The 62,733-nt window shown below is 42.0% G+C and overlaps 1 protein-coding gene across 3 annotated transcripts; it reads left to right on the top strand.

The window, feature by feature from the left end:
- Positions 1-19,083: 19,083 nt before the first annotated feature.
- Positions 19,084-46,018, top strand: LOC147628566 (diacylglycerol kinase 1-like). Of its 3 annotated transcripts, none has more exons than XM_086813762.1 (8): positions 19,084-19,305; positions 19,403-20,746; positions 44,175-44,553; positions 44,690-44,766; positions 44,889-45,008; positions 45,101-45,262; positions 45,342-45,479; positions 45,572-46,018. In XM_086813762.1, the coding sequence occupies exons 2-8, from the start codon at positions 19,544-19,546 to the stop codon at positions 45,719-45,721; spliced, it is 2,229 nt and encodes a 742-aa protein (XP_086669888.1). In that variant the 5' UTR covers positions 19,084-19,305; positions 19,403-19,543; the 3' UTR covers positions 45,722-46,018. The 3 variants fall into 3 exon arrangements, with proteins under 3 accessions (XP_086669888.1, XP_086669889.1, XP_086669890.1); XM_086813763.1 differs by having other exon boundaries at positions 19,087-19,305; positions 19,416-20,746; XM_086813764.1 differs by having other exon boundaries at positions 19,090-19,305; positions 19,408-20,746.
- The last annotated feature ends 16,715 nt before the right edge of the window (positions 46,019-62,733 follow it).

Here is a 62,733-nt window from a genome sequence, read left to right as displayed (position 1 = left end):
AGCATAACTTAGATGGATCTGTGAATAGGTATAAGACAAGACTAGTTTCCTTGGGTTTTGCACAAACATATGGCATTGACTATGAGAAAATATTCAGTCCAATTGTGAGATGGCACTTGTGAGAGCTATCATTGCTATAGTTGTATAGCAAAGGGTTGGTCTTTGCATTAGATGGATATAAAGAATGCGTTCTTACATGGTGATTTACAAAAAGAAGAAGTTTACATGATGTAGCCACCATGTTATGAGAGTGATGAACATCCAAATTTTGTATACAGACATATGGTTAGGATGCTTTTAAAGAAAAATGTTTGAGATGAACGATTTGGATGAGAGCTACAATATTTTCTTGGTATAGAGATGTTGAGATCACCTGATAGTATTTTGTTGTTTTACAAAGGCAGTATGGCTTGGACATGTCATTTAAGGTTGGGGTATGACATGCTATGTAAGCTTATTTCAGTGCCATTTTAACTGAACACTAAGCTATCTACAAATACATGTGAGATTTTGGAGAACTCCACTATGTACATGCGCATAATGGGTAGTTTGATCTACATGACCATTACTACGCCATAGAATTTAAGCTATGTTGTTAGACTTACGAGTCAATTTATGTAGGCCCCCAGGAAGCCACACTTGGATGTGGTAAGATGGATTCTCAAATACATAAAGTCCACTGTTAATTATGGACTTTTCTATGAGAGCTAGCAGGCAAAGATATATAGCTACATGGTATATTGTTGCTAATTGGGCTCTGGTAGTGTCTCAGAGATAGGAGATCTGCTAGTGGTTTTTGTTTTCTCTTGGAAATGTCAATGTGAGTTAGAGCATCGACAAGAAACCGACATTAGCCTTTTCTAGTACAAAGGCAAGAGTACAAGGGTGCTTCTATGGTAGCTTGGTTTCAAAAGCTACTTCGTGATATGGGTGAGCCCGTGGATAGGACCATTATCATTTATTATGACAACATGAGTAGCATACAACTACATACAACTGGCCGATAACCAAGTCTATCATGTTAGGACAAAGCACATTAAGGTACATTATCTTTTGGTGAGGAAGAAGGTTCTAGCAAGTGATGTGGATTTGGTATATGTTAACACAGAGGATCTAATATATGTCAGCACAGAGGATTAGGTGACTGACATCTGCACAAATGCATTGGGTATAGAGAAGCTCCATAAGCTTAGGAGCTTCTTTGGAGGAGTGTAGTGTGTAGAGTTGAACTTGAGGGGGAGTGTTGAGATATTGAGCTCAACTAGTGCTGGAAATATAGATAATCCGCTTGGGTGATAGCTCTCACACTTACGCCATTGGCATGGTTGGTGAGATTATGGGTGATATGTCGCCAATGGTTTATAGTTTGTGCGATAGCAACTTTGGTGTATTAGAGTTATGGCATGTTATAGCATCAGCTCATATAGTTATTGAGCTCAATGCACTACGGACATTAATGACCCATCTGGGTGATAGCTTCTGCACTTACGCCACTAGCATGGTTGGTGAGATTATGGGTGATATATTATCAATGGTTTATAGTTATCGAGCTCAATGCACTATAGACATTGATGACCCACCTAAGTGATAGCTTCTGCACTTACACCACTTGCATGGTTGGTGAGATTATGGGTGATATAATTTCAGTGGTTTATAGGTTGTGTGACAGCCACTTTGATATATTAGATTTATGGCAGACATGGATAAGCCGCTTGGGTGATAGCTTTCACACTTACGCCATTGGCATGGTTGGTGAGATTATGGGTGATATATTGCCAATGGTTTATAGTTTGTGTGATAGAAACTTTGGTGTATTAGAGTTATGGCATAGTTATAGCATCAGCTCATATAGTTATCGAGCTCAATGCACTACAGACATTGATGACCCACCTAGGTGATAGCTTCCACACTTATGCCACTAGCATGGTTGGTGAGATTATGGGTGGTATACTGTCAGTTGTTTGAAGGTTGTTTGTTGATAGCCACTTTTAAGATTTATGGCTTGTCTACTCTTATATGTGTGTGTTTACTTACAAAGAGCTCAAGGTCATACTCTCCCCCGCATTCTTCTTAGCTAAACCTTTGGGATTGGACGAGGAGGCTAGGTTCAGCCTATGGATATGGTTTAAGCAGAAAAAAGATTAAACACTAAATAGTAAGCGGCATGGTGGACCCGAGTTTCGAGAACAAAACAAACTTGCATTTAGAGAACAATGAATTTTGGGACGAGTAGTTTAGTCTGCCAATCATGAATAAGGATAAAAGAATTACCTTCATAATCAAGGAGTCGGGACATCAAGTTGAGCCTTGGGGAGCTACTTAATGTGACCCACTTGTGAGAATTATGAAGGGAAAACACCTAGAGGACTCATTCACCTTTCCCTACGTAAGGATTATTCTAGTTGGATTATGAGGAGCTGATGGAATAGCCAAGCATTAGGATATTGTGATACAAGGCCCCGAGTGAATTGCTATACCGTTAGTGTGATTTCGCTCTGCGATAGATAGAGGGGTTAGGGTCTCTTAGCTAGTACCTTCTTTCCTTGTCTTGTTGTGCAGATTGGGTCACCTTGGCCAAACACTTCAAGAGTCTTTACTTTTGGAGCATTGTTGATGAGAGACATAGGTGGTACTCGGGGCAGTGAATCATGGCACACCTTGTGCAACCAAGATAGGAGGTTAGTGGATAACGTTACTATTGGAATGATTCTCATTTGGTTGGATATTGTGAGAGGGATAGTTCTCTACGGACCGCTTTTTGGTAAGAGCTTAGAGTTCAAAGGATGATCTGTAGAACTCTTAGGAACTATATTCCTCATCATAGGATCGCACTAGCCTCTGATCGAGTTTGTTATGGCATGTCCATTTTCATGTATTGCCGCTCCATGAGAGTAGCCATGAGAGCAAGGCTTGTGGTTGTTAACAGCCTAATGATCTCTTTCATTGTATTTAAATAAAACATATTGCTTTGTCTTTTGTTTGTTAAAATCTTATCTTCTTGAGTAATAATGTGTAAAATTAAAATGTAGTATGGCCCGTAGAACTTGTCTTCTACCCTAGAACAACAAGCAATTCGAGTTGTATTTGAGCATTTAGCTAATGATAGAGTAATGGCTGGGATAGAGTGATGGTGAGGACTTTTTATCTCAATTATAGAGAATATTACTTTTGGAAGCCTTATTAGTTCCTATTAGTGGGATGAGAATAAGGAGAAGTTTATTGTTGGTGATGGACATAGACTATCTTTCATATTATGCCTCGAATCTAAGCTTAGCCATGATTATGAAAAGTTTGGATGTTGTAAAGAAATGTAGGATTCATGGCACCTTGGATGAATATTTCACTAGGCTTAATCATCTTAGTCTATATTTCCCATAAAAAATTTGTAATTGTAAGCTAGTATTCTTGTTTTCAACTTTTTGGATTCGTAACGTAATATTTTTCTTTGAAAATATAAGAAATATTTGTCTTCTTTTCTAAAAGGCCTTGATTCAAGAAGAGTCTTCTCTTTCAGAAGAAATCATGAGACACAAGTGTCAAGTGCAAAATGTTGTACATGAAATTGAGGCATTGGATAAGAGACTCAAATTGTGAGTTTAGAAATACCCCCATGTCTAAAGAGAGAAGGTAGAGTTAAACATGTAGAGAGAGGAAGATAGTAGCAAGATGAGAGATTACCATAGTTTAAGGAAGAAATTAGGGACTATTAAGATTCAAATTAGGTTTTCTTTTAGGGAAAAATCATTGGAGAGAGAAAGAGAAATTGTTTACTCACACTAATATGCATGGATAAGGTTACAACTAAGATTAGCCCAAGACCATAGATTCAACCTTAGAAACCCAAATTGTGTACGTAAGGGTTCAAAGATAATATATCTTTAAAGAGATAAAATCTTAATTGATCCCTAAATTAAGGATATTGGGAGTACCTTATGGACCTTAATCAAGTGCAAAGACATATCCTAGAGGGAAGTCTTAAGTGCATTAAAGGGATTAAATTAAATGACCCTTAGAATTAAAATTAAAGTGCTAGAATAAGAATTAGAAATAAGACCAGAGTTAAAAAAGACAAGGACTCGATGTGTTAAAATCAAAGAGGCAAAGTCCTTAAGTTTGTGAAGGAATTGACATCCCACTTATAAAAAGGGAAATGAATCCAATTAAGAGAAGAAATACAGGTTGGGATACTTTAAGAACCCTATAAGTAGGAAGAAGAAGACCTTAATAATGATCAAATTCCCTTAGATATTTTCAACATAAAGATAGGACTCAAATAAGAGAAGTAGAAAGACCTTCTTTGTATGCAAAGGTCTCTACTACTTGAAGTTGAATGGACTGAATTATGGAATCAAGACTTAGAAGTGACTCTAAGGAAGACAAGCTCTTGAGAAGACCTTGCTAGGATATGTGTGTCTGGAGAAATTTGACTTGCTCAAAGTTTCGACTAGAGCATTGTGATGTCTCGTCAAGCTTGCGATGGTTACACTACTTCGGATATAAATATGGTGTATATTATTTAAAATCCTTCTTTATAATACCGTATGCATATGATAGATATGTGTTTGTTTGTGGAAGCGTGTGAAGGTACCACAGAGGCTTATTCATATGATATATATGTGTTTATTTGTGGAAGCCTGTGAAGGTAATAGAGGTTTATGGATTGTCGTATCCACGGGTTAATGCATCACATGAAGGTGGTCATTAGAGACCTTGAGCCCTCTCGATCGAATGTGGGTATGCTCTTGGCATGACTGGTGTGATGGATAAGAAAGCACTCCGGAGTGAAACGGGCAAAGTAGTGCCTAGTGGCTAAGAATGAATGCTTGTTCTAGATGTACGTGGCCATTGACATCGATACATAGAGTGTTTGTGCTTTTGGGATAGGTGATGACCAATATAAGAAGCGACTCCTAGGATTATTTGGCCCTCGTGTTGAGGTGGGATAGGTGATTGATAGAAGAAACTCCTAGGAATATTTTGCACTTGTGTTGAGGTGTTTGTGCTTTTAGGATAGGTGATAACTGATAGAAGCGATCGCTAGGATTATTTGCCACTCGTGTTGTGGTGGATGTGAGACATACAAGGCTCCTCTGGTCATGACGATTGTCCAAGAGTGTTCAAGCTTACTAGTGCATGTCATCCTAGTCTAAGGGTCACGTTCATGTTGCGATGAGATTTGAGATGACGATATGACACTAATGTGTTATTTGTGATATGTGATATAGATATATGATACATGTATGTTACGAAAAGAACTATATAATTTATATTTATTTTTTGAAAAGATTGTTTTTAAAGGAGTTTATGTGGGAGGTTATCTTAAGTGGTGTGTGTGAGTAAAGTGACAATTTCAAGTATGGACGTATAAGTTCACACTAGCTCCATAGACCTCATGCGATTGAATGAGACTAGGATAAGCCTATGGATCTAGTTTAAGTAGAAAAAGTATTAAACATTAAAAAATGGTAGAGGGTGACATGGTGGACCTGGTTTGCAAGTACTTTCCAAAATGAAACAAACTTGTGTTCAAAGAACGAGAAATTTGAAATGAGTAGTTTAGTTTAAAAATCATGAATAAGGATAGAAGAATTGCCTTTACAACAATTAAGAAGTCAGAACATCTTGTAGAGCCGCTTGTTATGACTTGCTTGTGAGAATTATGAAGGACAAACACCTAGAAGAATCATTCACCTTTCCATACTTAAGGATTGTTCTAGTTAGACTGTGTGAGGAGCACGAAATAACCAAGCCTTAGAATATCGTAAGGACTCAAGTGAGTTGCTCTACCATTAGTGTGATTTTGCTACTATAAATAGAGAGATATGGATCTCACAACTAATAACGACTTCGTAGATTAACTTGGTTTTACCTACTTGACCTCCCATAAGATTCTTTACTACTTTACTCGCTTGAACGAGCACCTATCTTTTATAAGACACCACTGGAACATATAAAGTGTCCTTACCATGAACTTAATGTCAAACATAAATTGCATAAGACCAATAATGGAGGGATCATTTATAAGTTTAACTAACCTAATATAAACAATAATCACTTAATAAGTCAATTTTAATATAAGTAAGACTTCATGTACATACATACTTAAGACTAGTTGTAACAAGGTGTTCTTAAGATACACATGCACATGAGAAAGACCTAGGCACATGGACTTAGGATCATTTACATGTGAGATCAAAGCACATGGACCTTAAAACTATTAAAGACAAGTGCTCTAAGAGTATTGTACCTTTTGACCTTTGACATTTTGTGATACTCATTACACCTTGCTTTTCATACTCTTTAGTACTAATCTCTCTAGATTTCTTTAATTCAAATTAATTAAAATAATCATAAACTAATCTAGATAATACTCTTTAGTACTAATCTCTCTAGATTTCTTTAATCCAAATTAATTAAAATAATCATAAACTTTAACCAACCTAATATAAACAATAATCACTTAATAAGTCAATTTTAATATGAGTAAGACTTCATGTACATACATACTTAAGACTAGTTGTAACAAGGTGTTCTTAAGATACACATGCACATGAGAAAGACCTAGGCACATGGACTTAGGATCATTTACATGTGAGATCAAAGCACATGGACCTGAAAACTATTAAAGACAAGTGCTCTAAGAGTATTGTACCTTTTGACCTTTGACATTTTGTGATACTCATTACACCTTGCTTTTCATGAATACTCTTTAGTACTAATCTCTCTAGATTTCTTTAATCCAAATTAATTAAAATAATCATAAACTAATCTAGATACATATTTCTTTAATTGGTATCAAAGCTCTAAACTTAATTCTAAATGCTTTAATAAAAATTAATCATTTTCACATAATTATTAACTCAATTTTTTGAGATGCAATTTTTTAATCCAAAATTAGTGTTAATTATAAAAAATTAAATTTACACAATTTTTAAATTTACTAATTTCTTGTCTTAAAGATAAACAATGAAACTTATGTTAGTTATTTTTAAATTTGTATTAATCATTGTTTTCAAAACTCTAATCCATTTTATTGTTTTATTTCTTGAACTTGTTGATCTTCTTAAACTTTTCTTGAAATTTTTTTGATTTTTGAAATTAGGCTTTACAGATTTTAGTAACCAATTAAAAAAAATTCTTTGCACTACCTTGCTCATAGAGCCTACAGTTTCAAATACGGGTCCTTGAAGCTCTTATTCTTCAAGATCAAACCATAGATCGCAAGAAGCTCTTATTCTTCAAGATCAAACCATAGATCACAAGAAGAAGATTGTTGTGCAGTGCACAATTGGCATAGGCGGTCCAAACACCCTTCTCAGGGCTGACTACATTTCCTGTGAACGACCAATGTAGGCGACTTGGTAATCTTGAGTGCGCTTAGCTCAGCACGATTACCAGCCAACTTCTTGCATTGGTATTTAGCGATCGTTGAAGCACAACACAATGTCAGTACATACGTCAAGCAGTTCCAGCAAAAAGCTCGAAATAATCGTTTCCCAGGCTCAAACGCAGGCACAGCAAACGGTTTCGCTATAGTGTTTTGAGGTAATCAGACGCAGCTCTGGCATTTATCCCCATTAGCTGAGTGCTCAGTGTAGTATTTTTAAAAAAAATACACGCAATAAAAAGAAGCGCAGAGAATCCACAGCACACAGCTCTGCGGCTGCTATGCACATGCCGAGCACATTCCATGATGGTGAGCACCAGAGCAACAAAGTTAAGAGCTTTGTCTAGCAGCATGAACTAAGCAAGTTCCTCGTTTGATTCTTGTGCAGAGGCACGATCACAACAAACGTAACGCATAGCAACAAATTATTTTTCTTAAACTACTAGAACAAAAGGAGCTTCACTGCCTCTTAGGCTCAGCACACAGAGTCAAAAAAATGAATCAGAAGAGAAGGAGCCACCATCATTGAGCCTTCAAAGCTCTCAGGTATCGGCTGCTAGCCTATGAAGAAGAAGAAGAATGACCGCCAGCGTGAGAGTGATTGTGAGCTTTAAGTTTTAGGTTTTTCTTTCCTTCGGTCTTTTCACACTCAACATTTTTTTCCCTTTTTCCACTTGACACAATTTTTTCCACAAACCCATGTTCCCATTTAAAGAGACCATTGACCTACCTTTTGTGTTGGGTAGTGGCCATGGTTACACTGGTTGTTCACACATGAATACATTTTGTGGAGGGTTCTCACACCCGCTTCACACATTGGGTGACTTATTGTTGATTTGAGCACCTTGGGGGTTGCTCACGCGCATTGGAGCATTGTTGGGCTTTGTTCATATGTTTTTACACATTGTGAGACTCACACGCGAGCATATTTGTGTGAGGTGTTCACATGCTTCGGGCTTTTATGTAGCGTGTTCATGCGCATTAGCACATTGTGGGCTTTATTCGCACATTTGGATGCATGGTGTTCTTTTCACACACATTGGTGCTTAGTTTGGGCGCATTCACACGATGTGAGTTTATTGTGCATTGTAGCCCTTGTTCACATGCTTTGAGCATTGGGTAGTGTTCACACGTAGGCATGGTTTGTTACCATTACCCTTCTGCTACTCGCCATGGTCCTTGTTTTCTTTGGCCTCGACATCATCTTGTGACTCTTGATGATTGGGGACATATGTGTGATGCTAGATTCTTAGTTCGGATTCTTCGTACATTGTACCATGGGTTACTCGACATGATCAGATTATACATGACATTTGCCGACTTTGTGCATACATTTGGGATATCTAGACTTCGACCATCGGATCCTTCATCATCTATTTCACGTGACGAGGAGATAGTTCGTTCAGGTCATAGATGGAGGATGGAGTTGCGGAGTTTATTGTCTATACATGTTTGTCATCTATAGGATGAGAGAGATTATCACATTCGGCAATGTTGGTGATTGAGCTATTTCTTGGAGGCAAATGGATCAATTTTTCTCAGATGGGATGACTCCTATTGTCGCTTATTTGAGTGTCCTACATCCTTGAGTAGCGGTGATTATGTTCCTGAGGATGTATACAGATTGACATCCATCACACACACATACACATGATGATATTGATGTATTGTACACACATACACATGATGATAGTGATACAGGTGCACATGTTGCCCTTGACACATGCACATGATGATGCACGTTATAGTGATAGTGAGAGTGATGCGTGTGAGTTAGATCATGTGGGCATGATCTTGATGGGAGGGATGGCAGCGAGTATTCCGAGCATTATGATTGATGATACACCTATGTCTACCTACTGTCCAACGGATCATGTGGGCATGATCTTGATGGGAGGGATGGCAGCGAGTATTCCGAGCATTATGATTGATGATATGCCTATGTCTACCTACTGTCCAACAGATCATAGTGATGCATTAGGAGATAGTGATGCATTAGACTATCATGGGGGGGATCAGCTCTTGACTAGTGATGCATCCATTGCAGTGTGTAAGATTCAGGATGATGATACTTCACATGCTGATGAGCATACGATAGTGCATGAGGAGCATAGACTTGAGTTTCTAGTCCTATATGAGTCAGGATACTCTTTTAGATCCTCTATTCAGGGTGATATCTATGATTCTATCTGTACTCCTAGTTCTCATACCTCTCATAGCATACCTGACAGCATTTACTTGGATTTAGTGCATATACTTGGCCAGTCAGGCATTACACATGAGCATAGTGATCATTTTGTTGTTATTTACTTGGGTTTAGTGCATATACTTGGCCAGTCAAGCATTACACATGAGCATAGTGATCATTTACGAGAGAGAGGATTATGCATATGGATCTAGAGAGCTTTGCATTTGATCTAGACATATCCTTAGTTCCTATATTTATCACGGGATATATAGGTCACATAGGGGCATCATTGATGGAGATAGGCCATGTTTATGAGGATGACCTTGGAGGCATCGGAGATGTCATAGATGATGATTTAGGGGATGATACCATTTATCTTTCATGTGAGGATACCTCTTCATTTTTTAATGATGAGTATGATGATGCTAATGAGTATATTGATATCTTAGATCATCATACACACATAGAGGGTTTTGCACATGAGGAGGTAGTGCATGGCTTAGGTCATGTCCATAAACCTATTGATGTAGTGGATCATGTTTTTGACGTTTTGAGTGATGCTGACCTTGAGATGTGTTCTTTTGGCTTCTACGGATGTCGACACGATCTTGTTTTCTTTGGAGCTAGGACATTTACTTTTGGATGTAGTATATGTCATTTGGGATGCATGGTATCTGATTATATGGTGTACTATGTGGATTTACATGCATCACATCCAGATTCTCACTGAGGAGTTATTTGGTCATTTCACTTTGGACAAGGATCTTGGGTACTTCCTTCTCGATCCATGTGGCCACACATTTGTTCCATGGTTAGATGGTCTACACTTTGGCTATCCATTTGACCCAGGAAAAGTTATAACGACTTACGTCATCGACATAGGTGTCTATCTATTTGATCTAGGGGGATTGGTTGGCCACGACACTAACATTGGCTCTCTACATTTTCGATTCGATCTAGACGATTCGAGAGTCATTGCTTTGGAGCCTACATGGTTTGGATTTACATGAGTCCTTTATCTTTTCCATTTGATCTCGGGGCTCATGAGATTCGTGTATTGGTATTGGTGCTTTGCGATGGTGACACTTGGTTATGTATTTGGTTCATTGTATATAGCCTTTGTATTTGTTTTGTGCACAACCACCCTTCGATTTCGAGGATAAAATCATGTTAGGAGGGGATGGTTCGTAACAAAGTATTAGGGCACATGGGCCTTGGGACTATAAATGGTATGTGCTCTAGGAGTATTGTACCTTTTGAACTTTGACATCTTGTGATACTCATTACACCTTACTTTTCATATTCCTTAGTGCTAATCTCTCTAGCTTTCCCTAATCTAGGCTAATTAGGATAATCCTAGGCTAATCTAGATGCACCTTTCTTTCACTAGTAATAGTGGCTGTAGCATTTTTAAGTTTGATTGGCCTAGTATAAACAATAGTCACTTGTATATAAGTCAATTTTGGTAATAAAAAATTCACATTCATTCCCTTTGTAATAGAATTCTTGTAACATTTTCGTCTACTGTTGCTTGTATGTATGCTATTGAATCTTGCTTGCTTGAGGGATGCATGCTAGATAGGTTTGTTTGTATGTTTCCCTCTTCAATCAGCTTCTTCCCTATCTATCTCTTTCGTGAGAGGGAATCATCCTCGTGAAGGCTATCTCTTCTTGCCTTCTTTTAGGCATATAGAACTCTTTCTTCATTTCCTTAATGAAGGAGCATTCTAGTGTGACAATAGGGTGAGGATGCAACAGACGAGCAAGTGCACCCACATCACGGAGTTTCATTGTGGCTTAAAGGCAAGACCCACTGACACATGATTTGGCAAAGCTGATCTAAGCACTTGACTTAAAACTATTGTAGTAGCTCTATGAGTAAATACAAGTATTTACTCATCCACAAGCAGAAGTACTACAAAGTTCATAAGCACCACATTCTCACCATTGACATCCTTCTAGGTACATCTTTGGATGGGAGGCCAGGGTGGTGAAAGCTTGGTCAGTGATACATCCCATCATCTAAATAAAAGTAAATAAAGAGCTCACAAAAAGAAGAAAAAATGCCATTACCAAGAGAGCACCCTACCCTATTTAGGTATTCCCACCAATTACTAACTTCTTCATTTAAGCCTTCTGCATTCCTTCTGGAGGAACACAATGATCATTGAGAATCCACTCACTATAATCAAGAACAACAACAATAGCAATCTTCTCGATTTCTCCCCATGGTAAAGTCTCTAACTTAATCACAAGGATGTGACTGACATCAAGAAGGGAGAAATATTAACCCATTATGGAATTAACAGCTACCACCACTAATATTCTACGTCAAAGAGCAAGGATGGACATACCAAAATGATGTACAAACAAGCTATAAAGTGACAATATCTAAATATACAACTTGGATGGGTACCTGTAATGGTCCAACTAAAGACTTGGTGATATTCACTCTAAGAGAGTGTGGTAATAAGATAGGATGAATCCCTTGTGAATGTACTCACTCATGTATTATGACATTAAGTATTGTCTAAGCAGTAGGCTACTTATGAGCCATGGGCACCCAATCAACCACAGTTTAAGTGTGTGAACACTTATGACCTTGTATATAAGTCAGTTTCTCTCATAATGCAACACACTCTCTCATTGTGCAATTGAGTCTTGCTCTTACTTCTCTGCTCTATCCTTATGCTTCTCAGTGGACTACAACCGAGACGATGTGATAATGGATCGAGAGAAGAATGGTGACATAGAGCTCTCTAAAAGAAGATAGGATTGTATTATTATGACACACACATTGGTATGTTCCCCATGACATGTTGAGTTTCCTTCTTGGTTTCTCTTATAAATGTAAATGTGTTTCTAGGAGAGACCAAAATGGGCTATAATAGTTAAACCACTCCATTGATTAACATGGTTTCCCCCCCCCATCCTACTGTAAGGTGCTTAACCATTTACGAAAGCCTTAACCACTCCATCGATTAGCATGGTGTCTTCCTACTGTAAGGTGCTTCGCCATTTATGAAAGCCTATGCTTTATGAAGTGGCGTTACCCTGTGCTTAATGCCAAATAGAGAAGTCGCATTTTTTGTGCCTATACTTACTTAAGGCTAGAAATAGTGGTCATGGACTATTTTTAATTTATGACCGGCCAAGTGTGAACACTAACCATTTGTATATAAGTCATTTTTGACATTATGTAATAGACATTCATTTCCTTGAGCAGAATACTTGTGAGCTTCCCTACTCTCTTGCTTGCTTGTATTGTGTTAGATTCTTGCAGGCTAGATGGTTGCTTTCTTGAATGGGTTTGATTATCGTAGGCTTCTTCCCCATCAACCTTTTGTGAAAGAGAACTACCAAGAAGGCTATCTCGTTCTTGCCTTCATCTAGGCAAAGGGAGCTTTACCTTCATCCCCTTCTTAGTAACAAAGGAAGCATTCTTGTGTGACAACGGAGCGAGAATGCAAACAGACGAGCTGGCACACCCACATGGAAAGTTGCATTATTTGCGACTACGATGACAAAGTACCAAATGACACTTCATTCGGTAAGGCTATTGTAAGCTCTTGATTTGAACAACTAGTTAGGTAGCACTACATGACATAAAAGTGCCCTTTTATAGGTTTTATAAAAAACTCATCTCTCTTAGAAAAGAAGTGTATTCATAAATTCCTTTAGTAGAACATATCTACATAACTGATGCAACATGGAAAAATGTAAAACTGAGGAGATACCAACATATATGATGGTATGACTACCCCAAATAGAGGTTTGTAGAGTATTATGGGGTATGACAAGATTAAATTTGTGTTTTTGGTATGTAAATATTTTCAAATAAAACATGCGATAAATAGTACACATACAAGAAAAATATATACATTAGAATATTAAATCACTAAGAAAGACATAGTAGGATTCTTTAATACATGGTAGCTCTATAATATATGTTTACTTACTACTACATGTTCATATGATGGCTCAAAATCATAAGAGTATACTACTATCTCTACCATAGTTTAAAAGAGTATCCTTGACATACTACTATCTTTACCATAGTTTAAAAGAGTATCCTTGACATACTACTATCTCTACCATAGTTCAAAAGAGTATACTACTATCTCTACCATAGTTCAAAAGTATCCTTTACATACTACTACATGTTCATATGATGGCCCAAAATCATAAGAGTATACTACTATCTTTGCCATATTGCTAGTTCAAGAAGGCATCATAATCCATCAAAACTCACAAAACAAAAAAAAGTTCCAAACTTACCTACATAATAAACTAATAAAACTAGGTAAACAATTTCTTGCATATATTTGGAGCTCCCAATAGCATAATTTTGTAAATCCTTCTAATTAGCATTGAAACATTCCGTTTATTTCATGAAAATGCAGTTATCATCATTGAAATGTTTTAGTGTGTCTAAAATAGTGTCTCATGTTCTAATTTTCAAAGTATTGTTTTACTCATTCCATCTTAAAGAAATATGTTCCAATATAGAGATGTAGATATGATTTCTTTCCTCAAAACCCCAAAACTCACAAATCATTCATCATATCCTATAAAATCTATGTTCAAAATTTGATTATTACATTTAGTGCTTGTTTAGGAAGCCAAAAAAAACTCTAATGTAGAAATTTGTCTTCATATCTAAATACCCTAAAGAGGTCACTTCTATAAGCAAGGTAAACAAATTTAGACCATGGATGGATTGTGAAATCTAAGGCCTCTAAAAACTTTAAGAATCAATGGTCCATTGACCAATTTGACTCTATACAAACCTTTAAAATTAATGGCCAATTGGCCAATTTGATACAACCTTAAATATCCGTAGTATTTTACTTTCAAATTGTTATTGATTTTAGAGGTATATAATATGTTCCAAAAAATTCAAATTTATGATATGTCATAAGATAAAAAAACAAAATACAGATTACAATAAAGCATCAAAACATTTTTTGAGTGTGGATTAATTAATTTATGCAAGAACGTGTAAGGGAGTTATTTTTTCCTAAGGTTTTTGCTGTGAGATTTTTTTGGAATAAAACTAGAGCAGATAGCCCTTATTTGGCAACTTCATCATGTGCTACAAAGTGTCGTACTCTCATTGTACGTGTCCGCTATCTTCCACGTGCTCTATCTTCTTCTCTCTTGTACGTGTCCACTATCTTCCACGTGCTCTTTTCTAGTTCTCTCTCTCATGCTTGGTCTCTTTTGCTCCACATGCTCTCTCTCTCTCTCTCTCTCTCTCTCTCTCTCTCTCTCTCTCTCTCTCTCTCTCTTAGCATCAACTCTGCCTGCCTCCCCCTATGCTGCTAGTTATTGTGCATACAAGCTTAGACGATAATTTTTCTCTCTTTTTCTACATGACCATCCTACTAGCCCTTGTATGCTTACTATTTAAAACGAGCTGCAAATAGTAAGCATACAAGGCTCACACATAGTATGGGATGAAGAGCCTTGGTAGGGGAATGGGAATGTGCGAGGAGCACATTGAAGTTAAGAGGTGAGGGTGATGGTGGAGGGGGTTGTAATATAAATAATATGTATTAATTAATGCCACGCCGGCACAATGAAGTTAAGAGGGGCTAGTAGGAGGAGGGGTGTAATATAAATAATATATATTAATTAATACATATCAAAATTTAATACCGAAATAAATCCATAAAAAAGTGCCGGTTAATATGACAACTAGTGTTAAATCCTGCTTCAAGAATGGAGTTAAGGCTAGCAGCCACGAGGAGAACAAGCAGCTCCTAACTGACTACTACAGGGATATCTTCCTTGAAGCAGGACCCCCCTCTCAAAGCAAGCTGAAGGCCATGCAGACCATCAAAGATGCAAGGGAAGTCATTGTTCCTCCAAATCTAGCAAAAGTTCTGGAGCGGGACATCTCCCACGAGGAAATAAAAGAGGTAATACTATCTCTCAAACCTAATAAAAGCCCAGGGGAAGACGGCTTGGCTGCTGAATTCTACCAAACCTTCAGCGAGGTATTAGTAGACCCCATCCTCCAAGTGTGGCAAGAAGCGATCAAATACGGAGCATTGCCCACCCAATCTAATCAAGGCCTTATCAAGCTTATTCACAAAAAAGGCCCTAAGGAGGACGTAGGAAACTGGAGACCTCTTACCATGCTTAACAGTGTGTACAAGATCATCGCCAAAGCCCTTGCCCACCGTCTGACCAAGCACATGAATAGCTGGATAACTAAGGAACAGAAAGGATTCAGGGCAGGTACATCCTAGACGCCATCATAGCACTTTGGGAAGGCTTTGAATATGCAGAGAAAACCAATCAAGATTTTCTCTTCATAAAGATCGACTTTGAAAAAGCATATGACAGAATCCACTGGGACTTCATCCTCCAATCTCTAAGAGATATGGGTTTGGGACCCCATTTCACCCACATGGTCAAAACCCTCTTCGACAATGCCAAAGCCAAGATAATCTACAACGGAGAGCTCTCTGCCCCCTTCCCGCTTCAAAAGAGCATCAGACAAGGATGCCCGTTAGCCCCCCTCTTATATGCCATAGCCTCAGACAGCCTCAACTGGCTCATCAAGGACAAGATGAAAAAAGGAGAGATAGCTGGAATAAAGCTCCCTAATGGAGACCAGATGTGCACACAGATGTTTGCTGATGACACTAATTGCTTGATAGCTAATGAAGAAGGAAGTATAAAGGCTCTCTGGGAATGCTTACAAATCTATTGCATGGCCTCAGGTTCTTCAATCAACCATTATAAAACAGGCATCAAATCAATCATAGAACCACCGCCTGACTGGCTTAAGGAAGCAGGCTGCAATCTCATCCAGGACGGTGAGATCTTCAGGCTCCTAGGAATACCTATGGGCTTTAAGGTCACTCTAAGACAAAGATGGCAGTGGGTCATGGAAAAAATAGACAACAAGCTTCTGAGATGGAAAAGAAAACAGCTTACTTTGGCAGGGAGAATCATGGTTCTCAACCACTTCATTCTGCCCTATACCATCTATTTTCTCAGCTGCTGGAGGCCACCAGATTCTGACCTCAACAACTTTACCAAGCTGTGTAGGAACTTTCTCTGGGGTGGCGACCCTTGGAACAAGAGCATACCCAAAGTCAAGTGGGACATCTGCACCACCCCTAAAGCAAAGGGAGGACTAGGTATTCAGGATATCAGGATCACTGCCAATAGAATGGCAGCTAAGTGGATCATAAGAGCATGTGCTAACCCCTCTGAAGACTGGGCTCAACTTCTCATCAAGGATACCCCCAGGTTTGTCATCACGGGCCTCAATAAATGGAACAACCTGCCCCTCTCAACCATAGTTATTTCCAAGTTCCCCATCTCCCCCAACAAAGGCAATCAACTAGTGTCCTCAATATGGAAAGCTTGGAATAACATCAAAATGTTAAACCCAGCCCCAAACCTCCGCATTTCAAAAGGCGCTCTGGCCTAGGACTCCTGCTGGTGGTCCAGTCTCCCTTCCCCCCCCCCTTCAACCAGAGGAAGCCCAAATAGCGCTAAACCTTCACAAGAGAGGCATTGTAACCTGGGCAGATCTCAGAGATCAACATCTCGGAACCTGGCTCTCAAGAGCTGAACTGGTGGCTAAATTCGACTGCAGGACCCCTGAGCTGGACCTCGTGCAAAGCAGAACCTCGAAATGGGATCAGCAGGAGACCTGGAAGCTAAACAACCCCTCCGCCTTCAACATCTGTGCTTACCAATGGACAGGCAACAAACCTCTTCTCCCCATCCCTAAGATGACTAAAGCTCCACCCATCCACCTACCCCTCAACCGTAGATGGAACACTCAGTGGGACCGGAAAAAATGGTACAGTAACCTCAAGAACCTCTGGAACCCTCACACTGACCCCAAGAAGTCATGCCTAGCATGGCTCATTGCTTATAGAGCCCTAAGACAGCTAAATTCAATGTGTCATCTAATCAATGTGCAAGATGTGGACTCCCAGAAGATGATATACACATTTTCCTACAGTGCCAGCACATCTCTCAATCTTTCAAATTACTTCAAAACATAGTATCTAAATGGGGCAAAGCTTTAACTTGGAAACAGATTTTACTGGGAGAAGCCTTAGGATGTTCAGATACTCTATGGAACGTCATTAGAAGCGAATATCTATGGCATGCATGGATGCTGAGAATAGCAGTAACGTTCAACAATCCAGAAATCAAAGGACCTCCGCTTTCACTTAGTTTAAGCACAACATGCAGCAGATACTGGTCTAAAAGAATGCATTCTCTAATCAGCTCTGAGAAAAAGCTAGAAATCAAATACAACAAGAAAGCCTCAGACTTTACCAAGTTCAAATTGGACTCAATCAGAGAAAAAATCAGTCTAGTCATGACCAAAGACAGATCACTAATTGACTTAATCTGCAGTCTGTAAAGACGTTCTACATGCAGTTATCAAATATCATAGCATGCCTCTAATCAGTATTTTTCTCAACAGGAGCCCTTCAAATGCGAACCCCCACAGTAGTGCAGAAAGTAACCAGTCAGAATATCAACAAACAAGTTTCGACAGCCTCCATAGCCTCAATAGGGGTTACAATAGACATCTGATTCAGGATGCTATCAAAGTACAATATAAATGCCAACCAGATCCCTGCAAGAAGGCAGAGACATTGAGGGATAAGCCTCGGCAAGTGACCTGTAGGACAGGCATGCCAGTGCCAGACCATGCCCCAATAGGAAAACCCCGTCTTCCATCTGCTTTGAGCCTCCTCTCAGGCAGGATCGAATCACGAGAGGTACCTGCACCCCCAAGGAAAGAATTAGCTCATGCCCTACAAGCTACTCCTTCCCAAGCAGTCACTTACCGGGGACCCTTGCTCTGCAACACACGGTGGAGCCCGCCATCGAATTGCACTCCAGGAAGGACATCCGCAGCACCCCTGAAAGGAGAACCTCCTTCCTAGATGACCAGAGAAGACAGCATAGAGAGTCGAGGTAGCGACCGCTTTACAGAGTGCGAAGAGCCAGTGCCAGACAGGGGATACCTCGCAGAGGAACCGCCTCATGGGAGACCAGAGCTTGCCTGGAGACAACACCCACAACAAGGTGCGATGGAGAGCACCTTCACCCCCGCAGAGGCCTTCATGCATGAAACGGACAAGAAAAGGAAGCTTCACTCCAGTTGTCCAGGGCTCCCCAGTACAAGCCCCGTCCAGCCCCCGAACAGGAGGCGAAGGAGCTCAGAGCCAGGAGCCCCAAGCAGAGAACCAGGACCCCGCATGCAGCACCAGCCCTCCTTCGAAAACACGACGGCTAGGATTGCATGCAAGACAACCCGTTTTTTCAGGAATCTGACGCGTGTGGGCTCATGCCTTGTTCACGTGCTGTGATGTACTGGTCCAATTAGGAAGTTTTTCTACACATGTCAACACGTGGTGTAGTCTTGGATTCCCTCCTTTCTCATTAATATAAATCTCGCCTTTTTTTGAAAAAATAAAAATAAAAAATAAATTTAAACCCGTCACGTACTTGTTGTGAGGCGTACTTTTGTTGTCTTCTTTCAGCGTGCTGTTTTCTTCCACTTGTAAACTGTAAGAGATCGCGACTCGAATGCCTCTCTTCACAGGCTGCAAGAAGAAACGTTTTGCGGTTCCATTTCGATTTAAACAGCTTCAGAGTTCTGCGCATCTGCCCCTTTTTTAAATCAGGCAGAGTCAGCACCAGCAACTAGCAGCATTCGATAACTGCTTCACAGGTATTTTGTTCGCATCCTTTATGTTTCATCTGATGATGTTATGAAAAAAGAAGATAAGGGCTTCAGACTTATAAGGTTAGGGTTTTAACTTGAAAAGATCAGGGCTTCAGGTTCAAACTGTACAAGGCTTTCATTGCACAGGATGTGCTGAGAGAAACAGATCAGGGTTCAAACTGCACATCTGATGGTTGATTAGGGTTTGGAGAGCTCTGCACACATAAGCCAAGGGAAATTTTGGATGGACTACAGTAATCTGAGCCTTCTGTCACTGTCCTCCTTCAACCAGACACAGACCTTTATTATCCTTGTAATCCGCAGGTTCAGGGAGGCCCCCTTGCTTGTCTTGGCCTGGTTCACCACAGTCCTCGTCGGCATCTTCACATTTTCTTTCTTAATTTTGCAATGGCAGAGGAAATCTTCCATTCACTGGATGAAATTTGCTTATGCCAAGCGCAAGTCAAGGTCAGGAAAGACGTCAGCTGTGCCGCACACATGGACACAGGAGTCTGCCCAGAAGGTCCGCAGCTCATCTTCCTGCTGTGTTTGTTTGGAGTCTCTCACACCATCTCAGTCCCTCGGGTCCATTGTCTCCACCATCAGCCGCTGCATCATCTGCGGTGCCAGGGCTCACTTGAGCTGCTTTAAGAATGCACACCATGACTGCAAGAATGTTGCCATGGCTGGACAAGCCAAGGTCCTTCTTCATCAGTGGATAGAGAAATGGGATGATACAGAAGATGAGCCGGGTTTCTGTATGCATTGTGATGAAGCTTGCAGTGGCTCCTTTCTTGCTCCAGCTGCTGTCTGGCGTTGTACATGGTGCCAGCGGCAAGTGCATGTTGGTTGCCATGCTGGTTTACAACCGGAAGCAGATGATGTATGTGACCTTGGGCCATTCAAGAGGCTTATCATATCACCGCTCTCTGTCAAGGATCTAGGAGGCAAGAGCATGACTGGAGGATTTTTCAGCACACTTACTCATGGTGCAACAGAGATTGCATCAACAGTGCGTGGACAAATCAGAAAAAGGGGAGCCAAAAACAAACCTCATAGAGGTAGCTCCATCAGCAGTGCCTCTGACACCACCGAATCCACTGATGTTGCATGCGATCTTTCTCCAGAATCAGATGGTGATGCAGTGAATTCAGCTGAAGGCAAATCAGATGCTCATCTTGATGCCAAACTCAACAGTGCTCTAGACAGAACACGGTTCAAAGATGAATCTCTTCTTTCAGAGCATGGTAGCACGAGAGATGACCAAACACAGAGTACGAACTCAAAGGATGGCCTACATCAAGATGCTGAAAAAAGGTCCAGATATGCCCTGGTGGATTTGTCTCCCAATGCCAGACCTTTGCTGGTATTTGTGAACAAAAAGAGTGGGGCTCAACTTGGGGTGACTCTGAAAAGACAGCTGAATATGCTTCTGAATCCTGTACAGGCAAGGCTTTTTTGACCCTATGTGCTATATTTTGAACGTATTTCAAACTGTTCACTTACTTATATCAAAGGCAGTTTAATTGTTTATCATATTTTATTTGCAAGAAGAAATAAACGTCTAATCAAATAAAAGAAACACATCAAGTTTTGGACAAACCTAAATCCTAGGGCCCAAATCTGAAACATTCTTAGCTACATCAGCTGAATTCATCATATGTTGTAATGTATGGCAAGAATGTAGCTTCTCTCTCTTCTATCTCAACTAAGTTATCATTTGTTGCATGGATAGAGCTTCATACTTGTCTGGATAGGAGGCTTCAACCTGGCTTAAACTTGTGCATCTTCTTTCAATCCAGTTGAAAAGTGTGACCTTCAGCACACTTCCACGCTGATGACTAGGCTTGCGCTCTCGCTCTCGCTCTCGCTCTCGCTCTCGCTCTCGCTCTCGCTCACACACATTGTTATGTGCGTCACATCTGTGAGTGCTACATGGATATGGATCTCATCAGCACTGGCAGAACATGGTCCGATTTGGGCAGTTTGGACAGCCCATTAGGTGCCCAATACATGTGCCCATCGATGGGACAGCTTTTGGGGTACAATGTGAACAGGTTTTATGAAGTTTTCGAACCTGAAAGGTGCTGGCTGGCTTGAAAACGACCAGCAATCAGCCAACTATGAACCCTATATAAAGGGGGTTTCAACCCTTTTTCAAGCATCTCTCAGGTGTTGGCAAGAACCCCCACATAGAGGCAGCTCTAGGCAAGAACGCAAGCATCTGGAGAGCACGACCAAGCTGTGGATTCAGCAGTAGGTTGGCACGCATGAACGAGATGTAAGTCTAGATCCAAGAACCATTGTACATATAGTATTATATAGTAGAGTAGGGTTACAACAAAACAAATAGATATGCCGATGTAGGATATCCAAGTCGATGTTGAGGCACGAGATTTCCTGATGCCAAGCATACCACGGGGATGACCCACAAGTATCTCTCACTGGGCTAGTACCAAGTCCAATATCCATATCCAAATCCAAATCCAATGAATCCAAGTCCAAGCTCCAAGTTCCAAGTCCAATTCCAAGTTCAAGTCCAAGAATCACTTGCTCATCCCATGAGTAATCTCCACAACTCCTATAGCCTTGTCGATGAAGAAAACCATGTAAAAACTCTTTCTGGCAAGAAAATTGATATAAAACTTGTTGTAATGGTTTTTGAGCGATAAAAACCTCCAAAAAGTAAATTTTAGGGTTTTTGGAGCAGTTTTAGGGTTTTTGAAATTTTCAGTCCATACAGCTCTGCACATGTCCGTACAGCTCCATACACGCATCTGTATCGCCCATGCATATGCCCATACAAGTCTAGGACTGACCGTACATTGGAAAAGCAAGTTGGAGAAGGTGTTGATGGCGAAGAAGAAGCTCTCCATGATCATAATGATGCCCACCCACATGGCACACATACTCCACGATCTTCTTCATGATGCTACAAGAGAGGTTCAAGCCTTTTTATACTTGAAGAGGGCTCTACTTTTTACCAATAGCTTAACCAAGCTTTTGCTTATGCCTTTTTCCCTTTGCTTTCCACTTTATAATAAAATATTACGCACTTTTGTCAAAGTTCTTTAACTTTGCTTTTCTAACTTCAGGGCCTTGCTTTTCAGCCCTAGAGTTGCTTTTTGAAAAAGCGGCTTTTAGCTTTTTGGTCCGGCTTAGTCTCCTCTTGCCAGTGGTGCCCTTGGCTTGCAGTTAACCTAGTTTGAATTTTTGCTTTTTCTTGCTTTTTGACCAAGACTGGTGCTTTTTCTTCGGGAAACCTTACAGTCCCTGTCCCCATGCCTTCTTCCTTGTCTTTTGAGTATTGTTACATGCATTGCGGAAGCGTGATCTTGCTTAATGCTAAGCAAGAAACATTAACACTAATCTTGTTAACTTGCAAGCGGTGTTAAAGACTAAGGGTATCTTTAGGTAGAGTTTTTGCATGCTGAATTAGGGTTTGCAAGACAAAATTAGGGTTCCCTTGTTTTGCATTAGTCCAATCCTTGCATCAGCGTTTTCAGCCCCACTTCAATTTGCAAGGCAAGTTAGGGTTTGCGTTTTTGCATGGGCAACCAAATTAGGGTTTGTGTTCTTGCATTTGCAATCACCTTTGTGCATGTGTTTTAGGGTTCTATGCATAGGTGTTGCATGTAGCATTAGTTTGGATGCATAACTAGGTCAAGTCTAGGTAGGCAGCCATGGCATCCAAGAAAATGACTTGACCTTAGTCCACTTGACTTTTTGTGTCAAGGACATCCGTCAACATATCAAAATAATGCTTGTAATGGGAGTAAGGGAGCATTTTGACACTCGAGAGCATTGGGAGAGACAATTAGAGCATTATGAGAAACTTATTGAAGGACGAAAAGGAGAATTGGCAATAGCTGAAGAAGCGCGTCAAGCATGGCTTTGGGAAAGAAAAGCCCGTATCATCAAGATGGTGGCAGATAGTGTGATGAAGCAAGTACTGGCAGTGGCAAGTAGCAAAGTGGAGTCACCTACGACTTAGGGCGTCGATCCAAGTGAGGGAGATCTTTCAAGGCGGGAGGAGCTCGGGCCAGCATCATCGGATAGAGTCATGCAGTTGAGCACCGTCGCACTGCACACGGCTGCTCACTCACTTCTGGCCATTGGCACGGTTGGAGGTGGGTGGCTCTTGCCACAAGGACTCGCGAGGGGAGCTGGTGTCCTCCAGTTTGGAGGTTCTTCTCTTTGTATTTCTCCACATTTCGGTGGCAGTACCTCTCCTGCCCTCCTATAGATACCTTCATTGTAGTTGGAGCCCAGAGTATGCATATTCCAGGGCCCGGACTGATTGTCTTCACATGGAGGGCAGGATTCGTGCCCACCCGGCGAGGCTTCGCCCTTGGACTGATAGTGATTACTCTCCATTGAAACCACGCCCAAGACTCTTAGAGTGGATGGCAGTTCCAACAGTTGTTCACATTGGTGCGGGATTCTCAAAGAGGAGCTTCACAGAGCCATAGTTGGCGGATTCCTCCAGGAGCATCATCTATCCGAGGGCCGCACCCACTCCTACAGGAAGATTCTTCATGGCACGAGTGACCTTTTGGTCCCATGCTTTTGGCCCCTTCAGAACCCAGTGGGTATGTATTTCCATCAGCCGAGCAGTTCTTACCCGCAATGATGGATTTAGGCACTAGTCACTGGGAGAGCTCAGTGGGTGATTATCAGGATTGGAGAGGATAGAATGGGCTTCCTGAACCTCCATGCACCAAACACCGCAGCAGGTAGAGCCACTTTTTGGAGCATGGTTCGTCAATCCCTCCCGTGGGCCGATTTTGGGTGCATGGGGGGTGATTTTAACATGTTAGAGACGACGGATGATAGACCTGGAAGTGGCATGGTCATAGTTTCAGGCACGGAGTATTCGGCTTGGGAGGAGTTGACTTCGGCTTTGAGGGGATAGGACCCTTGGCATCTATCAGAGTTTGGGCGCAGCCTTGGGAGTCTGCGCTTCTCGCGATCTGCTAGGAGGAGTACATGTCATGTGCATGCACATGGACATGCTAATCCTTGATTTGCAGCAGATAAACAATTTGGGTTTAGGGCACTAGCCAAGCTCAGAAAGGCTCAGGAAAAGCTCAAGTTGGACACAACTAACGTCGGTCAGACATCACAAAGGTATACCTCTGGTCGGTAGGATTAATGAGATTAATTTGTCCATGGGAGCTAGCTGACAGGAGTCAGCCAAGGAGTCTGGCTCCCAAAAGCCTATAAAAGGCATAGTCTAGATCATTGTAGATTATCTCACTTCCCTATGGAGTTAGGTCATAGATAGGCTGATGATCCTTTTTGGCAAGCCAAAGGCCACAAAACATGTACCTTTTTGTACTATATGAATATACTGAATACACAGCTATCTCTCTCTCTCTCTCTCTCTCTATTCTCTGGCTATGTTGATTGTTCTTGCATCAAGAGTTCCTATGCAGTGCTTAGGGATGAAAGAAGACGACCCAAAGCTTCCGCATGTCACATTGGTATCAGAGCTTCAGGCTGATTGTGAGGGAGTGTTGCTGCCCATGGCCCACCCACCCTTATTGCATCGTGCATCACCCGTTTCTTGATCTTTTTGACCATGCAACATTGTATCAACATCAGGCTCAGCTATGCCAAGTGCTGTTGGTGCCGAGAAGAAGTGCACAGGTCCAAACCTTGGAGAAACTTAGTCACAAAAGCAAGCAACTTTTCGTGATAGAACTACTCCAAATAGGCTGTATCCTACAGATATAGCGCTGTCAAGTATCTTGATGAGGACTGAAGACACCCTGAAAAGGATCGGCAGCCTTGTAGAGCCCTCAAAGATGACAAAAAAGAGCATGTTGTCCACTGTTTACATTTCTATACAGTCCCAAACCAACCCCATATAGTCTTCATCCATCACACCTCCATGCCCAGAACACCAAAGGAGTACTCACTTAAAGAAGGCTGGACAACCTTATAAGTTATTCACATGGGCATGTACCTTAATTAAAACACGTGGACAAGCAAATTGGGCACTGGATAATCTCAGAAATATGCCTCATTTGTCCACTTAGCATCCATAGTTGAATAGTTTTTAAATTTCACAAGATACTGACGGACTACCTTGCCTTCAACAACTTTCTATTCTTTACGAAGAATTATGTGCTCAGGTTGTAATGTTTGCTAAAACGATCTATAATAGTCCATATAGCATCATTTCCATGTGCCGATTTCGGCAAATCCATAATGAAATCCATAGCAATGCTTTCCCATGGTTCCTGTGGAATGGGTAAGGGCTGAAGCAAACCAGGTGTCTTGTGTCTATCAAACTTGACTTTCTAACACACTATGCACTCTCGCACGATCCCTGCATAGAGCTGGCCAAAAGAAATATCTTTCCAAAGCCTGTGTAGTAGCCAGAATACCACGATGACCAGCATATGGCGGAGCATGACACTCTTCCACAACCTTTTGGCACTACCACGATGACTAGCGTATGGCGGAGCATGACACTCTTCCATAACCTTTTGGCGTAATTCACGCACTACACAAATACGATTCTGCATCATCAGAAACCCATCTCTAATCGAATAAGATGGGACAGCAGTACCATTATTTAAATCAGCCCAAATAAGCTGAAAATTTGTGTCCAAAGCATGCATATCTCGTATCCTTGATAAGTCCTGATGATAGGTGGAGTTACGGCATGCACTTGAGGCCTTTGTGACAAAGCATCTGCCACCAAATTCTTCTTGCTCGGGGCATGCAAAATTTGAAAATGGAACATGGACAAGAAGTTTGCCCACCCCTTAGATGCTTTTCCGAGAGTTTAGGCTACGTAAGAAAGTGCCGTAAATTCTGGTGATCTGTTTTTACCATAAATTCAGCCCCCAAAAGATAATACTTCCATGTTTGAAGGGCATGAATAATGGCTAACAACTCTTTCTCATAAACTTGCAAATACAATTCCGCATGTTGCAGGCGGCGGCTTTCGAAAGGCATTGCATGTTTCTCTTGGTTCAAAACAGCCCCCAAACAATTTCCACATGCATCACACTCGACCACAAAAGGTCTATGTAAATCTGGAATAATAAGAACTGGCCTTGATATGATGGCATCCTTTAACTTCGGGATCTGACCAACGGAATGCTGCTTTCTTCTTCGTTAGATCATGTAATGGCGAAGCTAAGAAAGCAAAGTGTCGAATAAATTGACAATAATAAGAGCATAAACCAATAAAGTTCTTAACTTGATGCACATTCTGTAGTTCTGGCCAATCCTTGATGGCTTGAATATTTGCGAGATCCATGCGTACTCCATCTTTGGAGACAATATGTCCTAGATAGTGAATTTTTGACAAGAAGAATTTACTCTTCTTCCCATTGATGAAAAGTTTATGTTTCCTTGGCTCTTCAAAAACAATGGCAAGATGCTCTTTATGTTCAGCCTCACTCTTTGAAAAAATGATAATATCATCAAAGAAAGTTCCTGTGAACTTGCGGTGAGGTCTAAAAATTCTGTCCATTATTCTATTGAAAGTGGCGGGAGCATTTGTAAGTCTAAATGGCACAACCAAATACTCATATAGTCCAAATGATGTTCAAAAAGCCGTTTTATGCACATCTTGAGTTACCACTCGAATATGTTGGTAACCACTCTTAAGATCAATGCGACTGAAACAGCAGTTCTCTCAAGTTTATCAAGAATATCATCGATTCAAGGAATCGAAAACCTGTCCTTGATAGTAATTTTGTTAAGGGTCCTATAATCAACACACATTCTGTATGTTCCATCCTTTTTCTGCACAAGTAAAACTAGAGAACAATAAGGCGAAGAACTTGGCCTTATCAACCCCTTCTCAAGCAAATCATTTACTTGAGTCATGATTTCCTCCTGTTGGGTAGCACTCACCCTATAAGGAGGTCGGTTAGGAGGAGAGCTTCCAGGGATTATGTCAATACAATGATTCTCTGGCCTCTCTGGGAGTAACTGTCTTGGTAGTGAATCAGCAAAACAATTAGCATACTCACTTAAGAAATCAATCTCATCTTGATCTATGGGAGTTATAGCATCATGCTCAACATTATCATATACAAAGACCAAGTAAGAACAAGTTGATTTCTTTATTGCCTTTGAAATAGATATATGGCTTACAACGGGTATGGTACTCCCAGTAGTACCCACATCAATACAAACTCCTCTACCCCTATGAGTAAACATAATTTTCTTTTCTTTGTGCAAGATCTTGGGATCCAAACGGTAATGCCAAGTATCACATCACATCCCGTAAGTGGTGCCACGAGGAAGTCTTCATGATCCAAATATCCCTGTATCTGTATGCGAAGCTTCCCTATGATGGGAGTGACCTTAACGTCCTTGCCCTCAAAGGCAGCATCTGCAAGAAAGTCCATGCCCAATTCCTCGGGCTTTAACCCAAGAGTAGTAGCCATCTATATGGATATGAAGTTATGTGTTGAGGCATTATCAAAAAGGAATAAAGCTATTTGGTCCTTTAACTTGCCCCAAGCTCTGCATAAGATTCTGCTCTTTTGTTCATGTGCAGTGTTACCCTAAACATTGGGTATAACATTCACACTCGGTTTGGCATCCTACACATTATTCTTTTTGAGATTCTGGGGGCATTGAGCTTTCATGTGATCTTTGCTCCTACATGTGAAGCACTTCCCCTCTCTCATGCAATAAAAAATATGTTGTTTGGATAGCTTAGGATCATCCTTTTTACCCCCCGGTTTCCTTTCTGAGCCTCCTTTTGCATCCTTGGACTCATTAGGCATAAACTTACATGGCTGTCCACTCTTTTTCTGCTCATTTCCAGCTCTGAATTTTCCCTTGTATGAGCTGAATTCTTGTCTTTTTGACGCTCCCTTACCATGCAACTCCTCAGAAATAGTGGTCGAGTATATGAGCTCTTGTAAGGTGTTGTGGGGATACATTGCAAGGCTCTTTTGAATGATTCGTTGCAGCCTTGACTCAAACTTTTTTTTTCTTCTCGTCCTCACTAATCGTCATGAAAGGTGTGACTTTGAGAAGAATCCGCCAAAACTTTGAAACATAAGAGGAAACGATTCACCTTCATCTTGTGTTAGCCAATCCCATTCCTTTCGTACATCCTTCTCGAAGTGAGGAGGAAGGAACTGATCATAAAATTGCTCTTTGAAAGTACTCCATGTACGGGCAACTGTCCTATCCAAAAGCTTTGCCATCCACCAATCACTTGGACTCTCTTTAAGATGCATACCCACATGCCTGAGCATAGATTTTTCGGTAAATTCCTCAGTGCAAAAGGCTATTTTAAATTGCCTTATGAAAGCAAGTGCCTTGGTAGTATCCAACTTTCCATTATGGCTCTCGAATTTGATGTCCTTGTCCCTTGACTTGAACTCTTTGGCCTTCTTGCTATGACGAGCATCCCGACACTCTAATACATCATCCTCCTCGTCATGTCTACGATGGCGATGGTGCCCAAATCTAGGGCTGATTTCCTATGTAACACCTTCCACTCTGGATGGAACTTTAGGAGCAGGAACATACCTAGAAGGTGGAGACACCACTGACAATGCATGAAGATCTTCTGGAGCTCTCACCGATCAAAAAGACCATCAAAGCTGAGCATATGGTTAAAATATATCTTGCACAAGTGTTCAAGCATAATGGAATGCCGAAGTCCATTGTGGGGGATAGAGATCGCAGGACTACAAGTCTCTTTTGGCACGCCTTATTTGATAATATGGGCACCAAATTGGACTTCTCACCCTCAAACGGATGGGCAAAGTGAAGCTGCAAATTTAGTCGTGTTGGATCTCTTGAAATGTTATGTGGCGGATTAAAAGTCTTCTTGGGAGAAGTACTTACCGCTTGTGGAATTTGCATACAACAACACGGTGCATGCATCTACGGGGGTAAGGCCTCGTTTGAGATTGTTTATGGTAAGGTGGTTTTGCCACCTATCCTTCGCACAAAGGATGAGATATTTGCAGCTGATGAGTATGTAAGAGACTTGGATATTGCTTTTGCTCAAGTGCGGACAGCCATTGCAAGGTCACAAGACAAGCATAAAAAGGCTACCAACAAGCATAGAAGGCAATTGGATGTTAAAGAGAATGATTGGGTATTGCTGAAATTTGAGAAAGCAAGACTTGCAAAGAGGCTTGGCAAAGAGGGTGCATATCCTAAGTTTGCAACCAGGTACTATGGGCCTTTTCGAGTGATCGAGAAGAACAATGAAGTGGCTTTCAGATTGACATTACCTAGTCATTGGCACATACACAATGCTTTTGATGCGAGTCTCCTTCGCAAGTATGTAGGGCCGGAGCCCAGTGAAACGGTCATTGAGGATCCACCAGAAGTGGATGAGCTTGAGGAGATCTTGCAGCCAGAGCAGATTGTGTATCACAAGGAACGCGAGCTTGCTGCAGGCAAAGTTGTCAGGTGTTACCTTGTGAAGTTTAAGAACTATCTTCCCATTGATGCTAAATGGGTAGATGAAGAGTTCTTCAGAGATTGCCCGCATGTGCTTCAGACATATTTAGATGCTTTTCAGTTACGTACAACTGTTTAGAAGCTAGGGGAGATGTCACCACTTGGCCACCCAATTGGTCCACCCGTGCTTTCTCATCATGTATGTACATTGGACTGGTGTCCATGGCAGTTGTATATGCCGGGGATTGATGCCACTCATGTGATACTGTGGACTTGGCTTTCCGTTGGGACTTGTCCCTTCGTGTACATGCCCGGAAATGCTTGGTGGATTGGTGTTCCATTGGGTCTGGTACCTTGTGTACTTGCTTGGAGCACGTCTATTTTGGTATAGTCTCATGAACGGAGATTGTCCATACCAATGCTACATTGCATAGCATCTTTATGTACTTGCTTGCAATTGAAATTGCATGCTGTTTTCATGCTTGCTTGACCAATGTGTAGTTCCAGGTAAGGAGACGCCCGCTCGCGAACCGTGCGTGTGAAACTGTCTGCTGACATGGTTACGTGGCATGTGACAGGTGATAAGTATTGGTCATAAACCTAGCCTTAGGAGTTAGCACTAATTTATAAGTGAGTGTGTACACACTTCATTAAGTTTTGGGCGACCAAAACTCACTTATAAATTATGACCAGCTCGATGTTCACACACATTGATGTCCTGAGGTGGACATAACCCAATGTCCACCGCCCAAACCTTATCCCCTTTGTACAAAGGGAGTAACCAGCCATGTCTCCACTCTAGCTTGCTCCACAAAGCACCTGCCTGCCACCTACACTGGACAACTCACCACCTCACTCTTCCTCCTCTCTCTAGAGATGGCGCCTCCTTCATGAGGGCTGTTGGGCTGCATTTTCTGCACATTCTCCTTCCCAACTCCATTTCCAAGCTTGCTAAGGTGTTTTTCAAGCTTCCAAGAGTGTTTCCGGATGCTAATCACTCTCCTACACACTCCCAATGACTGAAATTCAGCAAAACAGCTCTCAGGCCACTTGTCTAACTTTGGTCCACTTTCTTGCCACATGTCCCAATCTAAGAGATGGGTCCTTCCATAAACTTTATCTCTAAAAATATCCCAACTGGTAGACATTGTGTCATAGGCACTTTGCCAACTCTTGGTATCTCCTCAATTCCAGATATAATGACGCGAACAGAATTTCCATTGGAGTCGGGCCAAAAATAGCAACTCTCCTAAATATTAGGAGTGTGGTCCTTTGTATTCTAGGATAATCCCCCATTCCCAAAGCTTGTACTTTCCAAATATTTAGACATCCTGGAGTCCACTAGACTTCTTTCATACTGGAAAATGTCCAGACTGGTGACATCTGGTATCAAGGAGCCCCAAGTCTATAAATTGGAGCCCTCTCTCTTCATTAATAGAGGCTCTCTTGCTGCACACTAGCCTCTACCACCGTTACAAGCTGCCCTAATGATGGCTACTCTCTTTCTCTCTCTCTTGAAGGCTGCCCATGAGCTAAAATGGCAAGAGAAGGCTACAATGACAAGTGGAGAGCCACACAATAGCTGAAGTGACAAGTGTGAGGCCACTTGTCTCACTTTGATTCACTTTCTAACAAGTGTCAGGCCACTTGTCTCACTTTGCTCCACTTTCTTGCCACATGTTCGAATCTAAGAGATGGGTCCTTCCATAAACTTTATTTCTAAAAATATCCCAATTGGTAGACATTCTGTCATAGGCACTTTGCCAACTCTTGGTATCTCCTCAATTCCAGATATAATGACGCGAACAGAATTTCCATCGGAGTCGGGCCAAAAATAGCAACTCTCCTAAATTTTAGGAGTGTGGTCCTTTGTATTCTAGGATAATCCCCCATTCCCAAAGCTTGTACTTTCCAAATATTTAGACATCCTGGAGTCCACTAGACTTCTTTCATACTGGAAAATATCCAGGCTGGTGACAATTGGGTCCCAATTACCCTCTGCAGGGCCCCCCACCACGGATGGTGTATTTGCTTTATTAGAATGATGTGAATCTAAAAAGAAAATACAGAATTCTTGACCTTTCTTGGCTGGAAAATCCCTGCCCTTGACCTTCAGTTCTCTACCCCTTTGCTTGGCAATTCCCTTGGCTTATCTAGCCCTTGATTTGCTTGAGCTCTTGGTGAATAATGAGATGAATGAATGGGAACATGGGCTAGGCTATTTATACTACTCAATATGAGCAGTCGGCCAGTATACATCCAGGCGGCCAGCCTAAAAGTCCCACGACTTGTGAAAATCCAGCAATAAATGCTGAATTAAATCCCAAAAAATGCTGCATTTTCCCTACTACAGGCTGAGAAGGTGATGCGCCTGAATTCCAATGGCTGGGCAAGGCCTTTGCACACATCCCAAGGGTTGGGCAGCCTGTATGGGCTGCCCCATACTTGCCCTACAGACATGTAAAGGCTGTAAACTCTTGGAAGTTGCCTTATTCTTGCCCTAGGGCTGTCCTACAGCCCCTCCATGACTGGTGGGTTCAGCCTGGGCCTTCCTGGCCCTCATGGGGGTGGTTCCACACCATTCCCATGCCCACACTAAGATCCGGGGTAGCCCTATGGGCTGGCCCCTTGTTCTAAACACTAACTACTCAGTGATCTGGCATCCGGTACCATACCAGATACACAGAATCACTGACATTATTCTAGATGGAGACTCACAGCGCGGACTGGCACTGTTTCATGTGCAGGACAGTGCACACCTGACCTTAGACTCCTGTGCAGGACAATGCACACCTGACCTCGGACCAGTGAGATGGATCCCTGGCTGACTCGTCCCGGACTGGGCTCACATGGGACCAGTTCACCATCCCAGGTCCTGCACCTTCTGTACAGAAATGTCTACGTGGCATCCAAGTGCGGGATGCACGTGACATCCCCTTTTGCTTAACTTGACGGAAGCTGCATAGCCTCCAAATAATCTGTCAATAACGCCGGATAGTCTTCAAAAAACTCTTTGTCGAGCCATACCGCTTCATGAGTTCCTCGGTCGTGAAACTTCATGAGGAACTGTCCTAGTCTTCGGCCTGAGCCGTGCTTAAAACGGTGCAGAAGGATCTATTCTGGAACCATAACTTCTGCTTCATCCACAATGTCTGGTTCCGCTTCGTCTTTGACCTCTGAAGGGGTTGGACCTGCATATGGCTTTAACCAACTGACATGAAATACATCGTGCATAGTCCAACTCGGAGGTAGCTTTAACTGCATAGACACCTCATTAATCTTTTTCCGGATGGGAAAAGGTCCGAAGCTCCTGAAAGACAACTTTGGGCATCGCTTGCCCACCTGTTTCAGTCTTTGCTTCATAATCCGAAGATAAACCCAATCCCCTTCCGAAAACTTCATATCTCTTCGGTCTTTATTGGCTTGTCGAGTGTAGGCCTCTTGCGCTTTAGCCAATCTGTCTTTTACTGACGCTAAAATCTCCTGGTAAAGACTCCGTCACTCTGTTCGCCTCCGGTACTGAAGACGAAGTCCTGGTCAACAACGACTGGAAAGGTCTTCCAAACGCTGCCTCATATGGAGTCCTACCAATAGCTGAAGAAAAAGAATCATTTAAAACAGCTTGAACTAAAGGCAAATATGATTCCGAGTTACCTTGCTGATGGTGGACATAACACTTCAGCACATCAAAGGCCAACTGGTTGTATATCTCTGTCTGGCCGTCTGTCTGTGGGTGGAATGCACTGGAAAAATTCAACTTAGTATTAAAATTATCAAACAATGCCCTCCAAAAATGACTAGTAAACTTGGCATCTCGGTCTGACACTATGGTTCTAGGAATCCCGCCAATCGGGTACCAATGCCGAATGAACAACTGGGCAACATCCTCGGCAGTCACATTGGCCCTGCAAGGAATAAGCATAACAAATTTGCTAAACCTATCAACAATAGTTAAGCACTGCGTATTACGCTTACTCGGACTGGGAGGAAGATTTGTGGCAAACGTCTATCGAAATGTCCTGGAAAGGACCCTCAGGAATTGGCAAGGGTTGTAACAACCCTATCTTCTTTCCACGAGGAGCTTTCACCTTTTGACAAATGTCACAGCGTTGTACATATGTAAACACATCACGCCTCATCTTTCGCCAATAGTATTGCCGTTCCAATTTCTCCAGAGTCGAATTTATGCCCCTATGACCACCTGTAATGGCGTCATGGGCGTCATGGAGAAGAGCTACCGTGAACGACTTCATGACACATAATCAGCCTTTGTAGAAAAGCCAACCATCGCGTATCAGAAAATGGCATGGTCATGTGGCATCCAATGCCTGTTCCCACTGTGAACCGAATTCCTCGGAATCCGCCTACGTGTGCTTCATGTCCTCTAGTCCTATACCAACAAGATCAAGTCTAGTGGTCTGAATCGTACACACTTGTCCCTTCCTACGCAAAGCATCGGCCACTGGATTGGCCTTTCCTGGAAGGTACTCAATCATACCACCGAATTGCTGGAATATCCGACTCCAGCGGTGTTGTCGATCACTCCACTGTGCACTTGGCATTGTTTGAATCCAGCGTAATACTTGATGGTCAGTGCGAACCTCGAAGTCACGGCCATACAGAAAATGTTTCCAATGTTTCAAGGCCTGTATAACTGCTAGGAGTTCACGATCATAGACTGAGTAGTTCTTCTCGGCAGGCAGTAACTTACGAGACATGTAAGCTACTGGATGACCATTCTGTTGCAATACACCTCCAATTGCGATGTTACTCGCATCGGTGATCACCTGAAATGGGTCGTCCCACGAGGCAAGAGCTAAACAAGGCGCTTCTGATAAAGCCACCTTGAGGTTCTGGAATGCCTCCAACGCTCGTGGAGTCATTCGAATCTTTTGCCTTCTTGTTTTCACTCCCTTTAGCAGATCGGTGAGATCTGCTGAGGGGTTAGGAAACTTGTCGATGTGGGTGGAATGTGCTTGGCATATACCCACAAATGATCTGATGTCATAGGCTGTCTGAGGTACTTCCCAGTTGACAATCTCGGCCACTTTGGCCGTATCAAGTCGAATGCCTTCAGCACTAATTATATATCCCAAGTAATGCACCTGGAACAGATAAAATTATGACTTCTTTTCATTGACATAGAGCTCGTTGCTTTCCAGCAACTTAAGGACTTTCTCCACATCAATGTCATGCTACTCAACCGCAGCTGAAAATACTAGTATGTCGTCTAGAAATATGAACACACTTTCCAATCAAATCTCGGAAAACACGCATCATCATGCGGTTAAATGTAGCTGGGGCGTTCGTCAAGCCAAATGGCATGACCACAAATTCATAGTGGGCCCGTTCCGTACGAAAGGTTGTGTTGGGGATGTCCCCCTCCACAATCCGCACCTGGTGGTACCCACTTTTTAAATCCAGTTTCGAGAACACATTTGCTCCATTCAGCCTCTCGAGAATATAGTCAATTCGAGGCATCGGGAATCTGCTCTTGATAGTCAGCTTGTTGAGTGCACGATAATCGACACACAAACGGGAAGACCCATCTTTCTTCTTGACAAATAAGATTGGTGGTGCAAATGGCGACATGCTAGGGCGGATGAAGCCAGATTGCAACAATTCTTGGAGTTGGTGGTCCAACTCCGATTCCATTGCCTTGGAAAGGCGATGTGGAAACTTGCTCGGGGGTTCCGAGCCTGGGAGGAGGTCTATCTTGTGGTCCTCCGGTCTGGACGGGGGAAGCTGGGGAGGGAGGTTGTCCGAATAAAAATCTTTTGGAACTTTTCATGGAGAACCGAGTACTTCTCGGAAGCACTGGCCACCGTCTGGGCTGTCTGGATGTAAATCATCGCACACTGTGCACCTTTCCTGACTGCTCGCTTAGCCTGCAAGTGGCTTATGAGAGGAAAGTTCAGAATTCCTGGCTCACACTTAATGGTCACCGGGGCTTTTGACACATTCCGATTGATCTGGAACGTGTGCTTGTCCCACTTGACATCAGGAAGAAATTTGTGAAACCACTGAATACCCAAAATTATGTCTGCTCCTATAAGAGGGGCAACCATAAAGTCACGCACAAACTCTATGCCCTGAATCACTAACTTAGCACCTAGAGCTTCATACTTGACGCTCGTTGTCATGCCTGTGCTAAAACCCTCAACCTGTTTGTCCATTGAAGTCAGCTCGAAACGGGCACACCTAGCGGCCTGTTCCGTGACCACATCCTCCGTGCTGCCGCTGTCAAACAAGACAACGATTCTCTGGCCACCTATGTAGCCAAAGGACTTGAGCAATTCGTTGCGCTCATACTCCTGGTCATGGGCGCCCTTCTGCTTATCTTCGAGCTCTCGGCTAATAATTGCTCCAACTGAAGCACTGCGGTTTGAAGAACTAGGGGTAGCCGCTGGGGTCTATGTGGGAGCTGAGCTCACCACGGAAGCTGTGGAGGTGGTGGCGACGGGCTTTGGAGGCTTCTTAGGACAATCCCAAGAAGTATGTTCTTTTGTATGACAAAAGAAACATCTACCCTTCTTCTTGTACTGAGAAAGTTCCTCAGCACTTAACTTGCCACCTGTCTTGCCTGCCTCCACTTTCTGGTTAGGAGCAAGTTTAGACGCATTGTTTGAGTTCTTGGAGCCAGAGGCTCCTGGGCTCTGTCCTGGAGAAGACCCTGTCTGGTTCTGGCTTTTGCTCCCCGAGGCGGTAGCCGTGGGAGAAGTGCGCAAGCGAGAGTGCGTCTTCAAAGGTGGCTGGCCTAAACATACGCACCTCCCATTGGATTTGCGTGTCCAGGCCATACAAAAACTGCCCTTTCTTGTTCGTTATCAGATAAGCCTAATTGCAGACATAAAGTCGAAATTCTATTGGCAAACTGAAGGACTGGTTGCGCGTTCTGACGCGCTCCCTTGCACTCGTCTTCGAGTCGCTCAAGGTAGTGGGGCGGTAGAAACCGCTGCTTAAGGATGCGGACAAACTCGTCCCACACATAAGCTGCCATACCTGCTCTGGTGTGGGCATGAGCCCACTGAGTCCACAAGGAATGGCCTCACCTTCCAAGTACCAACTGGCTAAGATCACTCTGTCAGTATTTGTTTTCCTAACTACGGCAAAGTAAGCTTCAAATTGATGTAACCATGAATAGAGAGTTGTGGGATCGAGTTTACCATTATACTTACTGAAGCTCATTTTCTCGGGAAAATGATTCGAGGGCGCCGCCGGTGTCAATCTGGTGTCCAATGCTTTGAGGTAACGCTCGTGTTCCACGCGTCGCATGGCTTCGTCTTCTCCTCGTCGGATCTCCAATGCACGCATCTGCAACTCAAGCAAAGAGCTTGGCTGCGGCTGTGACCCTGTGAGAGGGTTCCTGAGTCGAGGATCTGGTATCTGGGATACGGAAGGAGAGGGAGGAGGAGATGGAAAACGCGATGCTGGAGAGCGGGTACGCTCCTCCAAAGCCAAGATCTGCGCCTTCTGCTCATCCAACTTGGCTGTCTGTTCTGCGATTGCTCGCATCATCTGCTGGAACATGTCTGTGACACTCAAGCCTGGTGCCCTAGCTAGGCTGCCTGGTGCACTCTGGTCCCATGGTTCTTGGTCTCTCTTGTCGTCGAAGCTCGCCATAGCAAGAAAATGCAATTCCTTTCCGGAACGCAATCTGACCATCCACTCTCTGTGTGGGAGACGTCCGGAGGCTTCCGGAGGCTAAAAACCAACCGTCCTTCGAGGAACAGGAGTCACTCCGAAGGGGTAGCCCACCGGCGTCTAAAAACCAACCACACGAGCGAGAGAAAATTCTGGTTTCTTTGCTGAATCTTTGTACTTGAAGTAGGCTCTGATACCACTGTAACTTCAATACTCAGAAATCAGCACTCTTTTCGCGACGGATATTAACGCACAAACTGAAAGGAGAAGTGCAGAAAATAGAGAGAGAGAGAGGGAGAGATGGAGAGGACATAGTATTGGGTCCCTATTACCCTCTGTAGGGCCCCCACCACGGATGGTGTATTTGCTTTATTAGAATGATGTGAATCTGAAAAGAAAATACAGAATTCTTGACCTTTCTTGGCTGGAAAATCCCTGCCCTTGACCTTCAGTTCTCCACCCCTTTGCTTGGCAATTCCCTTGGCTTATCTAGCCCTTGATTTGCTTGAGCTCTTGGTGAATAATGAGATGAATGAATGGGAACATGGGCTAGGCTATTTATACTACTCAATATGAGCAGTCAGCCAGTATACATCCAGGTGGCCAGCCTAAAAGTCCCACGACTTGTGAAAATCCTGCAATAAATGTTGAATTAAATCCCAAAAAATGCTGCATTTTTCCCTACAGGCTGAGAGGTGATGCGCCTGAACTCCAATGGCTGGGCAAGGCCTTTGCACACATCCCAAGGGCTGGGCAGCCTGTATGGGCTGCCTGATACTTGCCCTACAGCCATGTAAAGGCTGTAAACTCCTGGAATTTGCCTTATTCTTGCCCTAGGGCTGTCCTACAGCCCCTCCATGGCTGGTGGTTCAGCCTGGGCCTTCCTGGCCCTCATGGGGGTGGTTCCACACCATTCCCATGCCCACACTAAGATCCGAGGTAGCCCTATGGGCTGGCCCCTTGTTCTAAACACTAACTACTCAGTGATCTGGCATCAGGTACCATACCAGATACACAGAATCACTGACATCATTCTAGAGGGAGACTCACAGCGCGGACTGGCACTGTTTCATGTGCAGGACAGTGCACACCTGACCTTAGACTCCTGTGCAAGACAATGCACACCTGACCTCGGACCAGTGAGATGGATCCCTGGCTGACTCGTCCCGGACTGGGCTCACATGGGACCAGTTCACCATCCTAGGTCCTGCACCTTCTGTACAGAAATGTCTACGTGGCATCCAAGTGCGGGATGCACGTGACATTAGGAGTCGTAGGCAGCAGGTAGCCAGGCATCGGCATGAAGGCCAACAAGTTTGGGCACACATGGAAGTAAGCGCAGCATAGAAGGAATTTCATTCATGAATATTTGTCCAGGAGCTGGCCGACCAGCAACCTCAGCATGTATATAAGTTAAAGCCATCATTTACATTATTTCATTCAGCAATTCAGTCATTCATCAGCATAGAAGTCAATAGAAGTCATGTAGAAGGGTCAGAGGTTACTCCTTTGGGGTTGACCAAGGGCCTACATAATGTACAATCATTCAATAACCTTTTTGTACCATATAAATAAAGAAAACCTGACACCAACTATCTCTCTCTTCTTCTCTCTCATGTGTCTTAATCATGTTTAAGCAGCATCTTGTTCTTAATCAGGCTTAAAGGCTGTGGATCAGTGCAACAAGGCTTCTGTGCATGCAACATCGCCCTCGTTCTTCTACAAATACCACTGGAGGTACTAGATTCAAAGCGGGCAACAACTGAATGGCATTTGTAATTAAGGGTGGAGGGTTGGGGGTGGCTTCTGTTGGGTATTTCGGAGTTAGTTGGTGTGTCCATTGGTGTGAACCGCCCTTATTAAGGTCTAGGTCAAAAGATGAGGCTTGATGCCTATAAAACAATGTACTAGGGTGGTTCTTATATTCATTTGAGGTGTGCAACATCTCTCTTTCATGGTCTATCACATCTCTCTCTCTCTCTCTCTCTCTCTCTCTCTCTCTCTCTCTCTCTCCTAGAGGATCGAGATATGCCATGACAGCAGAGGATGAGAGTAGAGGCAAGGAGGAGGACACAGGGCCATTGGGAGAGTCACCATATGCAGCCCTTTCAGATGAGATCATACATGGGGCCAGATAACACCAGATATGGTCATCACTTACTTGAGCTGGGAGCGCGACACCATCTAATTATTTATAATGGGATGACACAGTGGCAGGATTCAAGAGCACTGACATGCTTTCCACGATCAGGGGGGGTAGCACAGTGGACTACATCATGGGATCCATGGAGACCACACAGGCAGTGACATCTTTCACCATCCCCCCCTGTCCTATTGGTGCGGATCACACGTACCTCTTACTGTCACTGGCGAGCTCCACACTAGCACCCACACAGCCCACACAGGCATCGCATACAACTTTCTACTTCACCCATGACTTGGCAGACATATATGAGCATCATGTATATGACGGGCTATTCCATATGGATCCCCTATCACCTCTAGACACACTCACCACCCAGCTGTCATCTCTACTACATACGGCCGCCACCCGCACCCATCATACACACATTGCACACACAGATAGATCTGGGAGCATGCCCTAGAATCGGTGGTATGATGATGAGTGCAGAGAGCTATATAGACACCTCCGTGCCTAGAGAGCACTGGGGACCATTACACAGAGACAGGCGAGCCGACAGATGAGGATCCTCACACGTTGTAAGAGGCATGCATATGAGGAGGCACAGTACTGGGATATATACTACCTACTCATGAGCAGAGATGCAGACACTGCATGGCGCAGGATGAGAGAGCCTCGCCCTCGTACCCCGATTGAGGATCCACACACATGGCACACATATGCAAAGAGCCTCTACCATATCCCTCAGCAGCCGCCCATACCACAGCCACAAGAATCCCGCCCTACCACCTCTACTTTCTTTACCGCCTTGATGGTAGAGAGAGCTATCCGCCGGTTACAGCATGGGAGATTGGCTGACCACACAGGTATAGAGTGTGAGCATCTTATTTGTGCAGCTCACACACTCGGACCCTTTGTTGCTCACCTCTTTAATAGGGCACTAGTAGAGGGCCTACCAGAGCTAAGTGGACTATGCACACCATCGTGCCTCTCCACAAAGCAGGAGACATGCTAGACCCCAGCAACTACAGGACTATCATGATTGGTCATACATTGGCCAAACTTTATGGCGCAGTGCTCGAGGCAGAGTTGAGCTCATATGCAGAGAAGGAGGGACTGCGAGCACCAGGGCAGGCTGGATTCCGACGAGCTTTCTCCACTATTGACCATATATTCACTCTGAGATGTCTGATTGACTAGGCTAGGGCACGGGAGAAGAGATTATATTGCTGCTTTGTGGATTTCCGCAAAGCATTTGACACGGTGCCACGAGAGAGACTCTTCCAGCGCCTACAATCATTGGGGATCCCATCAGAGATGGTTTGGGCATCTATGCTTTATATGAGCAGGTCTTCGGGCGCATACGATGCCCCTGGGGGCTATCTGATGTTATTGCTAGTACCATAGGTGTGAAGCAAGGATGCCCACTCTCTCCTACACTATTTGGGCTATACATCGATGAGGTGGCTGACTTCATTGGTCACGGTGGTGGGGCGGGGTAGACATCTCAGGTACCATAGTCCACATTATGCTATATGTAGATGATATTATTCTGGTCTCTGAGTCGCAGATGGGACTATAGCACCATCTCCATGCACTCGATGACTTCTGCACACAGAGGGGGCTTACAGTAAACCTTGGGAAAACCAAGGCCATGATTTTCCACACCTCAGGGCCGGTTCGGACGACAGGCCATCTTCACACTAGCAGGAGGACAGGTAGAGGTGGTAGACTCATATGTGTACCTGGGGATTACATTTACGACTCCGCCAAGAAGATTTACTATGGCACAGGCATCCAAGGATAGACTGACACGCGGGTATGCAGCTCTGGCCATGCTAGAGAGACAGTGTCACCAGGCACACTTCCAGGAGCCCCGCACGAAGGGGTGGTTGTTTGACACACTCACCCCTGCTTTGATGTATGCTGCAGCAGTATGGGCACGTGGGCTCGCCACCTCCACATGGTCTCAGATAGAGAGGCCTCAGGTTCTGATGCTCTCACGGATGATCCGCAGCAAACCCTCTGTCCCACATGACATTATCCAGACGGAGTTTGCTGCACCTCCTATGCTAGTAGAGGCCCTCTTCCAGATGATCTGCTTCATACAGAGGATCAGAGATATGCCATCAGATCGACTCTCACATAGAGCTTTTGAGGCGTCCAGGCAGCTCGCAGAGAGTGGAGATAGGAGATCATGGTATTCACAGATGATACAGTGGCTCACTCAGCATGGTCTTGACATAGATCACCTGCCACCTTTCCAGTATGATATACATGCACCACACATCCAGCTCTCTCACAGTGAGAGGAATAGAGTCCTTCGGCAGGATTCATGGCAGCGATACACTCAAGAGACTTGGATTACACCCAGTCAGCCTCCACCGCCGAAGATGCTATACTACAGAGATCAGTTTATGCGTATCTCCACGGATGGATTCATACAGAGACCTGGATACATGGATGTGTACATGCCTCACAGTGCCCGAGTGGTGATTGGCCAGCTCAGAGTGTCATCACACCAGCTTGAGATTGAGGCAGGTAGGGCAGCACGGATCCCGAGAGCAGAGAGGATATGAAGACTATGTCAGGAGGAGGTTGAGAGTGAGGAACATTATGTATGCAGTAGTGTGCCTGTGTGTGTGAACAGCCTCTAAAAGGCTAGATATTGTGTGTGTGTGTGTGTGTGTGTAGTAAGCAATGATATCAGCACGTGCCATGTGTCACTGTTTCAGTCTGTGTGATTAAGTCACAAGATATGGCTCTAAGCCTATAAAAGCATTGTACTCGGTGAAGGATTTACATCACCATGATCATTGAGTCGTACAACACTCTGAGCTTCGTTGTCTCAATCTCTGCATACACTCGCACCATGGTTGTCTTTCATCCACCCTAGCCTGTGCAAAAGTAAGAAGGATTGCACCAAGTGAGAGGCTGAGAAAGCCACCAAAGCGTCGTCCTCTACAGTGGCCATCCCCGAAGCTGTTGGCATTCACAGATCAAGCTATGGAGGGTGAAAGATATCCATGATGTGAGTGTGAAAAGAGATGAGGATTCAAGGATAGAAGTTCAAGCCATGACAATGGTGAAGAGAGAGAGAGAGAGAGAGAGAGAGAGAGATACATTGCACAACTCAAATGATATTCATATGAATATAAGAACCACCCTAGTACATGCTTTTATAGGCATCCTTTGACCTAGACCTTAGTAAGGACTGTTCACACCCTAAGGGGGTGTTCACACCAATGGACACACTAGCTAACTCCGAAATACCCAACAAACCCTCTTTCCGAGAGATGGAGGTGACACCTAACAAACGTTCATTAGTTTCAGTACTCCAACACTAGCTTCATCTCTCTCTAATGACACTATATGCTCTGCATCACATACTAAGGGGTGGTTCTAATTAGTGTGCTAATTTTCTATGAATCTTTAATAGCTGATGTAGGGTTTATCGCTGAATACTTGTATTGAGAAGATCATCAATGTTTCACTCTATGGCTAGCTGCTCCTGAAGGGAGGCTATGTTTGAAGTTCTGTTTTGTGTGTGTGTGTGTGCGCGCGCGCGTGCGCGTGCGCGCGTGTTTTTTTTTTTTTTTTTGGGAAAGAGTGATGCGGCCATCACCTGGAGTAAGGAAGAGACCTGGTCAAGCTGAAAGAAGGCTGCCCACAACAGTAATCAGTTTAGTTTTAGCAATATTTTTTGTTATTTATTTTATTGAGCAGTGCAGTTCTTATGGGGTAAGGTAGGATGGGACACACCTCCAAATGCTAGAGAAGAGTGTAGGGCTCTTTAAGGTGCCGTTTGCTCTTGCTTTGCTTCTCAGGGTGCGAAGATTGTTCTCTTGTTGTAAGATGATCACTAAGTCTGTTTTGCATGCAATGTTGATTTGTCTGTATTTTGACTCATTCTTCATGTGCATGATTCGAAAGAAGATTCATAACCTAGGAACATGTGCATCGAAGGCTCATTTAGAATCTTGTCTAGAAGATTGGATTCATCAATATGTGTGATCCTCACAGTTTACCTGCACGAGGAGGAAGCCTCGTGTGTCTCTAGTTTACCGTTTGAGGTCCTGTGACATGATTGTTCCGTCAGGCTTTTCAACAAAGTCAACAAAATGCTCATGTGGGCTACTTGAACCAAATGCTTTGTTTGTTTTGAGGTTTGGAAGGTTTTGGAAGTAGAAGAAATGCCACAAGGTCTTTTGTAGAACTTGACATATACAAAATGTTTTTTTTGTATATGCTGGAGGTATTGCTAAAAAAATTTGTGCAAAAAATGCATCTGATCAGGTGGGGCTGTTACAATTAATCGTATGCCTGCTTTTTGTGCCCATTCACATGTTCGTGTCGGGGAGGCCTTGTCATAAACAGCAGTTAATCCTGATGCTCATGGACATGTTTATCCTTGATGGCTGGTATATGGCCAGATTTAGGGGCATATTTGGACCTGCTTTTGCAGCTATACTGCAAAGCTGCAAGATTTTTAGCAGTTTCTTAAGCCTACGTTTATGTTAGACAGCCTAGTATTTGCGTTTTTGCTAGTATTCATTTTCTAATTTTCAGTTTCTTGAAAGTGGCCTCGAGCCTTGAAATTTAGAATGAGCAGCTCTTTGTTCTAGAATTTGAACCTTAAAAGTAGACTGACTGAACGTGTATCCATGCTTTTTTACAGGTTTTTGAGTTAAGCTCATCCGAGGGTCCAGAAATAGGGCTGGCTTTTTTCAAAAACGTGTCACATTTTAGGGTGCTTGTATGTGGTGGTGATGGCTCTGTGGGTTGGGTTCTTGATGCAATTGAAAAGCAAAACTATGATTCTCCTCCACCTGTTGCCATTCTCCCTATAGGGACTGGAAATGATCTTGCCAGGGTTCTGTCATGGGGTGGGGGTTATGGAGCTGTAAAGAGGCAAGGTGGGCTAACAATGGTTTTGAGTCAAATCGACCATGCTGCAGTGACGATGCTGGATAGGTGGCAGGTCACAATAACTCAGAAAAGCTACAATGACTGTAGAGAATCCAAGAAAATGACCAAGGGCATGAATAACTACATAGGTGATTACATCATAAAAGTCTCTAGTGTGAGTCATAAGAAAACTGTGTAGCCTTTGCTTCCAGTGTCCCCATTTCATGTCTACTAGCATGGCCTGAGAGGGATGGTGCATCAACGTTTTGAGTTTTGGATTGTTAGGTATTGGATGTGATGCAAAGGTGGCGTTGGACATCCATTTGTTGCGAGAAGAGAGCCCTGAGAGGTTCTACAGTCAAGTAAGAGTTTTTTTCTTTTACTGTTTGACTGAGTGGATCATTGAACTACTGTGTGGTAACCCTTTGTGGCAATGAGTAGATAGAACACATGCTTATTTACATTGGCAGCTTCAACTGAACAGTTCATGAACAAAATGCTTTATGCAAAGGAAGGTGCCAGAGACTTTGTGGATAGAACATGTGCTGACTTACCGTGGCAGCTTCGCTTGTATGTGGATGGCTTAGAAGTGCAAATACCAGAGGTCATGCTCAAACACCCTTTGGTCTTCTTTCTCGGTGAACTAGTGCTGTGTAAGGTTTGTTGATGGTCTTTCACTAACATGTAAGTCCACAGGATATCGAGGGTGTTCTTGTAATAAACATTGGAAGCTACATGGGAGGTGTTGATCTATGGCAGAATGAAGATGACCTGGGTGATTTGCTTCCACAGTCTATGCACGACAAGCTTCTTGAAGTTGTAGGAATTTGTGGAACGTGGCATTTGGGGAAGCTCCAGGTAAGTGCATGTACGCATTTAATGCCCCCTTAGGAGGTGGTTCACAAAATGCTCAGTGAAATATTTATTGCTTGTGCAGATGGGGTTTTCAAGCCCACAACGACTTGCACAAGGTCAATCAATACGGATTGATACAGACTCAGCTTTTCCGGTTCAAATCGATGGGGAGCCTTGGATACAGGAGCCTGGTATTCTAGAGATCAGTCACCATGGGCAGGTATGCTTTGCAGAACTCCTCCTTGGAATCCTTGTTTTGGCTGAGACGAAAACTTTGGGAATATGCTGATGAGTCGTGATATGGCTATAAAGGCCTTTATGTTGAAGCGGACCGCAGAGGAACCATTGGGACATGCAGCAGCAATAATGGTGGATGTGTTGGAGGATGCCGAATGCAAGGGCCTTATCAATGCAGCACAGAAGAGGGCTCTTCTTCAGGAAGTGGCCCTGCGGCTTTCCTAAACAAAGGCTGTGAAGTGCTGTGCTTCAGAGCAAGAGTTTAGATCACCATTTGTAATGCTTTTGGCATAGAAAAGAACTCATAATGGTTTCCAATTTATTCAGGAGGAGAATCGTAGTTTTGCTTCTCAGTGTTCAAGGCTGAAAGTTGAACTTAAGTTTGTTTGTGTAAATACTGAGAAGTTGTACCACCTGCTTGCCCGTAAATCCCTACACTTACATACCTACACTAAAGGAATACTTATCTGTAAATACTTTGGTTCAAGCCATATCCTTATAATGAAGCTCTCTCTCTCTCTCTCTCTGGACATGGTAATATGCCAGGTAGATCAAAGGACTGTCCTGTCTTATAGAGTGCCATCTGCCAGCCCATTTATAAAATGGATACACCTGGTGTTGATGGTGGCTGGGATGGTCAGGACTCGGGTGTAGAGGTGGCTTTACAGCAAATCAATTGCCTGGTGAGAATTCTATCCGATATTGAAGAGCAATAGCCATTTGCCATGTTCCTGCACAGAAAGATGGCACTGGTTTGTTGAAACTCTGGGGTCCCATCCAGGTGCAATGAGTCAACTCTGCCCACCATTTTACAAGGGAGTTGGCGAGAGTTTATCTTGAGGGTTAGGATTCCTTGGAAAAATTACATTTGAGAGCCACGATGAATGGTGTTCTTGATATGGATGAATACTTGAATTGGGTTGTGGGCAGCAAGACGATAGTTTCAAGCCTCTCTGGAGCATTCAAGCGGAAGTGGAAATGATTATTTTGAAAGACTGCACGTTTGAAATTATAAAGACCATTGCAAGAGGAATGCTACCATTTGCAAGATGGTAGAATCTGTAGTGCATCCTCCCCAGGTTGTCTTTTTGGACATGTTACATTCAACGTGTATGCTAAAATTACTCTAGTGTGAGAGCACCAAAGGAGCCAAATCCCACTACTACGTCTTGGAATGGCACCATTTCTCTTCCCACTCCTCCCTCCTTTTCAAGGGAGAGAGGGGGGCAAGTAATCCTGTTTGTCCTGGTACATAGGACCTAACCACATGGAGCAAGGAGGGAAATGGGTTCAAGCGCGTTTTTGGATTCGATTCAATCTAATATGATTCTTTATGGTGCAAATCCATCTTGGCTTGCTTTTGAATAGGGGCCTGCAATGAGTAAAAAAAGGAAAATCCTCCATAACTGCTAAATGTAGACAGAAATCGCACCTGTGTTTTCAATTTTGGCCCCACGCGGTCACAGGCTGAGCGTAATATACAGGCGCTCGGAGGCTGCTCCTTAATTTGCAGTCAACAGCGGAAGAGGAGTGATTGATTTACTCTAGGCTTGGCAAACAAGCGATCAATTTTGCAGTCACCAAGAGGAGCCATGGATTGGTAGTTGAATGACGACCTTTTGATGATATTTTCGCTAAAAAGTTGAATATCCTCACACCACCTAATTAGTCGTTTTTTATTTTTTACTCATTGTAGGGCTCTATTGATGGGTGATATACGTAGGGTGCTGGTGGCCGATGTGGATTATGCATGGGATTATAGTGCCTAGCCGAATGTTAATCAGAAAAGCGGGCTGGCAGTCCCTCCTGCAAATCAAACAAGAAGAAGACACTCTCTGTTGCAAGACTAGCTATGCTCCCCCCTCATAAAATCGCTAACCCTTAAGGTCCAAGGCCTGATACGCAGGAAGTTTCTTGAGAGGAGGCGCATCTTATTGACCCAGATTGAATTTGCATGTAATACTACGTAGGTTGCCGGATTCTGATATTTAATGTTTGCTCACGATGGGGCTGCTAGAGAGTTTGTGGGTGTGACACCAAGTATGAAAATTCTAACTCCATAAGAATTTTCTTTGGTATATTTAAAAAATATCTGTGGTGACAAAATTTTGATCGGCCTTGTCTCTGTGGAGCTATGATTTTTTCCGAATAGGTGAGTGAATAACCTACCGATGATGTTGGACACACATTTATGATTATAACCATTGGGTATATTGGATGAACGCACTGCATAATTTACAAAGTTTACTGAGTGCCTGCATGCTGGTTGTTAGTATAGCTTGGTATAGAAAAGGCTGAATGTAACAATGTAATCTCATTAGACAAGTTGAGCCCGTAGTAATATGAGCCTGTGGATCCCACATGAGAAAGCACCACGGATAGCAGCTCTTGGGAGTATTACAGCTGCCTTTTTGTGGTTATTGTAATTAGTATAGCTGGCTTACTTTTGGGGTTACTTATGTCCATTGCTGCTGGTTAGATGGACGGGCTTTTATGTGAGACTGTATATAGTTTATACTTTCTGACCTTGTCATATGCTACTGTGTTTGATTAAGAAGGGATGCCTTTTGATGAGAACAAGTGATATCGGAAAGAGAGAGACTCTGTAGGCATGTGATTTTCATTTCATAAAATCATGTCTCCCAAAAAAAGAAGCATAGATAGCTCGTGTATGGGGACACCCTAGAATGGTGGGTGGGGTTGAGTACCATAGCCAAGGCATGCCAGGAGGTCTCATGGTGTTTGAAATACCCAGTTCTAAGCAAAAATAAAGTCGTCCTTAAACTTTCTTGTTGGGAGGGTGGATATAGTCCATCAGCTCAACAAGTGCGCAATCCGTCGTGTAGTTGATTGGCATTGTTCTACCAGCTCAGCTACACACTAGTAGGCTATCGTCCTTCAACATTAATCAATGGATGGTTCTAAATTTAATGAGCTTAATAACGGTATAAGTTCCAAGGATTTATACCGTAAGACCCATGATGTACAACTCCGTAATCAATGGATACAGGTATGCACAAACAATACGTGACCTTTCCACCACTAAAATCAAGAGCAATGTAAGGGATTAATATATATATATATATATATATATATATATCATTTCCACCTGGCATCTCATTATACCCTACAAATGAAGCAATGAATGCATACATTTTTCCAAATTACACTATTTTATCTTGATAATCAACCAATAGAAGTAATACATTCTTTTTTGAATTGGTTGGAATTAAAAAGTACAACACAACACACACCCATGCATGCCACCGCTTGAACAGTAAGGGGAACAATAAGGGCTTGAACCTATGATCTTGAGACTCTCAAGCGGCACCTTTATCTATTGCACTAACTCAGCGTGGGCAAAGGCAATACATTTTTAAAAAATTACATTATATTATCTTTTTTCTATCGGCTGAAATCTCTTCTTTTTTGGGAATGGTAAGCACTCAATTGAATGGTAAGTTGAGGCACCTACGTCCTGAACACAGTTCGGGCCCACTTGGTCTCGGAGCCTGGTACCCGCCTTGACTTCGATGATCGGTCTGGGAGCTGAGTGGCAGCCTTGGCTTCGACACAATCTATGCAATGTGTCTAAAATTGAACGATTCGGGTATGCCCCCTCATTGATCTTGCCACTCGGGTAGAGTTCTACCTCATTGTCGTCTATTAAATGGAGATCTTGATCTCTTGTGAGCACCCACCCATAGAATTGTGATTAGTACTTGGCCTAGCTGTCCTCATGTGTCATCTATCAATCTAGCTCCCCTTCTAGAGATTAGTACTAGGCCTACCATCATTATGCGTTATCTATCACTTTAACTAGCCTTCTTTACTTGTGTTCAAGTGCTTGAAAAACTTGATTTGTAGTGTAATTTTTTCGTTTGGAATTCTATAATAAAATTTGGCATTGCCTTTATTTTCAAGGAACAAAAATCATACATTTAAGTTATAATTTTGATAATTTACTATTCAATACTTTCAAGCATTGCCTTTATTTTGATTGGTTAGAAAACACTTGTTTTTTTTAGCATTGCTTGGTTTTCATGTGGACATTGCAAGGCTACTTGAAAAGTGCACAACCCCATCTCAAACTAACCAGTTCACCCCCTTCGCTGCATCTTATGCTTTGACCCTTTAACCTTTCTTACTGCTTACCCCCATGCTATGGTGATTACATTTCTCATTCCCTTCCTCGTGCTTCCTTTGTTTTCATTTTAAAAGAGCTTTCTTGTATGTTGGTATTGCAAAATGTCTTGTTTACAACCAAACATATGTTGCATCCTACGCCAAAGAAAACACTCCTTATATGATCTCATGGTAATACCACCATTGGAGATTCTTACAACACTACTTTCATTTTCATTGGAGCATGAAATAAATCCTTCTCTTACTTTTATTTTCAATGAAGCATGAATGTTAACCACTTCATAGGTTAAGATGGTTTCATTCACTCGCAACACTGTTAACCACTTTGTAGGTTAAAATGGGTTCTCTCGCTCGATCTATCATAAGGCACTTTGCTATCTTACCCACGCAAACAACCACTCATCTTTTGTAAGATGACACATAAATGGCCTTAATATGCGCTTAATATCAAATAAGAAAATTTTACAGACTTAGTGAACATAGTTGCTTAAGACTAGTAATTTTTAAGTTTGGCCAGCCATAAGTCATTTTTTAAAATAAGCAATAGACAATCATTCCCTTGTAATAGTTTTCTTATGAGCTCTCTTCCTTTCCTCTTCTTGCTTGCTTGCATGCTATTGTGTTCTTACTTGATGGATGCTTGTTTGGATAGGTGTGATTGTGGGTTTCCCTCGTGCATTAGCTTCTTCTTTTTTCATCTTTTGTGAGATAGAACCATCACAAAGGACCATTTGTTCTTGCCTCCATCTAGTCATCATTTCACCTCTTTGGTAAGGAGCATTCCGATGTGATAACAGAGTGAGAACATGACAGATGAGCTGGCGCACCCACATGGGAAGTTACATTTGAAGCTTGAAGGCAAGACTCAACACCACATGCTTCAGCAAGGCTAAGGTAAACTCTTGACTTGAACATGCACTTTGCCATCTTACCCGTCTCGGCGCAAGAACATGCACTTATCTTTTGTAAGAGATCACAGGAACATATAAAGTAGTGCTATGTGTGAGAGAGAACTATCGTGAAGGACTATCTCTATTTGCCTCCATCTAGGCAAAGAGAGCTCTTTCTTCACCCCATTGGCAAGAAGCATTCCGATGTGAGACCGTGAGATGAATGAGCTAGCGTACCCACATCATCAGAAAGTTACATTTGCAGCTTGAAGGCAAGGGCCAACGACACATGCTTTAGTAAGGCTAAGGTAAGCTCTTGACTTTAACATATTTGGCGTTGCATCGACGGGGCTAGCCTAGAGCTTAGCTTTTGTTCATTTGTCCATTCCAAGCTATTGGGATTACCCAATATTACCCGATGTTGATTAGGAGGGCCACACTCTGAAAGACGTACGGTTTTAGAGTCTTGGATGTGTGTTTTTTCATATTATTATTACTATTTTTATTTAAAATTTATTTACATTAGGAAATTCTATTTTTAATCCTTTGAAGAATAAAAGCCTATTTTTGTGATTTGTATGATTTTGAAGCACATAAGGTTTCAAAATCACACAAATCAGCAATCCTTTGAAGAATAAAACCCTCATTTAGTGATTTGTATGATTTCGAAGCCCATAAGGCTTTGATCTTGTTACATCATTAAGCCAAGTAATAGCTTAGCAATCGTGATTAGGAGTGGAATCCATTCCAAAATATAAGCATTAAGCTCTATTAGGTGTAGATTAGAGTGGAATAGTTAATGATGCTCATGTATTGTTGAATTTGTAGCCTAGAAGCATGCAAATCCAACTAAAAATAATCTTGAGTTGGAAGATAGTCTCATGAAAAGACATGGATTTGGATACATGAGTCTACATACGTGAGCCTGGAGATGTGAGCCTGCAGACGTGACTCTAGATATAGGTATATGTAATAAAGTATTAATGCCTTAAAGGTTTGTAAGGATATACCTACTTATGTCCTTTAACGTTTATCTTAAAGGACATAAGTAGATATAGGTATATGTAATAAAGTATTAATGCCTTAAAGGTTTGTAAGGATATACCTACTTATGTCCTTTAAGGTTTATCTTATTTTACAATCTGTACGAGCTACAAATTCCAAAGAGAATTCTTGTTCTTTATGGATTTTATTGTTTTATAATAATCTATACGAGAGCTACAAATTCCAAGGAGAATTCTTGGCCTTTATAATCATTAGAACATTAAAGTATAATTATTAGCTCCAATAATTACACCTCACTCGTGTGATAGACGTATTACATGAAAGTCCATATCCCAGGTAGGTCTATTTCATAAACCTATAGATGTGGGACTAGTTTATATAACATCTCTAAATTGAATGGTAAGCTGAAGAACCTACTTCTCGAACACTGGTTCGGGCCCACTCTGTTGTCATCGGTCTCGGAGCCTGGTGCCCTTGACTTCAATGATTGGTCTGGGAGCTGAGTGGCAACCTTGACTTCGACACAATCTATACAATGTGTCCAAAAATTGGGACTTGAAAACGATTCGAGTATCGTCACTATTGCCCCCTCATTGATCTTGCCACTCGGGCAGAGTTCTAAAGCATTGTCGTGTATTAAATCAATCTCGATCTGTTGTGAGAGCCCATAGAATTATGATTAGTATTTGGTCTAGCCATCCTCATGAGTCATCTATCAATCTAGCTCCCCTTCTAGAGATTAGTACTAGGCCTACCCATCATTATGAGTTATCTATCAATCTAGCTATCCTTTTTTACTTGTGTTCAGTGCTTGAAAAACCTGATTTATAGTGTAATTTTTTCGGCTGGAATTCCAGATTGAAATTTGGCATTGCCTTTATTTTCAAGGAACCAAAATCATACATTTAAGTTATAAGTTTGAAGAATAGTAGGCATTGCCTTTATTTTCAAGGAACAAAAATCATACATTTAAGTTATAATTTTGATAATTTACTATTCAATACTTTCACAAGCATTTCCTTTATTTTGATTGGTTAGAAAAAACTTTTCATTTTTAGCATTGCTTGGGTTTCATGTGGAGATTGCAAGGCTACTTGAAAATAGCACAACCCCATCACTCGTTCACCCCCTTCGGTGCATCTTATGGTTTGACCCTCCAACCTTTCTTACTCAAGTCCTTCAACCTTTCTTACTACTTACCCCCATGCTATGTTGATCACGTTTCTCATTCCCTTCCTCGTGCTTCCTTTCTTTTCGTTTTAAAAGAGCTCTCTTGTATGTTGGCATTGCAAAATGTCTTGTTCACAAACAAACATATGTTGCATGCTACGCCAAAGAAAACACTACTTAGATGATCTTATGGTAATACCACCATTGGAGATTCTCACAACATTACTTTCATTTTCATTGGAGAATGAAATAAATCCCTCTCTATTACTTTTAAATCCTTTGAAGAATAAAACCCTGGTTTGGTGATTTGTATGATTTTGAAGCCCATAAGGCTTCAAACACCAATCCTTTAAAGAATAAAACCATGGTTTATTGATTTGTATGATTTCAAAGCCCATAAGGCTTTGATCTTATTACATTAAGCCAAGGAATAGCTTAGCAGTCGTGATTAGGAGTGGAATCCATTCCAAAAACATAAGCATTAATCTCTATTAGGTGTAGATTAGAGTGGAATAGTTAATTATACTCATGTATTGTTGAATTGGTAGCCTAGAAGAATGCAAATCCAACTAAAAACAATAATAATAACTCTTGATTACTTATATAATAAGCATATTAGCTAGGATTAAGACTCTTAATTACCCTCATCAAGTTCAAAAAATCTCAAAAATTGTAAGAATGAGGCCAAACCAACTCTCTTGAGTTGGGAGAGAGTCTCATGAAAAGGCATGAATTCGGATACATGAGTCTACAAACGTGACTCTACATGTAGGTATATCTAATAAACTATTACTGCCTTAAAGGTTTGTAAGGATATACCTACTCATGTCCTTTAAGGTTTATCTTATTTTACAATTTGTACGAGCTACAAATTCCAAGGAGAATTGTTGGCCTTTGTAATCACATTAGAACATCAAAGTATAATTATTAGCTCCAATAATTACACATCACTTGTGTGATAGGTGTATTACATAAAAGTCCATCCTTAGGACCGTTGGGGCACTTATTTCCTCATTAGGAGGTTTTTTTCCTTATGCATATGTACACTCTCTTATCTACTCATTTTGGGGTGTGTAATTATCTTTTGTATCTAGCGCACACATTTGTTGGTTTTGCTCTCCAGCTTCTCTATCTTGTGTGTGTACATTTTACTATGTGTTGTATATCTGCGCAAACAATTGGAGTTTGAGCACATGAATGAGGGAGACTCAATTGATAGCTTCTTGACCAAGATCAAAGATTCTAAGGAGCAGCTTGCTAGTATGGATGAGATATATCCAATAGTACATTGGTGCCCACAGTTCTCAATGCATTGCCGGATTCTTATCAGAGTTTTTCCTCTACCCTTAGGCTCATGATGAAGGGAAATCCAAATGCCCTTACATTTAATGAGCTAGTTTCAGTAGTCTTGCAAGAAGAGCAGCCTAGGCAAAACAGATTTGTTATGCGAGTTGGTAACCAAGCTTTTGTTTTACCAATCAGAAAGGCAAAGGTAAAGCTTCTTCGCATGGTGGCTAGAGCCAAAATCAGAACTCTCATGTAAGGATGCAGAGAAAGAAGGAGATAAGCCTAAGAAGAAGAGCAAATGTCACTATTGCAGGAAACTAAGGCACTACATAAATGAGTGCAAGAAAAGGCTAGAAAAGGAGAAAAAGAAAGAATCAGGCAAGGTTGTGGCTAATGCATCTGCACCAAGTACAGAGAAGAAGGAATTTGTAAGTTTTTCTCAAGATGAATGGGCATGGACAGTACATTGCAGTTATGACCCTTCTGTTCATGATGTATGCATGTCAGTGGTGGCAGAATCAAATGCTTGTTACTTTGACAGTGTGCTAGTAAGCACATTACTTCACAAAAAAATTTGTTCTCATCTTTGGAATCTGTTCCAAGTGCAGGAACCATCACATGTGCAAATGGTTCCTCATATCCTGTCAAAGGAGTTGGTAGAGTTGTGCTCACTGCTGCAAATGGGGGCATATTTACTCTTTCTAAAGTTTTACTCCCCCGTATATGTCCAAGGAATTTCATGCATATATGGTTGGAAAAGGTATAAGGCATCAATGTACAGTGTCATACACACCTCAACAAAATGGTGTGGCTGAGAGGAAGAAAAGATCTCTCATGGAGATGGCATGATGTATGGTGAAAGCCCAAGATTTACCTCATGGTTTTTGGTTAGAGGTAACTATGTGCGCAAACTATGTGTTGAACAAATGCCCTACCCAGGCCTTGCAGTCTAAAACTCCTTATGAAGCTTAGCATGGCAGGAAGCCTTCTGTGGCTCATTTGCATGTTTTTGGTTGTCTTGCTTATGCTCTTGCTTGAGCAACAACGCAGTAAGCTTGATGATAAGGTAGTTAAATGCATATTTGTGGGATACAGTTCAGAAAAGCAAGGGATATAGACTCTACCATCCAACCACAAAGCGGATTTTGGTAGTTAAATGCATATTTGTGGGATACAGTTCAGAAAAGCAAGGGATATAGACTCTACCATCCAACCGCAAAGCGGATTTTGGTAGGTAGAGATGTTGTTTTTGTCAAAAACTCAGTTCGACCCATGCTTTCATGCAAAAAATAGTAGAATGTATGCTCACAGGACATGTTTAATTCGCTCTTACCTTTGTTTAATGGAGGGCAGCCATATGTAGAGCAATTGAATGCTCAACCAAGTGCTGAAATTTGGCCTTTGCAGGTGCAAAATTAGCCTTTTGATGAGGCAATTATTGAGGATGTAGTGGATAAGGAGAGAGCATCCATAGAAGAATCTAGGCGTATGCCAAAATGGCTTGCGTAGACATTGAGGGATAGTAAGTTGGCAGCTCCTTTACCTAGCAGAACTCGTGCAGATTCTCATTATGCAAATTATTCTCATGTGGATCATGTTCTCATTTCTACTTTATGTATGAGGAGGAACCTGTTTCCTTTTTGAGGAAGCACAGGATGATGATCATTGGATGCATGCTATGCAGGATAAGTATAACTCTATACTCAAGAATGACACTTGGTATTTGACGGATCTACCTCATGGCAAGAAGGCCATTGGTACTACAAGTTAAAATGCAAAGCAGATGGTACCATTGATCGCTACAAGGCCAGACTTGTTGCAAAGGGGTATGCCTAGCAAAAGGGCATTGATTATGATGAGACCTTTGCACCCACATCTCGTATGACTACCATTAGGTGTCTCATTGCTTTGGTAGCACATCATGGGTAGAATGTACATCAGTTGGACATTAGGACTGCATTCTTGAATGGTGATTTACATGAGGAGGTGTATATATCGCAACCTCCTGGTTTTGTTGTGAAAGGAGAAGAGTCTAAAGTATACAAGTTAAAAAAGGCTCTTTATGGCCTTAAGTAGTCTCCTAGAGCATGGTATGAGAAGATTCATACATACTTGGTTGCAAATGATTTTTTCAACAGTCCAACAGAGAGTACCCTCTATGCGAAAAGGAGTAAGGACACATTTTTGGTCATCGTTCTATACGTTGATGACATGCTACTCACAGGACCCGATATAGATCAGATTTCAAGCTTTAAGGCTGATTTGCAGTCATCATTTGAGATGTCAAATTTGGGGCCGTTGCATTACTATTTGGGGATTCGGTTTATGTAGCGCAATGATGGCATTGTTATGATGTAGTCTAAATATATACAGAAGCTATTGAAGAGGTTTAATCTTAAAGACTGTAAACATGTGGCTACACCTATGGAGACATGTACTTGACTTAGTCTTCAAGATGCAAGAGACTCTTTTGATGTTAGTTTGTATCAGTAGGCTATTGGACCCTTCTTTATGTATGCAACACGAGGCCAGATATACAGTATGCAATGTCATAGTTGAGTAGATTTATGCATAGCCCAGGTACGAAGCATTGGCAGGCTGTTAAGCGGGTTTTTTGCTATTTACAAGGCACTCAATATTTTGAATTGTTTTATCCAAAAGGGGGTGAGTCATAGCTACATGATTTTAGTGATTTAGATTGGGCGGGATGTTATGACACACGAGTGTCCACTAGTGGGTTTTGCTTTCACCTTGGTGATTCATGTATATCATGGCTCAACAAGAACCAGCCTACAGTGGCCACTTCCAGCTGTGAAACTGAGTACAAGGTAGCTTTTACAGCTATAGTTGAGTGTGTGTGGCGGCTCAGACGTCTTATGGCTGATTTGGGTATTGGACAGTCGTCTAGCACTACGATTTTCACTGACAGCCAGAGCGCATTAGCAGTTGTGAGGAACCCAGTGTTTCATGATCACACTAAGTACATTGAGGTGCATTACCACTATGTCAGGGAAAGACTCTCTGCAGCAAAGATCGAATTGGTCTATGTGCCTACACATGATAACATGGCAGATTTATTCACGAAGGCTCTTCCTCATGAAAAGTTTGAAGCTTTCGTAAAGCTTTGGGCTTACTTCCTTTTCGGGATTGATCGACCATACCCTGTACATATTCACATCATCACTTCAAGGGGATTTATATCATTTAGGACCACCAGGGCACTTTTTCCCTCACTAGGAGGTTTTTTCCCCCATGCGTATGTACACCCTCTTATTTACTCATTTTGGGGTGTGTACTTATCTTTGGTATCTGGCACACACTCGTTCATTCTAATCTAGTGAGTTTGTGTGCTCTCAAGCTTATCTATCTTGTGTGTGTGTGCATTGTTATAACCCTAACCCTAATTCCTATGGTAGTGATGTGTGTGAACACACTTAGGACCGCCGGGGCACTTTTTCTCTCACTAGGAGGTTTTTTCCCCCGTGCATATGTACACCCTCTTATCTACTCATTTTGAGGTGTGTACATATCTTTTATATCTGGCACACATTTGTTCATTCTAATCTAGTGAGTTTGTGTGCTCTCAAGCTTCTCTATCTTGTGTGTGTGCATTGTTGCAACCCTAACCCTAATTCCAACATATTTAAGTACTCATATAAAGCAGATATACATGAAGTACAAGAATTGAGTCAAATAGACTCTTATTAAGCTACTGCTTTTTGTTGAAGTAGCCACTTATTGGAGAGGATTAAAATAATTACGTCGACTTACGATGCTAATATAGATATCTTCACTAAGGATTGAAGATCATTGATTATGAAGATGGTATCATTGTTTGGAGAGGTTTGTAATTTGAAGGAAAATTCCAGGCGATGGGTTGTACCATTGACTAGGCTTTCGCCTACCATGGCCCCCCGTCTAAAGATATACCTAGAAGTTATTGATGGTGAGGCTTTGCTGCAAATGTTCTCCAATGCATGAGTATGGATATGTACTCATGGAGTAACTGCTACATTAAAATAGCCAAAAAAATAGTAAGCGATAAGCTTAACAAGATATAATCGCTATTGAAGATCCTTGGGAGTTGCTTGTGATATTCTACCACTTCTAGGTAGGCCATATGTGTGACTCCCTTGTGTTTGTGTTTGTTTGTTTGTTTGTTTTTTTAAACTACCACCTTGTGAGTAATAGGTTCTTGTGATTCCTCTCCTTTTTTGAGAGAATAGGGTCTTATGTCTGTCGCGTAGTTTTTGCACTTGCACTTCGTACCCAGAGGGGTGAAATTGCATTATGAGTTTGTCTTTGATACGCTTATAAGTCTCTGCAGACATGGGAATTGATTCTTGAATTTTTGGCTCAAATGTTGTCGAGGCGGGAGATAAGACTACTGGTTGGTTACCATTGGGGTTGTTTGAATACACAAGCTCTTTTTTGTAGGTGCTGAATGCACGAGAGTGGTTGAGTGACTTGCTTAGTATTACTTGGGTTTCCATTCTTGTCGAACTTTAGGTGAAGCTGCTGGGGTTGAAGTCGGTGGTGAGGCTTTCTTCACGTTGTTCAATTTTGGCAACCATATGATAGGATTACCATCATAGTATCCTTGTTGTTGAAGCACATGTAGAGGCACCCATCTTTGATGTACATTATAAAATGGTGGTGGTGGCTAATGCCTTTGGTGTTGAGGTTTGTTTCTTTGAACAGGTTGAAGGGACTTTTTGATACGCTTGGGAATCCAAGCTTTGGTATTATCTTGGTAGTACCCTTGTGCTTGTAGTAATCTTTTTGGTACCCACACTTGTTGACTTGGTGGAGTTCTTTGAGGAACTCACATATGCTTTTGTGGATGGTGTTGTGGAGTACTTTTATTTTTCCTTAGCCCTTGAGTGCTGCATTGAGGAAGAGGCTTTGACTGTCAAGACACCCAAATTTGGTTGGGGCACCTTCGTAGTAGCCTTAAGCTATAAGTAGCTGCTTCTCCACCCACATCTTGATACTAATAAGATACCTTGAATTTGGTTGTCTTGATGGATTTTTCTTTTTGGTTGATGGGGGAGGTTGTGAGCCATCCTTCACATTAGTTAGCGTCGAGGTTGTAGATTTGAGACTCATGGGCGTTGTTGATGATGAGGTTCAAGTCTCCTGCAGAGTGGCATTCAATGATGAGGCTTTTGAGTCCATTTATGCCCCAAGATAAAATCTGCTTCCAACACATACTCAACCACAAAAAAACTTTCATGTAAGGGGGTTAGCTTCAATATACATTGTATGTTCAAAGTACCCCAAACATGGCATGTTCAAGTCTTGTGTAAAGGGAATTTTTTCAGGATGATCCGTGAGTGTTGCTTAACCTTACAAATCCCATAACTCGAGGGACATAAGATTGTGTTCTCGTGTTGGATAAAGTTGTGCTTGAGCTGTGGTGATTTATTAGAAAGTTCCAACCCAACGAGAATCCTAGGGATCTTTTCAGTAAGATATGTTGGAAGTTCCATCTCCTCCAAGGTCTCTTTCTCTTATAATAGTAATTGTGCAATGCTTGTAGGAGTGTTCAAGGTGACTGTTTGCATGGATTCATCAATTGAATACAACAAGTCACGTATCCAAGTTCCACCAAGAACGACATCATACTCAAGGGAATCTAGGGTAACATGGAATGTAAATTCCACATCTCCACTGAGTAGCATAGCTAAAGTAACCAGGAACTTCAATGTTTTGTCCATTGGCTCCTCTTGCAAGACTATTGTCTGTAGAGATGAGTTTAGGTTGTCCCAATGACACCCGTGTCTATTGTCATGATGTTATGATTAGCTTGAGGGCTAATTAATATGCATTTGCACTTAACATCATTGCCTGTAGGAAAATATAACCATACCATAATAGAATCTTCAAGAGGAACCATGGATGTTTTAGTTTTTGTTTCAGTTTCAAATCTCGTTTCTATTTTATATTCCCATGTACTTTCATCTTCTTTTTGGCTCTCAGCTTTTTCAAGAGTACCCAATGTGTACAATGGCACACTTGGTCTTGTGATGATTCTAAATGAGGTATGTTTGGAAACTTGTGAATCCTGACAGTCTCATTCTATGGAGCTCTTTATGTCTTGGTATAACTCATGTTGAGCCCTTAAAGATGCAAGTGCTGATGCTATGCTGGCTTGTGATGATTCTAAATGAGGTATGTTTGGAAACTTGTGAATCCTGACAGTCTCATTCTATGGAGCTCTTTATGTCTCATTCTATGGAGCTCTTTATGTCTTGGTATAACTCATGCTGAGCCCTTAAAGATGCAAGTGCTGATGCTATGCTGGCTTCACCACCTTGAGAGAAGAGCATGGTTTTGAGAGTCTACTTTAATTTCGTAAGGGATTCATTGAATTCCTCACGTGCTTTCTCAACCGCATAATTCATGCAATCTGTCTCTAAATGACTCTTTTGTAGAGAGTATGTCATCCTCTTGGAAGGGGAAGCAGTACTCCTTCGGGTTTTGTATTTTGGTTGCTTTTTTAGGATTGGCATTATGAGGTTCAATCATAACCGGTGATCCTGTAAGACACTCAACCATGCTAAGCATGCTCTCCTAAGCTTGCTTTTTGTGTTCCGCATATGTCATATGATCATGATTTTCAATTTGGGGTGATTGCGTGGGTTCTAGTTTCTAGATTGGTCTGGGAAGTGCAATGAGTGAAGAGTTAGAGCTTGTTTCATCTTCACTTAGCGACATACTATAACATATTTCATCTTCTGACTTTCTTTGGATCATCAGGTTTTCATTATGTTTGCCTATGCAATGAGATTGAATTTTCTTTTAGGCCTTTGTATCCTGTGTCGCACATATGGGTTTTGTGGTTTGTGTGGTGGCCTTTGAGGTGGATGCTTCTGCATCATGTGTAGCTTTTGGCTTTTTTGGTTTATATCCTCCACAGGCTCCTTTTTCTTGTCCTTTAATTCAACCTTGGTTTTGATAGTTTGTTGTCCCTTGTTTTTCTTGGTTTAGAAGGTTTTGTTTTCTCTTTTGGGTTCTGCTTTAAAGCATTTCTTCTACCCATTTTGAGGTATTGTCTTTTGCGTTCTTTTTTACTGTCTCTCATTGCCTTATCTTGTAAGCATGTAAGCACATTCAAGGGTACCATGGACAATTGCTCGTTTTGTACACTTAAGATGTTAAGAGTTGTATTCAATGAGATAAGTTGCATTGAAGCAACTTGTCTTGGGCAATCTTGAAACATGTGATCAATGCCACATCGTTCACACATGGATTGCAAAGCGTCAGTGACTATTAATGGAAGTATTCCAAATTATAGAGTCTGTCACTTTGTGAGGTCCACGACAGTAAAAACATTAAAGTGTTCGATTAACTGCTTCTTGAGCGGTTTCTACCCTTTGGACTGTTTCTATTTAGTGCACGGGAGATAGAGGTTTGAGTTATTTGTAGATGAATTGGGAGACTTTGTAGTATCATGACCAAAGGATTTACAATAAATACATTACAGAAAGATAGGTGCCTTGTATGCACAATGGGGATTGGGATGGTCGTAGTCATTGCACTTAGCACAAGGCATTTTGCTCCTTACTTGTAGAGGCATTAAGGATGTTTGGCTTTAAAGGATTTCATCCTCTCTTAGAGATGTCGATTGAAAGCTTTTAAGCAAGGATGCATAGAATTTAGGGAATGAAAATTCCGAGATCAATCTTTCGTTTGCCATTGCTTCACTTGGTTTAGATGAGGAATATCTCGTAGCCTGATCATCTTCCAGAATGTTGTCATCTAAATGCACTGCTTCTTTACATTGATCGAGTGTTTCTGGATTGGATACAATGATGAAGTTGTGTAAGTTGTTTTCTTTAAGCCCATCATGAAACACCTCTTTAATTGAGAATCGTTTAATTTCTCCCATGACTCACATCGTGAGTCCAAGAGTTTTATCCGAATGATAAAATCTCTAATGGTTTCGTTTGGTTTACGCATTGAATAGAGTTCTTTTGTTGCACTCCACCGATCACCTTGTCTTTAAAAACTATGGATAAAGGCTATTTTCAAGGTTCTAAAGTTGGTCTTGATCACGGGCATCAATGTGATGAACCATCGACTAGCTTTTCCCTCTAAGCATAAGTTCAACGCATGTACCTTAGTAGGGCAGTTTGGATTTCCAAAGGCTTCACATCTCTATTCAAACGCTTGTATGAATTGAACAGGATCAGTTGTTCCATCGTATTTGCCCATAATTGTGGAAATCTATACGACCGTATTTTTGTATGAGTCACTAAGGCCGTATGTGAGTGCTTTTGTGGGTAGGGACTCACTCAGTCCTTGGGCAACCCCCTTCCTAAACTAGTCAGTGTATCTAAGGTGTGGGCATCCAAGGGTTGAAAAGGGTTGGTACCTATAAGATTGGTGGGAATGTTAGGTAAAGGACCAAAGCCAGGTGGGATTGAAGTGATAGGGGGTGTAAAACCCGATGACACGCTTGTTGTAGGCAGCATGACCAATGGTATTGGTGGGAGATACATTTGCGGCATGGATCTCAATGACTTGAAGCTATCAGCCATTAGGTTCAAAAGTGATTAAGAATTAATCAAGGATTAATTCTTTCACTAATCTTTTCCACTTTTACACTAATCAAAGACTCTAATTAAGCACTAATCCTTAATTAATTCACACAATTGAGCACATCATTGGATAGAGCAAGGGAATGCTAAGCTATGTGTATCAACAAATGTGTAAATTAATCTAAAATAGGAG

This window comes from Cibotium barometz, chromosome 19 (genome assembly GCF_041138505.1).
Source record: "Cibotium barometz isolate CiBa-2024 chromosome 19, ASM4113850v1, whole genome shotgun sequence".
Classification (NCBI taxonomy): Eukaryota; Viridiplantae; Streptophyta; class Polypodiopsida; order Cyatheales; family Cibotiaceae; genus Cibotium; species Cibotium barometz.
This window is presented reverse-complemented; position numbering and strand designations above follow the sequence as displayed.

Excerpts from the sequence above, each read along its gene's own strand:
- LOC147628566 (XM_086813762.1), top strand. The coding sequence starts at position 19,544 with ATGGACTACAGTAATCTGAGCCTTCTGTCACTGTCCTCCTTCAACCAG. Across the intron at positions 44,554-44,689 it reads GGGCATGAATAACTACATAG|GTATTGGATGTGATGCAAAG; the intron begins GTGATTACATCA and ends TTGGATTGTTAG. Across the intron at positions 45,009-45,100 it reads TAGAAGTGCAAATACCAGAG|GATATCGAGGGTGTTCTTGT; the intron begins GTCATGCTCAAA and ends GTAAGTCCACAG.